The following is a 72089-nucleotide window of genomic DNA, read 5'->3' as shown; positions in this document are numbered from 1 at the left end:
GGGTTGAAATCGTGACCATAAGTGTGGCTGTTTCACAGCATATACAATGAATGCTAAGGTGTCCAGGGCAACGATCTGGACTCTGAACATACTCAAAAATAAATCGAAGACGTCACACTACGATGTAAACGTTCTCTATGCTGTATACACCACTAGTTTCAGATTATTTTGCCGCGTCATGCAGCTGATACAAATTCTTGTTCTGTTATGTGTTTCTATCCGTTTACACCTGCTGTCTAGGAGTAGCGTCTTTCATTACTAATCAAAACTTTCTCGGTCCCGGGTTCGAGACCTGCCACCGCTTAAACTTTGATTCATAATTAGCGTGGGTGGCCAAAGACTTTCGGCATAAGAGGTCACCCTAATTCTGCCAATGGCTTTGTCAAATAGGGCGGAGGAGCTGACAGAGGTTCAGGGCATTCTCTTGCCCTTGGAGTGGGAAACTGCCCCTAAAGGTAGAACAATCAGCAATGATCAACGGCATTAGTATGCAGAAGGCAATGGAAACCACTGCAATAAAGACAGATATCGCGCTCCAGAGAACATGTGGCCTGTAATTGGAAAAGTGTCATGATGCTCTCTCCAATGGCAAAAGATTCCATAATAGTCCTCCATTCGGATCTCCGGCAGAGGAGTGCCAAGGGGGAGGTGACTATGAGAGAAATATTGAATAACCTATGGGAGGACAACGTTCTACGAGCTGGGGTATGGAATGTCAGAAGCTAGGACATAGTAGGGAAGACTCAACCTAGATACATTAGGGGTCAGTGATGTGAAACGGAAATAAGACAAAGATTTCTAGTGAGACGAGTATAGGGTAATATCAACAGCAGCGGAGAATGTACAACGGGAGTATGGTTTGCTATGAGCAGGAAGGTAGGGCAGACAGAGTGTTACTGTGAACAGTTGAGTGATGAGGTTGTTCTTATCAGAATCGACAGCAAACCAACAGCGACAACAATAGTTCAGTTATACATGCCGCCGTCGCAAGCTGAAGATGAAGAGATACAGAAAGTGTATGATGATATTGAGAGGGAAATACAGTAGTTGAAGGAGATGAAAATATAATAGTCACGGGAGAATGGAACGCAATTGTAGGGGAAGGATTAAAAGAAAAGGGTACAGAAGAATATCGAGTTGGGACAAGAAAGGAGAGAGGAGAAAGAGTAATTGAGTTCTGTAATAAATTTCAGCAAGTAGTAGAGAATAGTCTTTCAATCATCACAAGAGGAGGAGGTGTACGTGGAAAATTCCGGGTGATACGGGAAGATTTCAGTTAGATTATATCAGGGTCAGACGGAGATTTTGAAATCAGATACTGGTTTGTAAGATACACCTATGAGCAAGATATAGCCTCAGATCACAATTTAGCAGTTATGAAGAGCATGCTGAAGTTCACGAGATTAGTCAGGAAGTATCAGAATGCAAAGAAGTAGGATTCGGAAGTACTGAGGAATGACAAGAAACGCTTGAAGTTCTCTAAGGCTATAGATACAGCAATAAGGAATAGCTCATTAGGTGGTGTATTTGAAGAGGACTGGACATCTCTAAAAAGGGGAATCGCTGAAGCTGGAAAGAAAAACATAGATACAAAGAAGCTAACTGCAAGGTACCATGGTTAAAAGAAGAAGTACTTCTGTTGATAGATGAAAGGAAGACGTACAAAAATATTCAGGAAATTCTGGGATACAGAAATACAAGTCGCTGAGGAATGAAATAGATAGAAAGTGCAGGGAAGGTAAGACCAAATGACTGCTTGAAGAATGAAGAAATCAAAAAAGAAATGATTGTCGGTAGGACTAGATCAGCATATAGGAAATTCAAAACGACCTTCGGTGAAATTAAAAGCAAACCGGGTAATGTTAAGAGGGCAACGGGAATTCCGCTGTTATGTGCAGAGGAGAGGGCGGATAGGTGGAAACAGTACATTGAATGCCTCTATGAGGGGGAAGGTTTGTCTGATGTGATAAGTAGACCGCGGATTTTAGGTAAAAACCTGTTTTGTTGCTGAGTTTCTATTTGCATAAAAATTTGTGCTTAGGCGTTTCATGACTATTTACACTTAATAGCGTTAATTGTATAGGACCTAAAAAAGCCTATTTCGACGTTAATGCCTATTTTTGCCTATTTCGGCTTTAATGTCCTAAAAAGTGCCTATTTCATCATATAAGACAGTGGCTACAAGTTTTTCCACACTATACGACAGATGGAAAAAAAAAAAAAAAAATTCTGCCCAGCGTGCAGCAAGGTGGCTAGTTGATATGCGCTCGTGCTTCGTATTTGCCCAACACTTCGGTCTTTTTTTATTTTTTTATATCGCTATCCCTGTTAATACCAAATACTCTATATAGGTGTTTTATTATTCATATGTAAAAATAGATCACGAATCTTTAGGTTATAACCTATTTCTTTTCCTAAGCTCCAATTTGCGTATACGTTGGTACTTATGCGTTTCATGACTAACTAAACTGAATACCGCTAGTTCTATAGGACCTAAAATTGCGTATTTTGACGTTGACACCTAATTTTGCTTATTTGGGCATCAAAATCTTAAAAAGTACCTATTTAGTTAATCTGACATAGGGTTCTTGTGTTTTAAAAGATTAGAAAAAGGAAGTAAACTTAGGGTTTTACGTCTCGTCGAAAGCGAAGGTCGTTAGAGACTGTTTCCAATTCCTTTGCTTGCCTTACTACCAACAGCACTCGGCACGGTTAAATGATAATCCATCCAAGTACGCGCCGAGCGCGACAGTGCTTAACTTCTGTGAGCGAATGGGAACCGGTCAAAGATTTGAGTTCCACATTAGAATCGAACGTGGGAGTACTAAATGTTATATTTGAAAATATTTCTTTCGTAGGATTCTGGCCAGCTGTGTATTTTCGCAAAGAAACGGTTTCATAGGCCTTAAGCTGAGCACGGATTAAAAAATCACAATGTTAATCGTAGACGCCCTCTATAGCTAAATTACTGCCCTTCGCGCATTTTCTCGCTGCTGTCTACAGGCAGTCCTATCAAACTACTCTCTTTCGTGAAAGGTATTATACGTGAATTTTCCGGTTCGAAATTAATTTCCCAGTAGTGAGATGTTTTCATCTGAAACACCGGTAGACCCCATTCGCTTGTTCAGAAGGGGCGGCCATTTGTCAGGTGCCATATGTCCAGCAACGAGTACGGTACTTCCCCTACCGCTCCCATGCACCGCAGTAAGAGAGAGAGAGAAAAAAAAGGACAGGTCATCGTTCACTTTTTCACAGCGAAAACAAATCAGTACATTGTGTAGCGACCGACTTGTTAAGTGTTACTGACGTTCTAAGCGCAAAATAAATTCTGGTTTATGTGTGAGAATACTACGCCATGCCCAAAACAGCTAGTTCAAAGTCTACTCATATAAGGCAGTGGCTGCAAGATTTTCCGCATTAAACAACAGATGGGAAAATTATTTTCTGCCAAGCATGCAACAAGGAGGTTAGTTGACGTTTCTCTTAGACTTATTTTTTTCCTCTCACTTAGAATTCTTTTTTATCGCTATCCTTTTGTAATACGAAATACTCTTTATATGCGATTCTAAACTGCATTTCCCTTTTCTCTCGTATTAGGTTTCGAGTGTTAAGAAATCTCACTTAACTCAGCATGCAGATGGAATCGCACATAAAGCTAATGAAAGCTAATGCTGAACGAAAGTCAAAATTGAAGCAAACTCTTTTAACCAATAAATCTGAATCCTCCGAAAAAAAAGTTCTGCAGTGATTTGTGTCATGCACTTGTGGCAGCAAACATCCCCTTTCGGAAACTAGAAAACCCTATTTTCAGAGGTACTGCCATCAGTCTAGTCCTGCTGAGCCAACTTTACGTAAGAATTATGTGGATTCAGCTTACAATGCTGCATTGTATAGAATCCGAGAAGATGTTGGAGAATCTTGTATATGGATTTCTGTGGATGAAACTACTGACAGTTTTGGCCGTTACATTGCAAACCTGATTATTGACAAGCTAGAGCCGGCCGAAGTGGCCGTGCGGTTAAAGGCGCTGCAGTCTGGAACCGCAAGACCGCTACGGTCGCAGGTTCGAATCCTGCCTCGGGCATGGATGTTTGTGATGTCCTTAGGTTAGTTAGGTTTAACTAGTTCTAAGTTCTAGGGGACTAATGACCTCAGCAGTTGAGTCCCATAGTGCTCAGAGCCATTTGAACCATTTTTTGGCAAGCTAGATCCAGATGCTCCATCCAGGGCTTATTTGATTTACTCAAAACAGCAAGCAAAAACTAACCAACAAACAATAGCACAGTATGTGAACAATGGGCTTAAGGTGCTATACCCAAACGGAGAGGATGAGAATATGGTGTTTCTGGCCGTCACTGATGCTGCTGCATATATAATAGCAGCGTTTCAATTATTAAAAGTATTCTACCCATTGATGCTGAACGTGACTTGTGTAGGGCATGGGATCAATCGCATAGCAGAGCAAGTAAGGCTACAATTTCCTAAAGTAAATAAAGTAATATCTATGGTGAAGAAAATTTTTGTTAAGGCACCATTAAGAATACAGGCATTCAAAGAACAGCTTCCAGATGGTCCATTGCCGCCAGAGCCTGTTGTCACCCGCTGGGGCATGTGGCTGATAGCAGCAGAATACTATAGCACGTATCTCTCAGCTGTCGAGAAGGTGGTTGAAAATATACCCGAGGATGCTGCATCCGTAACTGCAGCAATGGAGTTACTGAAAGTTTCTTCTTTAAAACGGGACTTACCTTACATTAGGGCCCACTACACAGTTATGGCAAGAATAATTTCACAATTAGAAGGCTCAGGGAGACTTATTTACGACAATATTTCTTTGCTTGAAGAAGTCAAAATGAAAATTAATGAAGCGCCAGGTAATACTTAGTGGAAAATCCAGCACTCCTGACTGCAGCATTCCTGTCCAACATGTGTCGAAAATGAAGTACGCCCCTGTCACATGTGTTGATGTAGAACGTTCTTTTTCAGTGTATAAATTGATTCTGACTGACAAGCGCCACAGTTTTTCACTAGAAAACCTAGAAAAGATTTTGGTTATTTATTGTGAAGCCAACTATGGTCAGAATATGTGAAACTACGAATGTATTAATTAAACCATTGCCACATCTTTCTTTACGGAGATCTTTATCTTGCAGGAACTCAAAAATATTTGGAGTTATGTTGAACATTAATGTTGTAGATTGCTGTGCTCTGTAACTGTGTAAATATTCATTCTCCTTGTTTTAATGACTCATAAGATGTTCATACTGTCAACACTGCGTTTTTTAATTTACTTTTATTTTCTCTGCATCATTTTTATTAGAGCCTATTTTGGGTTTTATATAGCCTAAATGAACTATTGAAGGAACCTATTTTAGGTGCGTAAAACACACTTTTTTACGACCTAAAAATCCGTGGTCTAGTGATAAGAAAAGAAACTGGAGTCGAATTAGAAGAGATAGGGGATCCGGTATTAGAATCAGAATGTAAGAGAGCCTTGGAGGACTTAAGAACAAATAAGGCAGAAGTGATAGATTACATTCTATCAGAATTTCTAGAGTCATTGTGGGAAATGGTACCATAACGATTCCTCAAATTGGTGTGCAGAATGTATTTACGGAAAAATATCATCCACACAATTCGGAAGACTACTAGAGCTTGCAAGTGCGAGAATTATCGCACAGTCAGCCTAACACCTCATGCATTCAAGTTGGGAACAAGAATAATATACAGGGTGTTACAAAAAGGTACGGCCAAACTTTCAGGAAACATTCCTCACACACAAAGAAAGAAAATATGTTATGTGGACATGCTTCCGGAAACGCTTACTTTCCATGTTAGATCTCATTTTATTACCTCTCTTCAAATCATATTAATCATGGAATGGAAACACACAGCAACAGAACGTTCCAGCGTGACTTCAAACACTTTGTTACAGGAAATGTTCAAAACGTCCTCCGTTAGCGAGGATACATGAATCCACCCTCTGTCGCATGGAATCCCTGATACGCTGATGCAGCCCTGGAGAATGGCGTATTGTATCACAGCCGTCCACAATACGAACACGAAGAGTCTGTACATTTGGTACCGGGGTTGCGTAGACAAGAGCTTTCAAATGCCACCATAAATGAAAGTAAAGAGGGTTGAGGTCAGGAGAGCGTGGAGGCCATGGAATTGGTCCGCCTCTACCAATCCATCGGTCACCGAATCTGTTGTTGACAAGCGTACGAACACTTCGACTGAAATGTGCTGGAGCTCCATCGTGCATGAACCACATGTTGTGTCGTACTTGTAAAGGCACATGTTCTAGCAGCACAGGTGGAGTATCCCGTATGAAATCATGGCGGTGAATCGAGGAAGTACAGTACATACTGACGAAACTAAAATGAGCTCTAACATGGAAATTAAGCGTTTCCGGACACATTTCCACGTAACATTTTTTCTTTATCTGTGTGTGAGGAATGTTTCCTGAAAGTTTGGCCAGACCTTTTTGTAACACCCTGTATAGAAGTATGGAAAAGAAAGTAGAGGATATGTCAGATGACGATCAGTGTGGCTTGAGGAAAGGATGCAATTCTGACATTGCGGTTGATAATGGAAGCAAGACTAAGGAAAAATCAAGACACGTTCATAGTTTTGTCGACCTGAAAAAAAGTGTTCGACAATGTAAAAAGGTGCAAGATGTTCAGGTTTCTGAGAAAAATAGGGGTAAGCTGTAGGGAGAGACAGATAATATACAATATGCACAAGAGCCAAGGGAGGGTAATAAGAGTGGACGGACAAGAACAAAGTGCTCGGATTAAAAAGAGTTTAAGACACGGATGTAGTTTTTCGCCCATACTGTTCAATCAAAATGGGCGTAAGAAAAAGATGTAATCTTTCGCCCCTATTACTCAATCTGTATATCAAAGAAGCAATGATGGAAATAAGAGAATGGTTCATGAGTTGGATTAAAATTCAATGTTAAAGGATATCAGTGATACGACTCGCTGGTGACATAGTTCTCTTGAGTGAACATGAAGAAGAATTACATTATCTGCTGAATGGAATGAACAGTCCAATGGGCACAGAATATGGGCTAAGTGTAAATCGAGAAAAGGATAAAGTAATTAGAAGTAGCAGCAAATGAGAACAGCGAGGAACTTAACATCAAAATTGATGCTCACAAAGCAGATGAAGTTAAGGAATTTTGGTACCTTGGCAGAAAAATAACCAATGAAGGACGGAGCATGGAGGACATCAAAAGCAGACTAGCAATGGCTAAAAGGGCGTACCTGGCCCAGAGAAATCTACTAGTATCAAACATAGACCTTAATTTGAGGAAGAAATTTCTGAGAATGTACGTTTAGAGCACATCATTGTATGGTAGTGAAACATGGACTGGGGGGAAACTGAAACGGAAGAGAATCATAGCATCTGTGATGTGGTGATACAGACGATTGTTGAAGATTAAGTGGCCTGGCAGGGTAAGGAACGAGGAGATTCTTTGCAGAATTGGAGAAAAGGAATATGTGGAATACACTGATAAGGAGAAGGGAAGAGAATGGTAGGACATCTGTTAAGACATCAGGGAATGACTTTCATAGTATTAGAAGAGCTGTAGAGGTCAAAAACTGTAGAGAAAGAAAGAGATTGGAATACGTCCAGCAAACAGTTGACGATGTAGTTTGTAAGAGCTACACTGAGATAAAGAGGTTATCACAGGAGAGGAATTCGTGGCTGGGCACATCAAACCAGTCACACTGACGACTCAAAACAAACAAAAGTCTGTCTGCTGTGACAGAGACCTAAATAAAAATGGCCCCAGTAATGCATTGTGCACTGAATGCGAACCAGTGTCTTTTTGTTGAAGAGATAAAGCACTAGCTTGAACGTGTGGATTCCCAGTATCTCAGTGACGCCAGTTCTGTTTTTTCACGCACGAATGCAGAGGAAAGTACGTCTCATCACGGAACCAGTCTGTTCTGTATCGACAGAGCCATTTTCAGAGGCCTCATTCATCTCGTTTCCAAAATCATGTCGCTGCCCCAGATCCCTGTACTTCGGAGTCAGACACCGTTGAATTTTACGGCGGAGAGGATTAAGTTACTCTTTCATTATCCTCTGAGGGGACCGTCGCATCAACGTGGGCTGCTGTGCTGCACGACTTCCCGAAGTAGTGGGCTACTCACTGAATAATGGTCGCATTTGTTCCACATTCTCCGAGACTACAACTTAAGCTGGTCGTCCTGACAGACGCTCCCTGAACTCATGTAGGGAGCTTTTCTTTTCTAAACATCTAATAGACCTATTAAAAAACAAGAAAAACATTGCACAAAATCTTTGTTTGAGGATTTCGACTTCCGTTATGTACTGTAATCTCGCCGAGAAACGGTTATTCGGATGAAAGTGTTCATGGAGCAAAAGTGCCGTTGAATCGCGTCTCACCATACCGATATGTCTAGAATTTACTTACAATGTCTTTGCCATCAACAAACGCTGTTGCAATGTTAGGACCTCCATTCTGAAACGTGGACTGAGACATCGATGAATGAGCCACAGAACTTTCAAAGCCACAATGCAACAATATCATAAAGAGACTCGTTTACAGCATACAGTTAAACCACAGCAGGCAAATACTTCCTAAAGCTAATTTTGAGCCGTCCTGTACATTCATATCCTAGGGAAACGAGGAGAACACATGACAATGAGCATAGTGTGGGATTCATAGGACCCCAGATTATTATTTATTTATTTAATTTTCACATGATAACAACACTACTCGTATTTACAGCCGCGATGCAAACTTTGCAATTCAGTTAGGAGTATTTTGTATGACCAGCACGCTGTTTCTGGCAAAGAAGCCAAAATTGCGTCCTGTACATTCATATCCTAGGGAAACGAGGAGAACACATGACAATGAGCATAGTGTGGGATTCATAGGACCCCAGATTATTATTTATTTATTTAATTTTCACATGATAACAACACTACTCGTATTTACAGCCGCGATGCAAACTTTGCAATTCAGTTAGGAGTATTTTGTATGACCAGCACGCTGTTTCTGGCAAAGAAGCCAAAATTGCATAGGAATAAAAGAAAGCGTGTGTCAAGATTTACACGTATGTGTGAAGCTTAACAGTGAATTGTAGCTCCAAACCTCCTTTGCATTAATCCAGAACTTCACACATACGTCAGCAGATGCTATTCGCTTACTTGTCATTACAACTGAGGGGGAAATTTAAAAGGAAACCACTAATTAATGACAATCAACGTAGTCTGAAGAAACGCTAGCATTTACAGTCTTATTATTAGCTATTGGAGACATTTGTATGAATAACTGTTTTGCATTTTACTAGCTGCTGTTACCTCCAATAACGCCTCATGTCAGCAGTGACGTATATGAGGCACTTCAAGTACAGCTGTAATATCAATACAGCACGATTACGTGAGATTCTTCATAAAATCTGCTATATTGTTTGTTAGAGGAGAAATAGCGTGATCGCAGAAAAATGTTTATGTATTCGGGTATTACAGTGAAAACTCTAAAATAACAGTGTTCACTGGTCATTATGCCATCATAAGCGTTAGCGACGCTAATTATTCGTTCTCCATATATTTTAAATGTTGATCGGCATAACAGATTCATTTGCGGTTGTTTCATGTCAAGGAAATTTTCAATGCTGTAAATTTTTAAGAAAAAGTTGTGATCATTCACTCACTGATGGAAGCATTTCATGAATTTATCGGGTTTCTCACGTCCTCAGTTGTGTCTTTGATTGGTTCAACAGTTACCACAAATCATATTTTGTTTACTTCCGCTTCTGTGCTGTGGCTCGCCCAAACACCTATAGTACGTTCCAGGGTTAAAGTAAACGGTAGTAAACACCGGCAAACTCTCTGCAATACTTTTTCTCTAGTGTGCGCTTCCATTCGCTTCAACATCTGTGACATCCATCCATTTGATCATGTCTTTGCTTCGTAGCCCAGGTAGATTCGTTACTGGTAGACAAAATGTATGACTATCATATACTTTGTCTACTTGATATTATCTTCAAAGTGCATGTACCCCGCTTCAGCGCATAAGAGATTAATTTACATGTCATCTCAGCATAATCGAAACACGAGGCCTCACTTTTGTAATAACGTAGCTATGGCCATCCATAAAACGAAAGCTTCCGTGTACTCCTTCGGCAGATGCTGCTCTCCGCCTCTGGAACTAGCTACCCTGCACTCTGCGCACAATTCCAAATCTCTTGTTATTAAAAAGAAGCTAAAGCACTTAGCTTTTACACTCTCAGAACATGTCCTTAAGAATTAACGTATGCGATCAGTTTATCCCTCTCTCAAACACTAAAGGTAATGCTCCCATCTTCCGCCAGTTATACTTTATCCTCTTAATATATTTCACTCACCTCACTTACTTTTCCGTTGTCTTGATTATTTGCATTTATCACTTTCGTTTTCTTCCCCGTCTCTAACATTCACTGCTGCTAGCACTCAAAGCTTGAAACTGCTTTCCCGTAATTCATCTTAGCTGCTGTACTTCTACATCTACGTATCTACTCATCGGGACACCGTACAGTGCATAGTGGAGGGTACTGTGTACCACTACTAGTCATTTCCTTTAAGCCTGTGTACGAGACTTACGTTCTATCATCTTACTTTTGTGATATTTCGGCGGATTGTAACTTGGCGGCAGTAAAATCACTCTGCCGTCGGCCTCAAATGCCGATTCTCTAAATTTCCGCAATACTACCTCGCGAAAAGAGCTTCGTCTTCCCTCCAGAAATTCCCATTTAAGTTCACGAAGCATCTCCGTAATACTTGTCTGCTGATCGAACCTACCGTTAAAAAATCTAGTAGTATGCCACTAAATAGGCTCGATGTCTTCCTTTAATCCAGTTTGATGGTGGGGATCCCAAACGCTCGAACACTAATCAAGAACGAGTCGCTGTAGAGTTACGCATTACGTCTACTTCATATATGAGATATACTTTCCCAAAATACTCCTAATGAAAGTCGCCCGCAGGTCTACCAACATGACGTGCTCATTCCATTTCTGTTCATTCCACTTCTCATGAACGAATGTGTACAGTCTTTTCTCTCCGTTACAGTAATTTCTAAAAGTTGTATTCTGTATTAAATATAGCTGATAACGTGCTTCTCTTAATGAATGTCATGTAAAATACTTAATATGCCAGGACAGACGCACAAGAGCGTCTGATGGCACTCATCTTGCCTCGTTAAGCAAACACATAACTAAAAAGATTGTTAAATTCAGCCAGATGCTGATTCCAATGAATCATGAAAGTAGAGCTGACAATTAATCTTCTGTAAATGAGAAACGAAACTTTAGAACATATGTAAACTAAAAGGAGAACGAACTAGGTGTTTCTCCGCCTCGTGATGACTGGGTGTTGTGTGCTGCCCTTAGGTTACTTAGGTTTAAGTAGTTCTAAGTTCTAGGGGACTGATGACCATAGATGTTAAGTCCCATAGTGCTCAGAGCCATTTGAACCATTTCCAACTGGGTGAGAGATGCTGTTCGAACGATACGTACACAATTTACTAAATTTATAAGGATTATCGTTCTTCGCAGCGGCAAAAAACACATGGATAACTCCAGCCTTCGTTTCGGAAACAAATGTCTCCAAGATTATGTTGATGTGCCTGTCTGTAGCTCAGTAATCGGTGTAGCTGACTGTCACGTTGCTGACACGCTTTTGATTCTCGAGATTGTCGGACATTTTTCCTTGGTTAGTGGACTGGAACAGGCTGCACTCAGTCTAGTATTGGTAACTGAGGAGCCACCGTTGTGGAAATGACCTGCTAATGAAATTACTGCAAAAGAACTGACTTCTTCCATAAGAAACGCATTTTGATGATAAATATGAACACAAAACGGTTTCATCATAACATGACCTCACATTATTATACCCGCATGTATAGAGAAACTATAGAGATCTACAAGCACGAAAATAATTTTAATAAAAAAAAAGAAGGATTATAACTAGACATGGCGGTCGACTCTGTATCAACGAAGTGACTATCGATTACCTATAATCGAGGGAGTGGCACTAACCAGAGATAGTTTTAAAGTCGAAAGCACGTGATGAGTGGTGGCGCCATCTAAGCGCTCTATATAAGCGGGACCTCGAGCGCCTAGCAGCCAGTCGCCGACTCACCTCAGAAGATGTTGCCTGCAGTAGGCAACGAAACGTCAGGAAGGAGAAGCAGTTTTATATATGGACCACGGCAATTCAGCCCGGAAGTTTTAATTAATGAAGACGCCGGCCGTGAAAGCTTTCATAACGGTTTGCTTCTATACGGCACTCACCATGGTGCAACTGATCCACTAAAACGTCGGCAAATAATTATTTCCTAAAAAGCAGGTGAATAAACTTTGTGCCATGTATAGGTGATTCTATCAACACATTTATTGAATGAACGTTTTTACATGAACACCGATTTTCTCCTTTTTCTAACATGGCACTGTTACTAATGTACTAATGCCGGTCAGTGACACAGAAATTCAGACGTTCGCCAGTAAACTCTATCACCAAAAAACGAATTAAAGGAGGTTCTAAGGACTTTCGTCTTCAAATCCTAATAGTGAAGCTGAACCTCTGCTGGCGTGATTCACGACGGTTGTCGTGTCACATACACTGAAACAGTAGTGAAAGCTGTCTATAACAACAACTAAGTATCTAGATAGGCAGGGCCACACTCTGAATAATTTAAATCTTAACGAATAGATCTATGTACAGCTAAGCCTATTTGCTCGTCCACTGGTATCACCCCCTTCCCATGCACATAATACTACGGACTGCGCTGCTCTTGGGCACCTCCGTCGTTTCTCTGGATGCCACTAAGTGTGAGGTAATGGTCCACATCTATTCGCAGGTGGCTTTCGTACTGCGTGAAACTGTAAACTTTCCAGCTGAGGCAACAGGTAATCGTCAAATCCTCCACCACAAGCATGGCCTCTTCCCGTGGTCGTAACAGAGTATCAGTTTATTAATTTCACTCCAGATTCACATCTCCCTCCAGTAAATATTTGTGCGGGTCCCTCTTTTCTTTTTTTTCAATAAACTCTTCAGTCCTGAAGATAAACAAAGAATGGAAAAATGTTTCAGTTGCTTTTATTGGTGCATCTTATGTCAAAGAAACACAAAAAAAACTAATTTTGAAATTTTATTTTATATAATGTTTGAGTAATTGAATGTACACATGTGTGTACATTGGGTCTCAACAGAGAAAAAAGATGCCGATCTCATAGTACTTTCATATTTTTATTACCAATGAAAAATGTACACATTACTTCTCATTTTTATGTACACATTACATTTTATGAACACATTAATTCTCATGTTTATAAAATTTAGCAAAACAATTGTTTTTTTAATACGCACAAATAAACTTTGCACTTTTTACATATTATGCGGGATCGTGATTTGCACCCTGGTAACCGAAACCTTGAGGCAAAACTACTCTCAATATATTCAGGAAGGTGGTCAACCCTGTCGCACTTGCTTTCTCTAGTTGGTTTTGGTACAATTCGTCTTCGTTTTGTGGGCTGATGCTGCTAATCTTCATCAGAACTGCTGACTTACTCCTGTGTCACACTCGGAGAAATTTCTTTCGACAGTTCCAGTGAGTCTACAATTTTTGAAGACTTTACCAAGTCGTGGGACAAGTGAATTCTGAAGTTTATGAGAGACATCCACTTTTGTTTTGGTATCCCTTCTTTTTGACAACACCTTTTGTACATAATCCATGAATTAATTATGGCTAAATCAGTGAAGTGGTTGAATACTCTGACAGTCCACTTTTTGTTCTGATGTTTAACCTATAGTATGCCACGTATCTATCACAAAGATCAATGCCACCCATATTGCGATTATAGCTTTTGATGATGGCTGGTTGTTTGACACTAACCTTTGCTTTTTCTGTATTACACCATCGTTTGCAGGTACCCTCTGGTTCGCTCCCTATGCACGAGGATAACAAAGTGACGGATTTATTGTCCTTCCATTTGAGGGCACAAATTTCCTGGTCCTCCCTTACGTACTCATCCCATTGCCCCCGCTGCAGCTCCTGATCTCTCTTGAACTTAGATGCTACTTCTTTTATTCTATTGGCCATCACAGTTCCTGTCTGAAATATATTCCTGTCTAGTAAAAGCTGAACAGATTTTGAACTGGTGGAAAATCTTTCACTGTAAATTACATGATTGTAATCATTGGGTATAGTTCTAGCCAGTAGTTTGAGTATACCCGCTCCCAGGCCATGTTCTTTTTGATCGCTGTCAGGAATTGTTCCTTTGCCAGTGTATATAGCAAAATCAAGGACAAGTCCATCTGATGACGCTAAAGTAAAATTTTTGACGCCAAGTGGATTAGGTTTGGAAGGTACATATGTTCGCATCTTACACCTGCTCGTGAATGGAATCATCTGTTCATACTTGGAAGGAGAGACAGCATTGGTCGTATTTTTTTGTTTTATTAACCGCAAAATCGAAGTGAGGTCTGCTGAACAAGTGCATGTAAACAACGGTCTCAGTTTATGTGATCGCTCTAAGCTTGTTGACACCAGTGCCTACCAGTTTAAATTGTATATTACAGCACTGAAGATGGTCACTACGTGACCGAAAATCGATTTTGCGGTTAATAAAACAAAAAAATACGACCAATGCTGTTTCTCCTTCCAAGTATACCCATTATTTGGTCGTGGTGCACAGGACACTCCATGGAGTCGCCAATCAATAATCATCTGTTCATCCACAGAAAGGTGTTGAGACCTGGGTAAATTAATACATTTATTTCTAAAAGCATCAATTAAAGGTCTAACCTTCCAAAGTTTGTCATTTACGTCATGATCTTCCAAATTATTTACAAAATGCAGATTTTTCGTAATTTGTAGTATCTATCTCTTGTCATGGTTGATGATACAAGTGGAATATCCAGTTGCATATTCCAGTAAAGTCTTGCCTGGGGCAATTTCAATGTACCCATCAATATCTCAATTCCGACAAGGGACAAAATTTCATTAGTATTTGTATTCAGACTTTTTGAGTTCTTTTGGCAATGATATAAATTTGTTTGTCCTGCAACATTTTTCCAGAAATTTTTATCGAAGTACTCGAAGAAAAACTGTGAAGGGTTTCTCAGTTCACCATCAGTCTGTTCTTCAAAGTTGTCGTCAGAAGGCTGTCGATTACACATCCTGCAAACAAATAGTACCACTGAAAAATACTGATCTAAATCGTGTCAGATGACACACAGAACTGCACCAATGTATTGCTTACTTAGATTGCCTCCACCTTAGTGGACGACAGTGAGAAGATGAAGCTGATGGAGGTGCCTCAGGAGTAACATCCACATTGCATCCTTCAACTTCAAGAACACCAATTCGTTCAGGTGGAGTTGGAGGTTCATCAACAGGATCATCTTCGTCTGACAAGGAACTCAAGTCACTCGTCTCGAGCAGTTTTATAATTTCATCGTCCGTTAGAGCTGAGAAGCGAAAATGAAATAAAGTGAAAGTAACTGTTGATGTAATGGAATAAAGAAATGAAACTGAACCTAATCACAAAATTAAAAATCTTCGAGTTTTCACCACGATTAGAACTCAGGACCAAAGCGCTCCGATTCCAACACGCTACCCATTACACCACAACAACCAAAGTAACGTAACTGCTCTCCTAGAGTATTAGTAGCTAAACTTTCGACTTTAATTTAGATTACGTTTTAAATTACGATTTCACAATGAGATCAGTCTTAGCGTTAGTACCTTTACGTTCTGTGAGCTAAGACCTGATGTACACAAATGTGTACTTCAAATTCAACAGTCGATGTTTGTAAAACTACGAAACTATCGTTTTCATTGCATACACATATCACTTTCTTGATGTCTTGTTTGGAGTAAGACACGATAAAAACAGTAATTGAAACTTCCCCTTTGAAAAATTTATACACGACTGTGCTTAAACTGATACACAATATTTTGTTAGCGCAACGCAATCTGACTTTCAAAATTCCCTACAAAAGAATGGCCCTGACTAACATTAAACTATACTTTTCACAAATCACTTACCTCACAAAAATCTTCGCTGCTCAAGCTACTGCAATACAGCGAGCGCCACTACTGCCAGCTAAATAAAAGACTCAAACTACTGAAGGCACTAACTACTGATAGGGATAGTTAGCAAATGAAAGATATTAATAGAGAACAAACAATGTATTTACCTTGATATCATCATATATAAATATAGCAGTTCATGACAAATTTCAAAACTCCGCCATCTCTCTCCCCACATCCACCACTGCTGGCGGCTCACCTCCAACTGCGCAACGCTACGTGCTGTTCACAGCCAGCTGCCTAACACTACAATGGCGAGTATTACAACAATGCAAAGCAGCCACAGACTGCACACAGCACAGCCAGTGATTTTCATATTGAGCGCTACGTAATGTTGCCAATAAGAAAACATAAACAGCCTACTTACATAATACAATTCAAAAAGGATTATTGAAACTGAATTTACCTTTCTCGCGTGTCGCAGATAACGCCATCCTTCAGATCGGAAGTTTCAGGATGCAAGAAAACCCGCCAAAACTGACTTGCACGCGACCTAGCGGCAGAAACAGAAACCGCATGATGTGCACAGTCGTGCACATCAGGTCTCAATTCAGGAAAACGTCATTTGGCAGGATGACACTACAAAGACCTGATGTGCACATATGTGTACGTCGGGACTGAAGAGGATAAATTAGATGGCTCACTGTGGTTACTACTATTATCACGACTTTTTCGTCTTTTTTGGCCCCAAGGTTATGTGTGTCCGTTCGATCACTCTTCTCTCCATGTGTGTCAGGTGTGAAGCGCCGATCGTTTTAGGTAATATTGCCAGCATACTGTCACTTTCCCACCGTCGTGGCGCTACGGCCAGCACCTCAGATAGGCCCCAAGCACCCATACTATCTCGTTACCTGACAAGCTTAACAAATTAAACTGAACGTTTTAAGCCTGTGTGCAAACAGAACGGATATCCTGCAAAACAGCTTCTGGGCAATGACAGATTGAGCCACAGCTGAAGATACGTTAAATTAAATGTTCAGCAATTAAGTTCCTTGCGCGCACTGGCAACTTCTTCACGTGCTGGTGGAACGGGTGGAACTTAAAAATAATTCAAATAACAATACGTTTCGTCGAATAGTTAGCACCTAGATTCTCCGTTGGATCCGTTGTAACGACGTGACTTACAAAACCGTCGTTCGGTTGATTTTTTTAGTATCGTTCGTTGTTGAGGACCCCTTGTTAGATAAGACCGCCAAAATAGACCGAAAATCGTTGAGAGAACAGCATTGCGTTTGGTCATGAATTATGTTTATTAAGCGCAGGAGTTTTCCATAGATGTTGATCCATCACCTAGACAAACACTACGAGAGAGGCGATGTGCGTCAAGAATAGCTTTGCAGTTAAAAATCTAACAGCGAACGTTCAAAGAAGAATGGAGCAATGTATGACTTCTCGCCACAAATATACGGCGAATTATCCTGGATAGTAAAACGAGACAAAATCGAGCTCAGGATAGTCTATTATTCCCATGAACAGTTCTCGTATGAGGGAGGAAATGAGGGGAATGGTGATGATACATGAAATACCCGCCGTCGCTTTCCGTAAGGAGGTTCGCAAACTGCAAGTGTAATTTTAAATTAAACCATAAGAGCGACTCAAATCCGTTACGATTAACAAAACAGCTTCAGCACCTGGCCTCCCGCTTTCAAGATCCCTAACGAAAAAGCTTTGATCATTTTGCGCGAATAGTGAGTGAGATACCTTCTTCTCCCAAAGTCCCCGATCTCATCCCGTCGACACACGGCAGTAAGAGCCAATGTTACTCCGTACAACCGCGGTGCCAGCTCGCCGCTGCCTCTTGAGACAACTGCTGGGTCGGCGCGGCCTGCCAGTCTGCATCCCAGGTGAGTGCTCACGCAGCGCGTCGAGTGCGTGCAGCCCGCGCGCACACGTACAGGCGAACGCACATGCGTGCGCAGAGGTGCGGCAACCCCAGCGGCTCGCCGTTCCCGTGTCCGAGCCTTTAATTACGCGGGCGCGCTCGCTTTGATGTGCCGGGACGCGCCGCGGCTGGCTGACTACACGGCTATGTGTGTGTGTGTGTGTGTGTGTGTGTGTGTGTGTGTGTGTGAGTGAGTGCGAGTGTGCGTGGGTGGGTGTGTGTTGCCGCGCGAGCCCGCAGTCTGTTTGCCTGTGCTCCGCAGAAATGAACAGCGCGTCCTCTGGGCGTAATCCTGCGATATGCTCCTCCGCGGTGGACCCTGCTTAAGGATGCGTGGGCAGCACTTCTTTTTACGTTTTCCAAAAGAGAATACAAGATACCTCCACTGCCAGCCTAAACGCGGTGCGTAGTCTAGAAATTAGCTTTCCGCGTCAGTGTTAGAGCTTCCAACCATTTTACGCTGCACTACGTCACATTAGTCTCTACATCAACACATGAAACCTCTTTCACACCAAAACTTCACGGACAAAATTTCTTGAAAGAATCCATAACCAGATGTAAATCATCTGGCAAAGCTTTCATTCTCTTTCGTGATCATTTTCAAATTAATTTTAGCTACAGTGATCAGATTTTGCTACTAGTAAATTTCCAGCATGGTTCAAATGCTAATCATTTCTGCATAGCATACTAGTGTACATGTCCTGTGAATATGAACGTCCAATCTCTAATCGTTCAAGGAGTTCTGTTTTTTTTCTGAAAGCAAGTGCATTTATGTTTCGAAAAATTATTTTCTACTCTTTACGTAGATCAAGGTGCCACAGACTTGAAGTTGTCTGCAAGATTTGGATGATGTGCTGCAATGAGGTGGGTTTACAAACGATGCTAGAAATGTTTCTGTTCGTGGTTGGATACAAACAGTTTTGTACTGAGAAGGGAAATTTTAGTTATTTATTTAATGTGACGAGATTAGGAGCTTCCGGCCCTGTAATATGGAACCAATGATTAAACCATACAGTAATTTTTACGTCATTGTTAAGAGCGATAGTAATTTTAATATGATAAATTCATTGCCTGACAAAATAATAAAGCATCCAGAAGACACGGTCGGATATCAATGTAACTTTGTATGCCTACACACTAACAGCGGGTATACAAATGATTAGTGTTACAGTACTCTGTGGCAGGTAGGTAAGGTATATAAGGCTGGTAAGATATATAATGGGCTTGAACAGCATCACATTAGTCAGTTACATAATTCATACATTCCTTCAACACTTGTTTTATCTGAATTTTGTGGAAAGACTGTATTAATGAACATGGTCTTGGGAACATTATCAAAAATTGCGTATTCATATCTTTTCTGCGGCAGCGACAGCTTTCATGACGGATAGTAAATGCCTTTCTTCCTTTAATGTTATGGATATGATCATCCCTGTTCTTCTTAAATTCTGATGAGTTTAATGTGTATAGACTGAAGCAGCGATTGAAAATTTGAACCAAGACTGGGAATTGAACCTGCTTACTAGGCAGGCGCATTAGCCGCTAAGCGACCCTGGCACAGCAGTTCGCACAAGTGCATGGATTACCTCGGCACACCACACTCCTCGATCCAAATTCTCTTGTGTAAGGGAGAATTTAAAATGCCTAAGTACCTGAAGATGTTCCTACATGACGAACTGTACTGAACTGCTCGCTTTTGTGGAATCAGTGCTTTCTTTCTAACTCATTCGTTATTCCAGAAAATTATTCCATAAGACATTATTGAGTGTAAATGTACTAAATATGCGACGAGGTTGATTTCTTTCTTTCCAAGGCTAACAACTGTATGAAGAGTAAAGGTAGCTGAACTTAATCATTTGAGGAACTCAGTAAAAGTTCTTTCCGGTTCATCTTACCATCAATATACATCCCAAACTCTTAGAGCATTCTATACTGGCTACTGACTCCTGTTCGTGTGATATGTCAGTAGTTGGTACGTCTCTATTAGTATTACAGAACCGAATAAGGTGCGTTATCTAAAAACCAAGCGAGAGTCCATTCTCACAAAACACTTAATAATTCTTCGAAAAATGTAATTAAGAATCTCTTCTGTTCATTTTTCTCTAATTGGATTTATTAAAACAGTAGTATCGCCTCCAGAAGTACAAATTCTGTCTGGGGAATCTTATTTGGAAGGTCATCCTCATAAATAAGGGAAATTGAACCTTGATTAACTCTATTGCGATTTCTCCCCACTCACTAAACTTAAATATCATTGTAATGTTTTGCGTAAAACCATCAGTTCCCTAAAACGTAAGTTTTTCTGAGATAGTAACATGATCTAAACAATCACAAGCTTTGTAAAGATGGCAAGAAACTCCAATTAGCGATGATCTATTGTTTGACGCTTCGATGAGTCTCAGCAACCTTTCTGGAAGTCAAGCTATGATAATTCTAAGTAAGTTGTTTCTACTTTAATGTGAGACTACTGTTGAGTACATTACTTTTTCAGATATTTTGAAAACAGATGGCAGTAAGCAAATTATTTACCTATTCATTGTCACATTTCTTATAAAGGTTTTTAAATTTGAATATTATAGTCAGTTTGAAAAAATTCGCTGTGCTAGTGATCCATTACGTATATTACTAAGGATGCTTCTAGAATAACTTCCCCAGTTCTTTTTGAAATTCCACCAACCCCATATGACCGTCTGCTTTTTTAACTTTTTACAATAACATTTATTTCAGCGAAGGATGCTGGTGCTACTCCTAGTTACTTACAGTTTTATGGTATGACTTTTTTAATATATCCTCTGGATTCTGCAATTGAGCAGTTAATTTTATTTTTACTGCTAAGTTTGTAAAGCAATTGTTATAAATACTTGCAGCTTGTGAATTATCAGCCACAGCATTGTCATTTAGTTTAACTGTTGTGGTGACTTGTACACTAACTGGTTGTAGAGTCTCTCATATTATCCAATTTAGTTTTAATGTTATTGTTATATTATTAGTTTCTGTAAGGATATGAATTTTTAGGCACACTGTAATGACTTCCTTAAAATATTATGTACTTTTTGCAGAATGCAGGCACTATTCTATCTTGACGTATTCTGGCCTCTATATAAATTTCCGTTTTCGTCTGAAGAGATGTTAATTTCCTAAGTTATCCATGGCTTACTTGATTTCTTAATCGGCTTTCTGAGTAACCTTTTAAGAAACCTGATTTAAAATACTGACTTACATTTATTGTGGAATATATTGATTTTTACGTTAGTATCTTTTTCTATGTATACCTCATCCCACAGTCCGCATCTCGTGGTCTCGCGGTAGCGTTCTCGCTTTCGGAGCAAGGGGTCCCGGGTTCGATTCCCGGCGGGGTCAGGGATTTTCACCTGCCTCGAGATGACTGAGTGTTGATGTGTCGTCTTCAACATCATTACGGTCGGAGAAAGGCACCGGAAAACCACATCCACTACGACCTTGCCTAGTACGGAGGTGCGGGTCTCCCGCATCGTTCCTCAACGCTCTGACAAGGAGTATGGGACTTCATCATCATCATCATCATCATCATCCCATAACACCACTTCTAACTTATTCTTAATACATTGTACCTTGCTCTCATTCATAAATCTCACTGCCTTCTATGAGCACACCACAGAACTATAAGGCGCTGCAATGTTTATTTCCGGTAATTGTGAATCATGATCAGAGACACTTATAATTGATTACACATTAGTTGTGTCAACCTGAGTATTATCTATAAAGATGCTGTAAAGGAGGGTCCTGTCAAGCTGCTAAACGTGAATTGACAAATTTAGACGACATAAAACGAATGGAAAGTAAAATAGCACGATATTTTTAGCAACAATATAAAGCTGACACTATAAGAAAACAATAGGTAAATTATAATTTACGCAAAGCAACATGTAGCACTCTGCACTAAGGTGTTGATGTCACAGCGATTAGAGCTTGGAAACAGCCGCCGCGACTGCCGACGAAACGGATGTTGGATGATCAATATGAATAAAATGAATGTGCCACCTTGTCGTGCGAGACAGCGTTTAACGGCAACTGACAGTGTTTGAAAAGAGCCTCATGGGGAGTCTTTGCCGGCCGGAGTGGCCGAGCGGTTCTAGGCACTACAGTCTTGAACCGCGCGACCGCTACAGTCGCAGGTTCGAATCCTGCCTCGGGCATGGTTGTGTGTGATGTCCTTAGTTCTAAGTTCTAGGGGACTGATGACCTCAGCATTTAAGTCCCATAGTGCTCAGAGCCATTTGAACCATTTCTTTTGTGAGTCTTTGTTCTGCCGGCAGGTCGTGTCCTTCAGTATCCAAATTTGTGGGTAATTAGGTTATGACAATGAGGCGATACTGAACTGGATGGGTACATGCGCCCATCAGCCAGGACATTATGACCACAGACCTAGTGTCGATGTAAACCCGTCCAGGCAATAGCAACGTCACCTCACGAGGAATGACCGACAGACACGAGCACGGTGCATGTAGTATTAGCGAGCGTTCTATCCGTGCTTGGAATGGGGAAGGCGCGCAATCTATCTTATCCTGACCTCAGACAGATTTTGATGGCCCGGAGGCTTGGAGGCGAAACCAAGGTGAAAGCACGTCCGTAGTCGGAGAGGGGGGGGGGGGAGGGGGGGGAGTCCGCAGCTCGTAGTCGTGCGGTAGAATAGATGTTAAGTCCCATAGTGCTCAGAGCCATTTGAACCATTTGGGGGGGGGGGGGGGGGGGGAACGGTTTTATGACCACCTCTCGTTACAAATAGCCAAAAGGACAGGCAGCGAAATCCGGCGTAATTAACATCAGACATTATTGCTGGGCAGAGTACAAGCGTGTCTGTAGACACAGTGCGCCAAAGACTCCTAACGATGGGCCTCCACAACCGACGACCCACGCCTGCGCCAATGTTAACACCACGATATCGGCAAATACGATTGGAATTGACACTTTACCATCAGCACTGGACGTTGCCGCACAGATAGAGCGTTGCATGGTCTCATGAATCCCGATACCTTCTTCATCACGCGAATCCTTCGTCTTCCAGGAGAACGGTTTGTAACCTCCCCCTTCCTAATCGGCCTACTGGATTTCGATAAAAATGACCATGATCGCTCATGCCTAAAGACATTTTACAGCGAGGAAGGCTGTCGTTACCGAAGAAAAATAATGCGAGTTAGTAGGAGGAAAGTGCACAGCAGACAAAAGAATCTAGTCTAACTACTGTTAATAACTTTGAAATGGTGGAATATAGTGTGATCACTCACGAACCACAAGGGGGGGGGGGGGGGGGGGGGGGAACGGTACCACGTAATAATTAATACAAAAAACACTGAAATTGGGGTTTTTTGTTTTTTAAAGTTGGTTACTGATTTTGCTGTTACGTGCATACACAGAGTCTGAGTATGGGATATAGGTTGTACCAAGCCAACTGTTGTTGGTAGTTGTCGGACACAGCCTGGAGCGGAGAGAAGCCGCACATCACGGCGAGATGTCGCAGTTCGCTCTGACCATGCTAGTAGCGCCCGACGAGATTTTGGTATTATTTTAGGACTTTTGGCGATTTGCCTTTTTTCCGCACGTAGTTGTTGCTTGCTTGCGCACTGGAGAGATTTTGTCAGATTTGTGTATGCATACATTGAGAGTAATATTCGTATCTTTGTTATGACCAGATACGTGATTATTGATTACAACATTGTGGAAAAATTAAAATTATCAAAACGTTCAGTGGAAAGAAAGGTCTGAATAAAGTTTGTCATTGTATGAATCTTCCTTTTCAGCATATAGTAAATTAAAAAATTTTAATGGTTCCTTTCATTTTCTACATCGCTTAAGCTTATTGGCTAGAACCCTCCTGATCATTCAATTTCTATATAAAAAAATAATAGCAATAGTTTCAACAATAGTTGTAACCATGCCCTACACTCTGCATGGATCGCAGTATTTCTTCTGAATTATTTTACCATGTTGCTGGTCATGCTATTGCAGCGGAAAGACTAGGTAAGTTGTCTGTTGTGTAAAGGAACATTGCGATATATTTGTTAGGAGACGTTAGAGAATATGTTAAAATTCGCGGTCACATACTAGAGTTTAGATTTTTCCTGATTTGTAGGAAGAATAATTAATTTCGGTGTTTGTCCTCTGTCAGAATACTGACTTATCCGATAGCAAGTGGTTCCAAGAAATGTTTGAAAACTGACATGTCGTTATACGGGTTTTCATGATACAAGTTGTACGCTCACATATCAGATTTTATGATAACTATATTAAATTTTAATTTGATTGCATTGAAATTATTAGAGAAAAGAGTAGATAAAGATAGCATTGTCTGAGATGGAGCTTTACACGTTTCCGTGCGTCTTTCATCAGGCCAGTAATAATTAATAATTGGTTTCGCTGGATGATTTCACAGTGAAACATGCTTCGTGATGCTACTGCATTTGCAAAATTTTATGCAATATTAGTTGGTGAGTAGTTGCTGTATACCATTTTTCCTGCTACCACATTATTTCGGTGTGATTTAAAATTTTTTATAGCAGCAATTTCTTGGCTCAGAATTTGCTGATTTATTTTGTAACAGTGAGGCTAACAATTTTATGTTAAGATATTTGTTTTGCATTTTGTGTCATTTTCTTTATTGGTACAACGACAATAGAACCTAGAACAAGGGCAGGAATGGACAAGACTGTAGAAGTAGCTGCAAACAAAGTTTCGGAAAATTTGAGACATGGTGTAGAAAATTCTTTTCAGGATGATGAAGTCAGGGATCTTTCGAACAACATAGTGAATAATGAGAGTGTAGGCTATTATTTGCCAGTCATGTGATGTGAACTGCAGGGAACTACACACATTTTAGAAGGGCAAAATACCGTGATACAAACCAATTTCGTTATGAGAGATTCAAGTATTGGTTCTTTTTCTATAGATCAAAGTAATTTTGTCTTCTCCTTTTTCACTAATAATGTTACACAGATAATAACAGCTCAACTTTGTAACATTAAAACATTCGATGACGATCTTCGTAGAGAGATCAAAGAAACCAGGAATGAGGTTAATGGCAGTTTAAATTGTAAATTTGAGAAAATGTCAGTGTGGTTGAAAACTCAGGAACCCGGGGAACTCAAGTCTGTTATTAACAATCTTCAATCCAGACTTGACTGTGTACAGTCTGTTGGCATTGTTGAGTTGAGGCAACAGACGTCACAACAAGAATTGCAAATAGAGGAATTAGTACAAAAGGTCGAGTCATTACAGTTACAGACAAACACTGAAGTTTCAAAGACGCAAAAGCAATTGATGACTGTTGCAGAACGAGGTGAAGAAAGAGCGACGTAAAGAAACAATGATTCAGACGATACTCGGCCGTTTGTATTCACTGCTCTCGAAGAATTTCAGTCTCTGCAACGTTTTAAAGAAAGGCAGACAACGATTAATCAGCAAAATAAACGTGACATTTGAAAGACACAGGAAAAGCTTGCCAATATAGAAGCAATGATCAGTCGCGTCAACGATACCACTAAGTTCAATAATTATCACGATGGAAATCACAATGAAAGCACCAATTTTAGAAATGCTGATTACTTCTCTTGCGAACGTGATATGTTTGCGAGACAGAAACTCGTCCGTTCATAAAAAAATGATGGTTTTTATTATAAACATTTTCTCAATACCAGCAATGCCATTCACCCAAGGGAGTGGATGAAACTATCTGAATATTTTTTGCTACCTACATGGGCAGTTGGCCACAATTTTAAGTTCATTTGCAGCTATCTCGAAGAAGAACCTGCGACAAGAATGCTATCGATAGCACGTGAATGTCACACGTTTTTATCATACATTCTTGTCCGCTTACTGGTCTGAAACAGCTCAAGATACGAACTGTGAAGAATAGAATTTCTTAATTCCTGTGCAGTATTTTGAAAACATGATGCGCATGGAACAGTCCATCGGAATTTATCCGCATACGTTTGACTAAATTACCAATCAGATTACGTAACATAGTTTTGGCAGGACTTTGTAAGGATGACTTGGAAGGTTTTGAAGCTCTTTTGTAAGAACTTGAATGCAGCAATAATGATCACGCACACAGAAACAATAATAATCAGGATTAGGAAATCGCGGATCGCGCGAACATAGACGTTATGGCAATGAAGACACTTTTAGACGCAATAGTAACGACAGAGTAAATAGAAATTGGCGTGACCGCACAAATTCTCATAGCGAACGTGGTGTTCACTTTGCAGAAATCAGAGCATCGAGCCTAATAACAGTTATGTAAGGCGAAATAATTATCATGAATGATCATATCAAAATTGGCGTGATCGCAGAAATTCAAATTCTGAGCGTGGTGCAACTGTAGAAATCAGACCGCCCATCCCAGGCAACAACTCCAGGCAAAATGAAACGACACAATAATGGCTAGCAATCACGCCTGTAGACGAACAGTTTGCAGTTGCCGACAGTCTACATACGAACCATATTAACTTTATAGGTTTTGACGACATTAGAGACACATTGTTACAAGAAAATGACGACTGTGGAAATACACTTGTACATCCAATCGTCAAAATTTCCATAAGAAACGTTTCACTTTTCTTTGTTTTTGATTCTGGTTGTCTGGTTAATGTGATTAGTGAGACACTGTTCGGTAAGTATGCTCAGTTATCTATTTGTGCAACATTGCCACTATACAGAACTAAATTGAAAGGGGTGATTCAAGGAAAGAGTGTAGATGTATGTAATCAGTCATTGACCCAAGTTTTGTGTGAATTTTCTGATAGTTCCTCTTTTGTCAACAGAAGCAATTTTGTGTGTAGAGTTTCTACGTGGATATAAAGCTATCTTGAATTTTTGCTACACTGAAATAATGTTACAAGCTAAATCATGTACCAGTAACTCTTGAATTTCAAGGACGGTTGACAAACGAAGATGAAGATGCGAACTGTTGTGTTTTCTCTTTCTGCTCGAGGCGCAACACTTTCTGAATTTGTCTGACGGTAGCATGAACAATCTATTAGCACAGAATAGTTAATTAAAAATAAATTACACAGAGATGAAGCAGATTCTGATCTAGAAACACATGAATTGTTCGAAATTTTAAAGTCACGTTCTAAATTTTTCTTCTCACAAGACAGAAACTATTCAATTTTTTTATGAGTTCGGAATTAAGGAATATAGTCGTAATAAATGTTTCTTTAATCACCTTACGTTACTCTCTTGGCGTATATAGAAAATATTAAACAGGAGATACAACCGATGCTAGACCAGGGAATAATCGAGCGTGCTGTGACTTCATACAACAGCCCCTTACACACTGTTACAAAGAAAGATGATTCTATTTTACTTGCTCTCGATTATAGACAGATCAACACTATAATACAACCAGAAGCAGATCGACCGCAAACACTAGACCAATTATCACAGAAATGTCATGGTTTAAAGATAGTGTCTTCTCTAGATTTACGTCCTCGCCTTTGACAAAAGGAATTACACCCTGAATGTGGGAAATATACAGCCTTTCTCTGTTTTGGAACCTGCTACCAAATACGAAATTACTATTCGGTCTCAACGTTTCATTTGCTGAATTTCTACGAGAACTGAATGCTATGTTTCCAAAGCATCTGAAAGGCAGAATCACCACCCATTCTGATGACATTTTGATCTCTGAAAATTCTTGGACAGAACACAACTAAGAACTGAGCGAACTATTACAGAGATTTCTAAGCACGGAATTACAGTCAATTTAGAAAAATCAGAATTTGGTGAAATGCAAATTAAATTTCTTGGCCACTTTATCTCTACGAAATGTATCTATCACAATGTAAAAAAACTGAAAGCAATTGAAGAAATTCCTGTACCAGTAAGCAAACGACAACTTAGAAGAATCTTGGCCTTCTGAATTTTCATCGACGTTTCATCAGCCTACAAATTTGTCTACACCTACACTATGTCAACTCACAGGTAAGAATACTGTTTAGGACTGGGATGATGTCGCCTAGACCGAATATGATGATCTGAGAACTGCAACGTTTAATGCACGCATATTATCACATCCTTATTTAGCTCTTGATTCGTATCTTTCGACGGATATCTCAAAATCTGGTCTTGATGTACGCTTGTTTCAAGGAATTGTAGAAAATGGAAAGTGTAACTTTTGCCTGCAGAGTCTTAACCAAAGCAATTTTGTTTTGGTACATGCTAAAAAAACTTTGAGACGTAACAAAATTAAACAAATATTTATATCACATTTTATACCATCTTGTAACCCTTCAGAACGCATTATGAAGGGATTAGGTAAACTTAACAGATTGTATTGCTAACGTTAACACAGAAACTAGAATTTACGCTTGTCTGATTTTCAGAATATCATTAACGAGCTGCCAAATGATTCTACAACTTTGCCTCCACTCCTTGTATTAAAGAATAAATCACCACCACCACCAGGATGTACAAAACAGTTTAAGAGCCTTCCCTACACAACGACGTTTAAGATACCGTGAGGAAATCAATTTATCTTTGGAAAACCCAGAACCCAGAACCCAGGAGTGAACATAAAGAGCTTACAGGTAGGTTCAAAAGGGCTCTGAGCACTATGCGACTTAACTTCTAGGTCATCAGTCGCCTAGAACTTAGAACTAATCAAACCTAACTAACCTAAGGACATCACACACATCCACGCCCGAGGCAGGATTCGAACCTGCGACCGTAGCTGTCGCTCGGTTCCAGACTGTAGCGCCTAGAACCGCACGGCCACTCTGGCCGGCTTTACAGGTAGGTAAGAAGGTGTTACTTATATCGCACCGTTTTTGTCATAGAGGAAATTCTTTCAGTAACAAGATTTTTTTTGTATGAATGTCTTTTTCGCATACGTCAAATCTCAAACGCTAATACTGTGAGACTTGAAAGCATAGGCACACATAAGTCACGAAGTCTTCATCATATATCAAACGTCAATGTATGCAAGGAATAATACTCCAGTGAGTTTACTGTTTTTTGGTAAACATACGCGGTGGCGCCCATAGGTGCCCCAGCTGTTGCAGTGAATTTTCTTACTTTATCTTTCAGCACTGTTTCATACTCTTCAACTAACTTGTAGGCTTGTTAATGCATCTTTTACTGTCAATCAACTTAATAGGGAATTTTAGTGAATACTGACTTTGTAGTGTCTGAAAAATAAGTACTTCAAATTTGCTAAGCTTAGTCTGACAAGGTGGAAGTAGACAATTTTCTTTTTTTTTTCATCTATATTTGCACTAAGAGAAAATAGAATGTTAAAGCCTTCTGTGAACAATTTCTATTCAGCTACTATTATTCTGAGTCTACTGGTGAAGTAACTGATTGAAATGTAATACTGTTATTTTATTTCGCGAATATAGAACTTTTCTTTTGTGATCTTCTTGTAGCAGAGTAGACTTGGTGTTGAGGTTCTAAGAGAGTGTTTCTTTTCTTCAGGAAGTTAGATTGCATATATAACGAAGTACCTGTGATATGTATTTTGCTTATCTTTGCCAAACACGATGCTATGCTGCTTTTTGAGGAAAAGTGCTTGAGGTGATATTTTCTGTACTCACACATTTTGTTAAGTAGGTTATGAATTTTTGAGGTTTGTGTAACTGATGACTTTATTTGGGATAAGAGATTGTGCATGAGTGCTTCTGAAGTGAGAAAGGTATTTCTGATGGGCAGTATTTTAATTAGGAAGTTTTCTAACTGATGCTTGTTCTGCTATTTAGGAAATAGCTTAAAGAGTAATGTTTTCAGAGTTGTATGCATACAAATGAGGAATATAAGGAATACTGTGCGATATAGATACGGAATATGATGAGGACCTTTTGGGTTGACATGGAGTCTTATGAAGGTATTGTGGTTTATTATGGAGCAACTATAGTGTATTATGTTGCAGTTATAGTATATTATATATAGTGGATTATGAATCATAGGACATTATGCTGAAGCTTAATGAAATATGAGTAGTTGTTCTGAAGAAGACACGTGAGGCATTATATATGCTTTAGTGAGGAAACATTTTTTACAGCTATTTGTGGAACAAGTCAATGTAAGGACTGTACACTCTTTAAAGCAACTCACAGCTTCACTAGATACTTGGAGGATCAGTTTGTGCACATTTTCTTCGAAGGTAGACTCAAAAGTTATATTTTCAAGATATACTTATTTTGTCATGAAAGGTTTGCTTAGAGGACAATATTATTAAAGTTTTGTTACTACTGATGTAATGTATTATGACATGTAAGTCATCGATTATGAGATTATGTAAAGAAGAGGATGATATACCGAACATACCTGCTATGTACATTGCAAACTCCGGAAAACACGTATCTTTTACCGGTATGAATCACCAACTCTTGCTTTTATTTTCATCAATTCTGCGATGAGCATGGATATGTATCTGTATCTGTTGATTAATGAGCATGAATGGCTTCACAAAGATTTTTTTCTACTGCTGAATTAAGTGATGTATGTGTCAGATGAATTTCCTAGCTTTGCATTGTTGTGGAATGAAACTGTCCTGAAAAGCATGTTGTTTCTCTATATATTACTGTTTACACTTACTGTGCTTTACTTTTTTGTGGTGTGACATGATCATAACTGAATTTTTCTCCATTACAGAAGTGTTAAAAAGTAACACAAAACTGTATGCATTTGTTTGAACTAAACAATAGTTTCTGATTGGGATTTAACATACTTAGCTAACGAGCTACATTCTAACAATACGAACGTTGCAGTGGTCTGTTCCGGAGAATTAGACATTCCAGAATTACCCGGTCGTGTCAAAAACACTGAAGATGGCTTGTACATATATATGTAATACATTTTTAAAACATTTTTCTTTTGAATTAATAGTACTTCTACACCCTGATGCAAGTTGATCTGCTACATTTTATGCATATTGTAAATTATTGTGTATAATAAGTAACTTCAATACTTAAGTGCTTTTTCCGCGCGGGATTAGCCGAGCAGTCGAGGGCACTGCAGTCATGGACTGTGCAGCTGGTCCCAGCGGAGGTTCGAGTCCTCCCTAGGCCATGGGTGTGTGTGTTTGTCCTTAGCATGATTTAGGTTAAGTAGTGTGTAAGCTTAGGGACTGATGACCTTAGCAGTTAAGTCCAATAAGATTTCACACACATTTCAACTTTTTTTTTGGTGTTTCATGTTTAAACAACTTTATTTCAGAATGCACGAATATGTAGGTTCCGCCACAATAAGGGTGCAGTGTCGAGTGTAGCACGTTCAGTTAAGGTGATTGTAAAATGATGATTCTCTTTCTCTTGTGATTAAGCAACACTGAATCTCAAAAAGAGTTATTTGCTTCATTTTCGGTTAATAAATTATTTATTTCAGCTATTACTGAACGCTTCGAGAATAAATCTTTTTTGTTTGCATCTTAGAGTAAGTTACGTCATTATTAGTTGTATTATAAGATATGTCTTTCAAATGATGTATTTATTTTGCTGTTGTGGTTAACTATGTATGGCCATATAATTGTGAGTCCTCACACAGACAAGTTGACATTTGCTATCTGACGATATTGACCTTTTGATACTACTTGTTATTTTCTATTTGATGATCATCATGTAAATAATAATAATACAAAGGAGGTACTTGTGATAATCACTGACCCAACGCTCAATGTCTGAATGTGTAGTAAGTTACGAAAAGAACTTACTATGCAGTGATAAGAAATGCCTTGCAGTGATAAGAAATGACTTTCTTTACTAACTCCAGCTTATGTTAACTGGATTTCAAATTCCTTCTAATGTATATAAAGGGATACATAATTCAGCTGAGTATCTAACAAGAGGAACTGGATTACACGAATTTTTACTTTGTTTGTTGATATGCTGTTCTGACCGTGATAATATCGATCACATGTGATTACTTTTTATACAAAAACACTGGGATCTATTATTAATTTTATTATTTCTTAAAAATATGTCACCATTAATAATTTTGGAAAAATCTATCCGTCTGGATAAAAACATGTACTTCATGTGACACTGTATGCAGCACCATAAAAAAATTAATTTGTATAGAAGAGGTTTGCCACTTTGTGGGTGGCCTGGACTTGATTCTTACAACTGTACTTCAAGGAAGTTGCCACACTTCTGTAATTATCCGTGGCCATTTTGAGTCTTTTACTGAGCACTAGGCGTATGTGCCCAGTCACATGATGTACATTTTATATTCCTTTGTGTATAACTTGTCATTATTCATTCATTCACAATAATTTGTTTCTGTTATTGTGTCACAGTTGAGACTTTTGAGCTTCTGTGTCAATTATGAGAACCTATTTTCTCAATAAGATACAGATTCAATGCTTTTATGATATTATCACGAATTTTGTGGAATTCAACAAAATATACTTGTGCCTCATACTATCAGTACTGATTCTGTACAGTATCTGTATCCGAATATGAAAATGAGTGATGCACAACATTTTAGTTTGGCTGTCAGTGGACATAATACTCGTAGCTAGTCACGGAGACTGCTGACACCTCAAACTTGTGTGTCCTCAGATGGATCCATTAACCTTTTTTTGTGTGGTTGTCAGTGGACATAATGGAAGTAGCTAGCTCCTGAGTCTGCTTACTACTCGAACTTATGTGTCCGCACATAAATATATTAACTTTCCATTGTGAATGTCACTGGACATAGTGTGAGATGTCCCTGAGTGTTCTGCACCTGAAACGGGTTTATTTACATGCTTATCTATTGACAGGTTATATTTACAGTTCTTCAAATGAACTACCGCCATTGTCATGCAGATATGAGTGCTTATCTGCACAGTGATATTTATACATTTCTTTTCTTTCTCTTTGGACTATTTCAGATCCATGTAATATTTGTATATATGCAACTCAAAGACATTTTTACACTATTGGAGGACTATAAATAACATTTTATTATCATATCAAACGAAGATCTATCTGTGTGGTTATGAGCGTTTACATGCACAAGATGATGCTTGTATATTATTTTCTCTGGTTTACATTGTGCTACTTATCAATTTCTTGTAATGTACATAACTTACTTAACTTTATGCTTGTGTTTATGCTTTCGTAAGACATCATATGCTGTTTTCCTCAGTATTGCTATGTAAGAATTTTGCATTTACTCTTTGCAAGCATGTTAGGCAAGAATTATACCAAAAAATTAAAAGTGAGGATGGAGATAATGAAAGCTGGAATTCCTTTCTTTTTTTTTCTTTTGGAGATTTGGCCACTGATTCTGCTGTTGAATGCAGATATAAACTCTGAGTCTGAGATATTATTATTGCTATTATTACGAGTGTTAGCCAGTGAACAGTTGTAAGTAATAGTTGGACGCAGACTGACGTGGAGAGAAGTTGCATGTGAGGATAGCTCGCAGCCTGCTCTGACCATGCTAGTGGCATCAGATGAGATTTTGATATTAACAGAGGATTTTCGGCAACTTCCGTTTTTGCTGTCTGTAGCTGTCGCTCAGTCGCACACAGGAGGGAGTTTGTCAGGTTTGTGTATGCGCACATTGAGAGTAATATTCTAATCTTTGTTGTGATGAGCTATGTCGTCATTGCCTATAGCATTGTGGAAAAGTTAAAGTTTTGAAACTGTTCAAGGAGAAGGAAAGACTGAGTAAAGCATGCCAATGTATGATTCTCCATTTTCAGAACACTGTAAATTAAAAAATTTTATTGTTTCCTTTTATTTTTACGCTTCTTAAGGCTTGCTGATCAAATCTCTCTTGATCATTTAATTTCCGCACATAAAAAGCGTAGGTGTAGTTACATCAGTAGATGTAACCATGCACTGTACTCTGCATAGATCGTAGTATTTCTTTTGAATTATTGTAGTGTGTTGCGGACCACAGAGCTGCAACAGCAAGGCGAGGTAAGTTGTGTGTTGCATGCAGGAGCACTGTAATATAATTGTTAGGAGAGGTTAGAGAATATTTTAAAATTCGTAGTCAGATACTAGAGAATTGATTTTTCAGTATTTGTGGGAAGAGAAATCACTTACAGTTTTTGTTCTCTATCAGAACACTGACATGTCCAAGAGTAGGATGTTCCAGAAAATATTTTGATCCTGACATGTTAGAATAAGGGTTTCCATGATACAAGTTGTACGGTTTCATATCACATTTTATGGTAACAATATTACAGTTTCACTATATTGCCATGTAAATTTTAGAGAAAAGTTTAACGATATAATTCTCTGAAATGGAGCTTTACAAATTTCCGTACGTATTTCACAAGGTTAATAATAATTCTTACTATAACTGTTATCAAAACAAACAACTTTCAATATTGTTCCGCAAAAAATTGATAATTAAACGGTCGCCAGATCACTAGGGCAATGAATATCCAAAATCCTAAGAAAGTAATTGCAAAGAAAAATAAAGCGAATAATCATTGGTATGGCAACAGAAGATCATCATGATTTTCCACAACAAAACAGTTCAGGAGCAAACAAATAAATCAGAAAGCACTGAGTTTATACTTACTTAGTCTGAAAAAAACTAAATTTTGAAGGTGAAGTTAAACGAAGTGGCTGGTTAAATAAATGACTGGCTGTAACTGATACTCTGTTATTTAAAAAAAATACTTCTAGTAACCTCAGCGTAACGTAATTCAAACTTTGGAAAGAGGCAGGCAATTTATATTGAATTATTGAAAGATTGAACTGAATTTACTTTAAGCAAATGACCAACTGATTTACTTTTAACATAAGAACAATAATGTATATACCAAATCAACAGAAGTCGCTCGCTAACCTAAATACAGAATAAATGAAGTGGTGCACTCTTAATTTGTGCTGTATCTTTAGTTATTAGTTTTGCCATCGAAATTTTATGTAACTTTAAGTGAGTGGGGTTAATACTCAAAACTGCAAATTAATTAAGCCTATTTTATGGAATACAAGAATGACCATTTACTGAGGCAGCAAAATTTAGACTGAAACTGGTCATTAGCAAACAAACAAAACTGGCGGTAAATAGTTAATCAATTTTCATATATTTACGACACTAGGCGATTGCAAGAAAAGAGGAAGGATCCTGTTTGGTGATAATGTCTGAAGACAATGACAACACAGGTACCCCACCAATTCCAACTATTGCTGGTTATTATTTAAGAAAGTTATTTATTAAAGTTTGTGGATAATGCCTGTGAGATATTAGTCATAATTTGTCAATAAACGATCTTACGTTGTTGTTGAGACGGAAAATGTAGAGGATGACAATGTTGATCTGCTGCTGCTTGCGAACCACGAATCGTTCCCAGAGTCACAGATAATTATGAGACAGTTAATAGTCAGAAATGCAGCGTCCTGCGTCTGTCCACTCCGACTGTGCTCTCAATATTCGCAGTCTAACAAAGTAGGTGTGCCTACACTGCCGTAGCGTAGCTGCACAATGCGTCTACGGGACCGCCAACAAACATTTCAGCACTCTTTCACGACTCAAGTTGTTCTACCCGCACTCTGCTCGCAATGCGGTGGAGACTCTCCATAAGCAAAGACAAACAACGGCACAGCTACTGCCATTTCGTCGTTTCTATCGATACATTTAAATTAAGTTCCATTACTTATTATCCAGAAATTTGCAATATTTACATTATAATTGCGATGAATTACACTCATTCACGAATGCTATTACATTCATTAAATATAGTTTCTGCAATATAGCTTACAGATTCAGAACTAGTAGTGTATTACAATTTGTCGTCAGAATGCAAACAAGGAGAAATTCTGAATGACGTAGAAGTTATTCTATCTGCTCTTTTGCTGTTACAGGTCCCACGTACTGGGAGATAGATACAAGCTGACGGCGGCTCCTTTATGCTCTGGGAAATGTTCAAGTGGGCATCCATGGCTCCAGTGTAGGTCGTGCAAGGCATCATGACGTTAGGGTCGTATACTGGTTGCAGACCATGTACACCACCTCATGAAGCTCATGTTTCCCGACAGCAGCGGCATTTTTCAACAAGACAATGCGCCGATTAACAACGCCAGAAGTGTGATGGAGTGGTTCAAGGAACACAGTGGGGAGTTGTAATTGATGTGCTAACCTCCCAACCAACCAGGTCTGAACCCGACCAAACACATCTGGGATGTGATTGAACGGGGCATCACAGCGCTCCGCCTCGTTCCAGTAATTTATAGGTATTGCATCCACGCCATGATGCGTCGTAGCCGTTATCCGTGCCAAGGTGGACATACCAGCTATTAATTCCTGGTTGGTCAATATGAGGGCAGCTCTAATCATTGTCAAAGTCCTGGTCGGCAAAGTCCGACCATCTCAAAGGAGGATTGGTATACTGTGTACCAAGTATATCGTAAACCCTTCATATCCGTGCGTGCCATCTGAAAGCAAATAATGGACTCATTGCAACTTTATGTGTCAACTTGCACTGTTGATACGTTACTAGCACCTGTCGGACAAGAGAATTACCGTCCCAAGCAGAGTCTGCAGTTAAGTCCACAACACAAACGTCTGCATATGAATTGGTGCATTGATCGGGAATCATGGACTGCTGATAAACGACATCGTATTGTGTTCAGTGATGGCTCATCGTCCCGTGGTACACTAGCTGAGCATTGTCGGCGAGTATGGCGACAACATGGGAAAGAGGTCTCATTGTACCGACGTTTAGGAGAGGCACAACAGTGTTAATCTTGGCGTCAAGGTGCTGGTAGCCATAGGGTTTGACTTCAAGTCATGGCCGTTACTGGTTGAGGAAATTCAGATGGCACAACGTTATACGTACCTCCTTAACAGGACATTTTTTAATAGGATGCTGAAGTACTCGTGTCGCCATAAAGATCCATATAACTGTGACAATAGAACAACAGATGTCAACTGCATCCTAGTGGCAGTATCCAGGACATAAAGGCTCAGTTACAACAGTTCAGCAGCAGGTTGTCTCAGGAGAGGATACAACAACCCTTTACAATCGGATCAGTGCATACCACCAGGATGGATCGAGAGCATCATACGGTTAAGTGGGATGCTATTAGCAAATTCTTTGTACATTTGACTCGTTTTTGCGTGGAACCGGGCCAGAAGGGGTGCAATGTCATACAGATAAGGTGGCAGTTCCTTTGAAAATCTGACACGCTTACATAAAATCACGTACCATGTCAAACTGTGAAGTTTATTTCATTTCTTCTCCGCTTTCTGCGTTTTTCGCTTTTTTGTCAGGCAGCGTAGCAATAAAATCATAGCAGTATGACTGAAAATGGTTTGAAACAAGATCTGAATGTACCTAATGAAAATGTGAATAACAGTATTAGAGACCGTAGGGGATATTAAATGTATTGAGTATCATGGGCGTACAAAAGCAAATGCTCTCAATTCTGAGAGAGAGAAAGTAGAAGGCTGCACGAGCTAGGGAGTCTGAGAAACGATGAAGTTCTGGCAGGAAAGGAGGGTAATTTTTTGGAAAGAGTAATCTCACCTTGCTCGAAGTAAAGTCTGACGTTGTTCCTAGCTAGGTACATGTGGCAAAGGCTGGAGCGTTTTATGTCACTTTTGACTTGAGCATAACTGCTCTATATTCTGACAAGGGCTCTTTACCAATGTATTTATTTATTTAGCGTATGGCATTACGTATGAGAAACGAATAGCAATTGTGGATTACATTGTTTTACAAAATTTTACAAAAAGATATTAATTTTATAATTTATACTTAAAAAATAAGTATATAAATTAATATCTAATTTGTCGATCCATTCAAGGGCTGCCTCTGTCACTTGAAAGAAATCTTCCAAGTTCCCATGGTGGGCTCTTGTGCTACAACTTGTTACAATGAGATGGATCGTCTGTTGTTCATTTCCACAGTCACACTGAGAAGATGAAGCCTTTCCCCATCGGTAGACGTTTTCAGCAGAGATGCCGTGGCTTGTGCGGATCCAATTAATTGTTTTCCAGGCACGTCGCGTTAGTTCCATACCGGCTGGTCTTGTGTCTGGAGGAACGTCAGAATGCATTGGAAGCTCGGGGATTTTAAATAATTTTTGGTATTCCTTGAGGAGGGCGTTCTGTCTTCGGAGGTCTGGTGACGCAATGTTGCTTAGAGATGATAACTAGTGTAGAGGAGTAGATTGTATGCAGCCTGTTATTGTCCTCACTACTGCATTTAGTTCCACATCAATTTTTCTCACTTATGTGCTACTGAGCCACACTGGGGCACAGTATTCGGCAACTCAATAGATCAGCGCTGAGGCAGCTCATCGCAGTGTCCTAGATCTTGCGCCCCGTGAGGTACCACTCAGCTTGTGTATAATGTTATTGCGTGATCTCAGCTTTGCTGCGGTGTTTTCTATGTGCTTCCTGTAAGAGAGGGTTCTATCAAGAGTCACTCCTAGATATTTTGGAGAGTCTTGGTGCTGAAGGACCTGACCATTAAAGGTGACATTCAACTTCGCATTGGCCATTCTGTTGTTAAGGTGAAAGCAGCTGACTTCAGTTTTCGTTGGATTTGGTATCAGTCCCCACTTTTTGAATTTTTCATCTATTGTGCTTAGGTCTGCGAATAGGGTCTCCTCACCAGCTTCAAGAGTTCTCTGGTGGATAGCTAACGCCAGATCGTCTGCATAGATGAACTTCCTTGACTCTGTTTCAGGGAGGTGAGATGTACACACGTTGAACAGGATAGGCACCAAAACTGAACCTTGAGGAAGACCATTATCAAGTTCCTTCTGTGTGCTTAGTCGGTTGCCAAGGACTACTTGATAGTATCTCTCAGATAGCATCTTGTTTAGGAGCCTGATTCTGGTTTGGCAGTGTATGACACTGGCGAGATTGTACAAGAGCCCTTGTCTCCATATTGCATCATAGGCAGCTGTAAGATCAATAAAAGCTGCACGTATCCCCTGGATGGTGCTAAACCAGTATCAGAGCTGGCAGCCAGACTTATCTATTACAGATCTCCAAGATCAAATATGAACGCGAAATTGCTTCACAACGGTTCTTCTCAGAACCAACCAAGCAGACACCTAAGCCATAACATTTGGACTTTAGCAATATAATTTTACGATTTATCAAAGTTTCTTAGTAGGTTTCGAAATCAAGGTCATTGTCCCTAACAGTTATTTGTAACCAGTTGGCTATATAATCCTATGTTGAAACTAGTATACGGTTGCTGAGTAACAGTCAAGTTTTGAACTGTATTGGAGAGAAAGTTTTTAAAGCCGATACCAGTTGTAATACTATGAAGAGGTGGTAATAAATTGAACAGATTAAGTGAAAAAATGTCGTCTTCGTTCAAGATATCTACGTCTGCATGCCCAGTATGAAGATATTGATCCTAAGAGTTTGGGATATCCTGTATACTGAACAGTTTATCACATCATCGGTAATTCCCGCAACGATGACATTAAAGTCTTTTCTATATTCGATTAATGCTAGGACTGTCGCTTACATTACAAAAGCAACCAGAGGTGCCACTGATCGTCTTTGGCTGTTTGTGAGAGTGCGTGTGCCTGTGTGTGTGTGTGTGTGTGTGTGTGTGTGTGTAGAGGGAGACAGAGACAGGCAGACAGAATGTTTGTTTCTGTGGTTTCCGAAGGGAGAGGAACGAGTGCGACAGAGACGCGTGCCTGGATCGGGCCGGCCGGGGGCATTACAGTGGGCGGCGGTGGGCGTGCACGCTCCGTCCAGTGGGCCCTAATGGACGCCGGGAATCTAATTTGTAGCCGGCTTTCTGGCTGCCGACAGGGCGCGCTGTCCTGCAGAACGTGGTTAGCTCTCTGGACACTTAAATCAGGGCAGAGCGGCAAGTGCTGCCTGCGATCGCCCGCTGTCTCCACCTGCTGGCGCCGCCCCTCCTGCTGCGGGACAAGGGCCGGCTTGAGTCTCTGCGGCTCTCCTTCTTCTATATCACGTACAATGCTAGCGAGATTGTGGGTCGTCAAACTGCAGGTTGTGCAGCCAGCTTCTGCAGTGTGAAATGCTGAGATTAGCTGACGCCAGTGGTTTATTTAGGAGCTACCGACCCTAGGGTGAATCTGTGATGCAGGCCCGGCGAACAGTTAAAAATAAGTATAAAGCAAAGAATGTGTCATAAGTAATACTAAATTGATAGTAAAATGTAGAGTGTATGGTAGAAACCCGTGACTGTATACAGCCATTATTTGCTGTGGCACTATGTGGGGTAGTGTGGCGAGATCGTCTCTCGAGCCGCTTTTTCGTCATTGCGAAGATCCCCAGTACTCATCTGATAACAGACGTGGACCTGGGGCCATCCTGGTTCGACTGGAACGAGGAAATCTCCCTATTCTGCAATGAACCCAGAACCTCGAGGGCCAGAGGCTAGTGTTCTCTCATAGACGACCACGGCCAAATTTTATGACAGCTAACGCAAGAAACAGCTTTAACAACATTTTTCTTAAAATTAAATGCAAATATATGACATTAAAGGTTTATTGTTTAAGAGTAGACATTTTTATACGATTTATGATTTTATGAACTGGCGATATTAAAAAAAATTGAGTACTACAATTACTACAGTGTTCAAAAGGATGTATTGACATCGCGATGAACATATCATTGACGGTAGTATAATTGTTATGATACAGAAATATTTTTATAAAAATACGATCTGACTTAAAGAACCCACATTTCATTATGTGACTTTAAAATTGCCCGCTAAATTGCTCATTGTGGTCACAGGATCCTGTTACGACGCCACGAATCCGTAAGCTACCTGTCAGACGCTATGAATCTCAACATATGTTACCAGTAATACGCTGTCAACGAATCAAGTTATCAGGAAACTGTGATTCTAGCGTCAGGATCTCGAGAACCCAATAGTGGCGACATGAAATTAAAAAAATCATACATCCTGATTTGTATAAAATGAGATGTGAAATGAAAAGCCTTTGCATGAAAGTGGCTCACTGTAAACTGCCAGAATTCCATTAACTGTCCTTTTTCCAAAGTCTTAACCGATCGGCCCCCTGATCGAACGTCGCTGTTAATTTGACGCAAGGAAGAGCGTGGTTGAAGAGGTGGATGATTTTTCCGTCTACATCTACGTCTACATCTACGCTCCGCAAGACGCCTTGCAGGGGGTACCTTGTGTTCCACTGTCACGTCCCCTCTTTCCTGTTCCAGTCGCGAATGATTCTCTGGAAGAAGATTGCCGGTAAGGGTCCATGTGGGCTCGAATTTCCTTAATTTTATCTTCACGGTTCTTTCACGAGAGATAGGCAGAACGAAGCAATACATTTTTTGACTGCTCTTGGAACTTCAACAGCAAACCACACCATGATGCAGGAAACTCTTGCATTGTCTGCCACTGGTGTTTATTGAACATGTCATGCTTTCGTGCATACTAAATGAACATGTAACGAAACGTGCTGCTCTTATTTGGGTCTTCTTCATTTACTCTATCCATTCTATCACCTATGAATCCCATACTGACGAACTGAAAAGTATACTCGAATGAAGTCATACAATGCGATTATGTACGTCTTCCACAATTTTAAGGCGCCTCACATCACAGTATTGAAACAATGTTTTAATTTTAATTTTTGGTGGTACTGGTCTCTAGGCCGCAAGGATGGTTGGCACCTACTTTAGTACACCGACTGATGTATCGCTAGTTCTTTATCGGAACTTAAAAATTCAATTATTACCGCCTCGAGCTGCTAATAAAGTCTTTTATTTAACAAACAATTGCAACAGACATACGATCATCAGTTTCTTAAAACCATCTACAGCACCATATCAAGTGAATATATTGATGTACGATAATCAGCGAAAATGTGGACAATTTCGCCCGAAGAACGACAATTCTCCATATGTCCTTAGGGTACATAAATGTACGCCAAAATGATACACTATGTGACCAAAAGTATCCGGACACCTTGCTGAAAATTACTTAGAAGTTCGTGGCGCCATTCATCAGTAATGCTGGAATTCAGTATAGTGTTGGCCCGCACTTAGCCTCGATGCCACCAAAAATGTTCAAATGTGTGCGAAATCTTATGAGACTCAACTGCTAAGGTCATCAGTCCCTAAGCTTGCACACTACTGAACCTAAATTATCCTGAGAACAAACACACACACCCATGCCCGAGGGAGGACTCGAACTTCCACCGGGACCAACCGCACAGTCCATGACTGCAGCGCCTGAGACCGCTCGGCTAATCCTGTGCGGCTCGATGACACCTTCCACTCTCGCAGGCATACGTTCAGTCAGATGTTAGAAGGTTTCTTGGGGAATGGCAGACCATTTTTCACGGTGATATATTGATGTCGGTCGGTGAGGCCTGGCACGAAGTCGGCGTTCCGAAATATCCCAAAGGTGTTCTATAGGATCCACGTCGGGACTCTGTGCAGGCCAGTCAATTACAGAGATGTTATTGTCGTATAACCACCCCACCACAGGCCGTGAATTATGAACAGGTGCTCGATCGTGTTGAAAGATGCAATCGCCATCCCCGAATTGCTCTTCAACAGCGGGAAGCAAGAAGGTGCTTAAAACATCAATGTGGGCCTGTGCTGTGATAGTGCCACGCAAAACAACATGGGGTGCAAGACCTCTCCGTGAAAAACACGACCACACCGTAACATCACCGCCTCCGAATTTTACTGGTGGCACTACACGCGCTGGCAGATGACGTTCACTGGGCATTAGCCATACCCACACCCTCCCATCGGATTGCCACATTCTGTACCGTGATTCGTCACTCCACACAAGCCGGCCGGTGTGGCCGAGCGGTTCTAGGCGCTTCAGTCTGGAACCGCGCGACCGCTACGATCGCGGGTTCGAATCCTGCCTCGGGCATGGATGTGTGTGATGTCCTTAGCTTAGTTAGGTTTAAGTCGTTCTAAGTTCTAGGGGACTGATGACCTCAGATGTTAAGTCCCATAGTGCTCAGAGCCATTTGAACCATTTTATAAACTCCACACAAAGTTTTCCCACTAGTCAATCGTCCGATGTTTACGCTCCTTACACCCAGGGAGGCGTGGCATTTACCGGAATGATGTGTGGCTTGTGAGCAGCCGATCGACCTTGATATCAAAGTTTTCTTGCCTCCCGCCTAACTGTTATAGTCCTTGCAGTGGTTCCTGATGCAGTTTGGAATTTCTGCGTGATGATGTGGTTAGATGTCTGCCTATTACACGTTACGACGCTCCTCAACTGTCTTCGGTCTCTGTCAGTCATCAGACGAGGTCACCCTTTACGCTTTCTTGCTGTACGTGTCTCTTCACGTTTCGACTTCATTGTCACATCTGAAAGAGTGGACCTAGGGATGTTTAGGAGTGTGGAAATCTCTCGTACAGACGTATGACACAAGTGACACCCAGTCACCTGACCACGTTCGGAGTCCGTGAGTTCCGCGGAGCGCCCCATTCTGGTATCTCACGATGTCTAATGACTACTGAGGTTGCTGATATGGAGTACTTCGCAATAAGTGGCAGCATAATGCATCTTATATCGAAAACGTATGTTTTTTGGGGTTGTCCGGATACTTTTGATCACATAGTGTATGTCAGTTGACGGCAATAAACGTGAAGTGCTTCACAAGCAGGCGAATAGTTTTACTTACCACATTTATACCTTCTTCAAACAGATATCTGAGAGCGGGACTTCTATTTTTGACATTTCGCAATAACAAACTGTAGAAGCATGTGTCGGCAAGAGAACTGCACAGGGTAAACGTAAGTGTCAGAGCTGTAGAAATCTCAGAAAAACCTGGTTTCGTGCCGCCTTGAAAGCATCGAAATCGCAAGAAACCTGTACGCAAAGGGATGGTTTTGTCATCGATATTTTAAAGCTCTCCGATTTTGGAAATGTATAGAAGTAGAGAAACCCGACATCACAATAACTTGTTACGATTATGCATGAGAAAATTGGCTTCAAAGGTAACGCTTCATCAAAGCAAAAAATTTTGAAAGAAACTGATTTCAAATATGTTAAGAAGACAGTATGATTGAAAGAAGTGTCATAGGTGCAGCACGAACCATATGTCTTATAAAGATACACGACACAAGAGAAGGAAGTAGTTCAAAAGTATATTATCTTGATCAAACATTGGTGAATCAGAATTATCCATAAATACCTGCTGGAAAATGAGTGATGTTATTGGCTGTTTTAAAGTTCCCGTAGGAGACGATTCCCAGATAATTATTCTCTTCTTTTGGTTTTGTTGTGAGAGTAAATTTCTAACTGAGTGTACGAACAGCAGTGACTACCATTCGGAAATGAACGCCGTCAGTTTAAAGAAATGTTTCACTGAAGAATTCTTGTTATACATTGCCTCGAAGTCGGTCATTGTAATTATCATGCCTGTTATTCAGCTGTTACAGAGAAACCATGAAGTACAAACATCACGAAAGCGGATATTGTGCTCTGGCTTAAAAATAAAATATTTTTCGCAGTATCAGCCAGACTCTTCCCGGACTTCGACAGCTCGTTAATATATACAAGTCACGTGACAGAACTTATAAAAATGGTTCAAATGGCTCTGAGCATTATGGGACTTAACTTCTGAGGTCCCTAGAACTTAGAACTACTTAAACCCAACTAACTAAGGACATCACACACATCCATGCCCGAGGCAGGATTGGAGCCTGCGACCGTAGCAGCAGCGCGGTTCCAGACTGTAGCGCCTAGAACCGCTCGGCCACCCCGGCCGGTGACAGAACATACAAGTTGCACGTGAATGTAGTCACACAGTTTTACGTTTACCCACATCTGACTGTCAGTTTAATCCGATAGCACTAACTCGCGCACAGGTTAAAAGACATGTGGGAGAAAAGAAACAACACATTCAAGATAACAGACGATTGTGATTCAAGCAATAGACAATATCCCTCCTTGTGCGTTGGCACACTGTGTGCGGCACACCGAAAAGCTTCAGAAAGAAGGAGGTGAAGATGAGTATATGCCGTGAACCTATCATCCTAAATTTGAAATCAGGTGGTTAGGACATGGACTCAGATAGCAGTAACGATGGTATTGTGAAGTAGACTTTGGAATAAAGTAGAGCAATACCTCTCGCTTTAAAAGACTCATGATTTAAAAAATGTATTTGTCTACATATCAATTACGTATGTAGTACATGAGAACATTCAAGCCTTTGCTGATTGGGTATTTGTATCCTATGAAGTATGTAGACTATAATTTTCAACGTATTGCCCAAAGATAAGTTAAGTTTTTCCCAGCGTGATGTGCGCTAAAATTACTCGTGAGAACGCGGCCAGATAAGTAAATCAAGAGCTTCTATATTGCGACCAGTAAACCATTATAATGTTCAAGGCACGAATGTCTTAAAATGAAAGGGAGGGTTACCTGTTGAGTTGTCGGAGGTTCTCGGCGTTATCGGTCAGAATTCCCTCGAGTTATTCACAAAAGATGATTAGTTGTTTGCTTGTTCAATGGATCATAAATGCGGTCGCTCACTGTAATATCGGGCGGGTCAGTTTAAACTACTGTCTGTTGACAGCGAAAATTATGATAACACACTAACAGTTTTTACGATGTTGTTTTGCACTAGTCTTTGCTACAAGTAATTCTTTTTTATGCACAATCATTTACATTTAACTACAGTCAGACAGACACACAACTCGATTTATACACATTTTTAAAAAAATTGCGGAGTGGAAACAAATGTCAAACACATATAATGATTTCGATTTGAGTTTGAAGTTAGTTTTCTTGTGTATTACACTTTCACATACAGTCCAAATCGCAATAAATGACAATTATCGCAACCAGTCTCGATTTTCTTGTCTCCAGTCAACCGTCATTTTGTGAAAAATTGCACTTTGTCTTCTCAAAGCTGCATCAGCTGTTCTTTCTTTCCGACCTCGCGCAGACTAACGCTGTGGAGTAGTGGACGCAACGTCAAGACATGAAGTAAGGTTTCTTTCATGTAGATGATTGATCAAATGGTTCAAATGGCTCTGAGCACTATGGGACTGAATATCTGTGCTCATCAGTCCTCTAGAACTTAGAACTACTTAAACCTAACATCACACACATCCATGCCCGAGGCAGGATTCGGACCTGCGACCGTAGCGGTCACGCGGTTCCAGACTGAAGCGCCTAGAACCGCACGGCCACACCAGCCGGCAGACGACTGATCGAAATCGCTTCATAAATTTGAATTTATAATACAACTTACAATAGGCAAATGAACCTGACTGTTGATCGCAGCAACGCAGTTGGGCAAGGTGGACTTGGTTGCCTGCTCTCTGCAGACCTCATCCCCCCCACCTTGTCTATTATTACCCAACCTTTATGCGTGGAAGCGTCATCCTACGTGACGCGCGCTGTAGTCTAGTCGTGCTTTCCTTCTTGCCATATTTAAGAATCACTGTATTACATGTTGGAAAGGAACCTAGTCGTCAAATTAGAGAATGCGCACAAATCACGACCAGATATGGTTGTCACTGATAGCATGTAAAATACAAGGTATTTACGGTGGTCCACCGCGGGCTGTAATTATCTTAGGGCAGTAAAACTTGGTAGAAGTGCTAATATGTTAATGTGGACTCTATTTACTTTTGAAAAACATTAGTTTCTATTATGGTCATCATGTGCATATCTGGTGCTGTGCACTGTTTGTACGTCGGTACGACATTCACCCTGTCATCTGACAAGCCTTATGGTGACTGAACAGCATGCCTATCGAGAAGAACGACCGTGCGCTGTTAGTGAAACCGTTTTATGTGTACCGCAGCAACTGCAGTGCTGCATTGAGGGAGTAGCGCCCATTGAAATGTCTGGGTTACGCCCAATCTCATTAAACGTTTTAAAGAAGATGATATTGAGATTTGGAAACTCGTCTGAGCTAGGTCTGGCATCTGGAAGACGAAAGCCTCCTATCCCTGGAGGAATTTAGTGACGAGGTTGCTGTTACTGTAACTGACCACGCAGCATGTGCCCCAGGTACTTCTCGTGTTCGTGCAGTGTCACGAGAATTTTCCTTTCTGTATTCAGCACAATGGGAAGATTTTCGGTCTGTTTTATGTAGGTACGTGTGCAAGATCCAGAAGATATAGAACTGAAACCTCATGATCACAGCAGAAGCGAATTTCATCACAAGTGGCCGGGCAATGTTCTTTGTAGTGATGAGGCATATTTTACACCAAAGGGTGGAGTGAATACACAGAACTGCTGAATTTGCGGCACTGTTAAACCGCGTGTTGTGCGCGAAGATCCATTACACTCTCCATATGTGACTATGTTATGTTTTTGTTTGAAGAGAAGGGCCTGTCCGGTGTACAGTGAGGTCTGCGCGTTATCGACATCTCCTTGTATAGGACGTAATTCCGGCTTTGCAAGAGCGCAACTATGAGGAAGCCGCTGCTTTCATCCGTTTTGGGGCAGCACCTCATATCTGCTTAAAGCAGCCAGCCACGAAAGTGTTATCTCCAGAGGTTTTCCATATGCATGGCCTGTAAGATCACTTTATCTAAATCTATGATGCTTTTGGCTCTGGGGATATCTAAGAGAACGCGTTTAGCAGGGATTTGTTCGGTCACTACCTGACCTAAAGGCCAGTATACAGGGAAACGTTGCTCAGATTTCACCGGAACTGCTGCGAGCAAATGTTGATTACGTCGTTTTACGGATGCAGCGTCTCGTCAATGTCTCTGGTGCTCGTATTGAACAACGTGTGTGAGCTACAGTTAATAAGAAAATCAACATTATGCCTTTCTTACTTGTTTGGTCGTTTCTGCCTACGTTCCGTTTTTAATCCATTACATACGGAAAAATTTCCATTGCATTCTCAGCGCCAGATTTGCACCTAAATTGGAGCTATTTTTTGCGGCGTAAATCGGTTCCGCGTTAATGCATTAGCGTGTCAGCGAAGTTTCACTGTCATAGGATGATTACAGGCCACAGTGGACCTTCATGAGTGGCTGCACTTTGATTACAACTAACTGGTACTAAGTTATTAATTTTTATCTGTCACCAGAAACTTTTACATTTATGCTCTTGATGCATGTTGGAGCACTGATCGTACAGTAAGAGCATCTCGAGAAATCTTGGGTCAAATCTTTATTAGTACTCTTGTAATTGGTTTATCCATTATCAACAAATCGCCTATGTAGATGCTGCACAAGCAATAACTGTAAATAAATAACAAACTTTGTCTACAATTACGTACACAGTGGTTATACTTCTTTTAACTCCTCCAAAGAGCAACAAGCGACTGATGACGTATCTCTTGTCTAGACGACACAGGTTTTCGTAAGTGTAATGCAAACATGACGTACCTTCTGCTTCAGCGGCGTAGTTTGCTTTGACGCAGGGTTAAGCATTGGGCATACCATTCAACGGCCTCAACAACAGCACAAAAACTTCTGTATTAAATGTATTTTTATTCCGTGGTTTCTCGTTGGATTTACAAAAGGTATGCCACATTACATCAATGAATGTGAACTTTTATTCTGGTGACAAAAATTTAGCATAGTTCTATTCAAATAACAAAGTTGATGCCTGTAATTATTAATTAAATTGTGATAGCGCACTACTGTTTGTTTCATGAACCCTGCTTACTGCCTGTCGCGGAGAAAACATGTTACTACAGTCTTTTACGGCTCAAAAGTATTACTAACTAAGAAAAAGTTAAGTGCCCTAAAGTGATTTATTTCTTAGCTGTGTTCAGTGAAAATACACACACGTTCAAGATACGTCTATATAAAAGAAGAAATTGTGAAGCAGTATGTGTCTGAGATTAGCTTCAATACCTTAAAGGGTCCCGACATCCCTGAGATTTCGGGCAGAGAATTTTCTTATTGAATACCTCATTCCTTCTGTGTCACACTAAGGCTGAATGATATAGTGTCATTTTACCATCTGGTACTATATTTATGAATGCTACTGTTTAACCGCTGTTGTTTTTTGGCAATAAAATTATTAACTGAATATAGGTTCCGTGACGATTTTGTCAGTATGCTCAATTGTTTACGCAGATCTCGACAAGAGTCTCGGAGACGGACACCACATATTATCTTGGTGGCACACTTCTGCAACAAACACTTTTAGCGATGCCATATCCAAAATATGATGCCATGGCACAATACTGGATGGAAATAAGAAAAGTATATCCACATTTTGAAATTTCGAACTCTAAAACCAGCAAGTTATCGGTAATGGAGAAGTTGAGGAACTTCGGTGTTTATGATGGCTTGCCATTAATATTTGGCCAATAATTTAGAATATTCTGTTTCCCTTGGTGATTTTTTCATCCGGAGGCCGCAGCAGAACTTTTACACCATTTATAAGGTTTCAAGTTTTTATCTGACGAAAAAGAAAATCACTTCTTAACGTTCAACTGATGCCCATGGTGTCCTACAGACACGGTAGCTGTTTGCCACGGTAGTTTAAGGATGGTTTCAGTGGCGGAAAACAACTCAAAATAATTAAAATACACTCCTGCAAATGGAAAAAAGAACACATTGACACCGGTGTGTCAGACCCACCATACTTGCTCCGGACACTGCGAGAGGGCTGTACAAGCAATGATCACACGCACGGCACAGCGGACACACCAGGAACCGCGGTGTTGGCCGTCGAATGGCGCTAGCTGCGCAGCATTTGTGCACCGCCGCTGTCAGTGTCAGCCAGTTTGCCGTGGCATACGGAGCTCCATCGCAGTCTTTAACACTGGTAGCATGCCGCGACAGCGTGGACGTGAACCGTATGTGCAGTTGACGGACTTTGAGCGAGGACGTATAGTGGGCATGCGGGAGGCCGGGTGGACGTACCGCCGAATTGCTCAACACGTGGGGCGTGAGGTCTCCACAGTACATAGATGTTGTCGCCAGTGGTCAGCGGAAAGTGCACGTGCCCGTCGACCTGGGACCGGACCGCAGCGACGCACGGATGCACGCCAAGACCGTAGGATCCTACGCAGTGCCGTAGGGGACCGCACCGCCACTTCCCAGCAAATTAGGGACACTGTTGCTCCTGGGGTATCGGCGAGGACCATTCGCAACCGTCTCCATGAAGCTGGGCTACGGTCCCGCACACCGTTAGGCCGTCTTCCGCTCACGCCCCAACATCGTGCAGCCCGCCTCCAGTGGTGTCGCGACAGGCGTGAATGGAGGGACGAATGGAGACGTGTCGTCTTCAGCGATGAGAGTCGCTTCTGCCTTGGTGCCAATGATGGTCGTATGCGTGTTTGGCGCCGTGCAGGTGAGCGCCACAATCAGGACTGCATACGACCGAGGCACACAGGGCCATCATGGTGTGGGAAGCGATCTCCTACACTGGCCGTACACCACTGGTGATCGTCGAGGGGACACTGAATAGCGCACGGTACATCCAAACCGTCATCGAACCCATCGTTCTACCATTCCTAGACCGGCAAGGGAACTTGCTGTTCCAACAGGACAATGCACGTCCGCATGTATCCCGTGCCACCCAACGTGCTCTAGAAGGTGTAAGTCAACTACCCTGGCCAGCAAGATCTCCGGATCTGTCCCCCATTGAGCATGTTTGGGACTGGATGAAGGGTCGTCTCACGCGGTCTGCACGTCCAGCACGAACGCTGGTCCAACTGAGGCGCCAGGTGGAAATGGCATGGCAAGCCGTTCCACAGGACTACATCCAGCATCTCTACAATCTTCTCCATGGGAGAATAGCAGCCTGCATTGCTGCGAAAGGTGGATATACACTGCACTAGTGCCGACATTGTGCATGCTGTGTTGCCTGTGTCTACGTGCCTGTGGTTCTGTCAGTGTGATCATGTGATGTATCTGACCCCAGGAATGTGTCAATAAAGTTTCCCCTTCCTGGGACAATGAATTCACGGTGTTCTTATTTCAATTTCCAGGAGTGTATAATAACCCTGCAAATGTCAGTACATGTAAAGAGTGAACTAAGGAGAGAAATTCTATTATGATACAAGGAAACAGACTGGGTACTACATGTAACTCAAGAAAGTGGTAGACAAGAAATGAGTAGTCAAGTTCTAAGCTGTGTTTGTCAGTGTAAATCACTGATGTAAAATTTGGAAAATAAAAATCAAATGTTATATATTATATATCTTACCTCGTTGATGGAAGGAAGCTCTAGCGTTGCGAATCAATGAAAAGTAGAGGGCACTCAAACGAAAAACAGACAGTTGGGACACAAGTAAGTAAACTGTTTATTATTTCCAAAGTAATCGTCATAAATGTTAATTCATTTATTCCTCAGTGAAAACAGACTGTTATGCCTGCATGGAAAAATGTTTGCAATTGCCTACGGAATTGTGATTGTACCCAGGCGTACATCTCTTCAGCGGAAGCAAATCGACGACTGCGGATGGTTTTCTTCAGGGCTCCAAAAACATGGATATCACATGGGGAGAGAAGGAGACTATATTGAGCTTGTGTTTCAGGGCTTCCGAGCGGAACTACTGCAGCTTAGTCGGCCTCCCACTTTTTTCCAAGGCTGTTTCGATTACTTTAACAAGTTACGCTGGAAAGCCCCTACACATTCTCCATACAACCCCGATCTCTCTCCCATGCTGTTTCCGTGTTTTTAACGGATTTCTTGGGATGAAGAGATGCACGTCTGGGTACAGTCGTGGTTCCGTAGACAACCGCACCAATTTTTGCGTGACGGCACTGACTGCCTTGTTTCACTGTGAGTTAAACATATTAACAATTACGGTGATTACTTTTGGAATAATAAACAGTTTACGTACTTTTATCCATCTGTCTCGTTTTCATTTGACTACCCCTTCTATTTTTGTTGTAACTGAATCGGTTATTTGTAAACTGGAATAAATCACGATTGTTAAATTATTTAGGAGAAAGAAAAAACATTCCACAACTTTAACAATTTAATGGGGAATTTCTTTCTGCTCTATGAAACAGTTCATTTACTGAAATTTGTAAGGGTAATATTACCCAGTTTTAAAAATGGTTTTAGCTGATGTGGTGATTTTTGTCACATGGTATTTTCACCCTATAACAATAAATGAGGAATCAAATATATTTTAAGGCACTTATTTAGAGTATACGAAATTAAAAACTTATATTTAATTAGTAACACTATATCGAGTGCATTAAATGTAAAGTCAAGTATATATGTCTGTCTGGAACATACTATTACACAGAAAAATTACCGTGCATAATCATGATAAGATGTACATTTGTATCATAAACGCATAATTATTCATTACGTGAAGCACAATCAAAGAATTTAAAATCAGAGATGGTAAAATAGTCTATATGAAATTGAGTGAATGTTCAAATCCTCAACAGCTGTTTACTGTGTTTTTCCCTGAATGACAACCGGTTTCCAAATGCTTTCGAATCCAAGCGAAACACTTCATTCCGCGTAAAGCGCACTTGAAGAAAAATGATACCTCTGTTAGCCTCTGGCTTTGAATACGTATTACCCCCACGAGGCACACAAGGAGAACAGTATTCCGGAAGGGAAAATTTTATCTCCGAGTAACACCAATCTTTTCGGTTGTCACGCAGGGAAGAAACACTTATGACAGACACAACTCGCGTCCTACGTTACGTCGCTGCTGCCACGTTAGCTCTGTGACGTATTATTCGCATCTTTTATACATTCTGTCTTCTGGAAAAGCATCCGAGCGAACTGAGAAGGACTGAGAAGAGGGAAGGGTTAGGCGTAGGGCGCAAGAACTCTGCAGATTTGTCACCGCATAAAGATTTAGGGGGAAGAAATGATAAGAGATCCTGGCGACTGCAAGAAAAACGGTCTAAGTTGGTAAACAGCAATGTGTCTCGGGCCTGGTTTGTCACAGCCAGCTGGCGGCCAGCAACTTCTGCAAACGGCGCGTGTTCTCTCCATTGTGCTCGTAATGGAAAGATTTCTCTCCGTCTCCGACAGATGTCGGAATTTCGCTCGCTTTTCTCAGCCGAACATTTGTGTGTGGAAAATCTTCTTCAGAAATTAAAATTTCTATATAGTAAGCCATATTACGCAAAATATTTAAAAGTCAGTTAAATCGATAATTTACACACTATCAAGCAACTCTTTCTCTTTTTGCTATCAAATCATCCGAGTATTTCTGGTATTGGCATTTTTCTCTCTTCTCTCTCCAATTTGCACGAAATAGTTGTAAATGTTGCATAACGAGCGAACTGTTGACATTTTATGACATTACTGAGGATATACAGCCTATTATTTTATGCTGAACGCAATAATCTACAAATTCCGTTTACAGGTGCAGGTAACTTCCGAATGTGGATATTAATTTATTCGGAAATATGTTACAGAAATATCCCTTGTGATAAACATGACCTATGGAGACGATATTTTCAGAATACAGACGCAGACAATAAGAATTTTAATTGACATTAGAGCAAGAATGTCCTGAACAGAACTTTCTATAAAGCTTATTACTGACAACTGGTACAGGACACATATACTGATAAATGTCTTTTGTCCGTAGCAACGTATATCATTCTACAGAAACATAGTAAATGCTTGATTATGAGTGTAGAATTTCACGTAATCTGAAATGAATTAAAGGCACTGAAATAAAGCTCCATGTGCCATAAATTTTCAATTGATGGTACACATTCATCAACATTTCTTTAGAGTTTAACAGTAATACAAAAAATGAGTCAAATACATGACTCAAGACATACTGAATGTCTTGTCGATGATATAACTGGACTTCAGTAGTAATTAGAGAAATTCGCTTTTGGTTAGCTCTTGCTACTCGCTTGAAAATTCTCAATATGGAGACTTAAAAGTTTTGTTTTGTAATCACTATCACAATTAAAACATTAGAAAGTAAAGTACAGTGTGTGACGTAAGCTGTGACCAGGCTATGGGCCTCACTGCAAACAGAGGCCGACCATTCTTCGCCGCAGCACTTCTTGGATGGTGTGGGTGGCGGGTGGCAGGCCCAACACATCGGCCGTCCTAAAACTCCCCGAGTAAAAACTCCGGTATTCTCTTGGTAGCAGGCTGAGCGGACCTAGGCAATCCTGCAGGGTTTAGAAACAGGAGAATTTCCCACTCTTATCCAGAATTAAACCAGTATGCCATAGCAAGAGCCTAGTGCTCTACCCGATAGACAGTCAAGACCACTATTAAAACATAAAACGCTTTATGGCCTGTAATTGAAAAAGTGTCTTGATGATCTCTCCAGTGGCAAAAGATTCCGGAATAGTCCCCCAGTTCGGATCTCTGGGAGCGGACTGCCAAGGCGGAGGTGACCATGAGAGAAATATTGAATAATCAGCGAAAGGATAACGTTCTACGAGTCGGGGCGTGGAATGTAACAAGCTTGAACGTGGTAGGGAACCTAGAAAATCTGAAAATGGAAATTCAGAGACTCTGTCTAGATGTAGTAGATGTAGTAGGGGCCAGTGAAGTGAAATGGAAAGAAGACAAAGCTTTCTGGTCGGATGAGTGTAGGGTAATATTAACAGCAGCAGAAAATTGTATAATGGCAGTAGGATTCGTTAGGAATAGGAAGGTAGGGCAGATATGGTGTTGCTGTGAACAGTTCAGTGATATGGCTGTTCTTATCAGAATCGACAGCACACCAACATCGATTGACACAGTTCAGGTATACATGCCGACGTCACAAGCTGCAGATGAAGAGATAGAGAAAGAATACGACGATATTGAAAGGTTGATACAGTAATTAAAGAGAGATGAATATCTAATAGTCATTGGGGACTGGAATGCAGCTGTAAGAGAAGGAGTAGAAGAAACGGTAACAGGAGAATGTGGGCTTGGGAAATGTAATGAAAGAGAAGGAAGACTAATTAAGTTCTGTAAAAAATTTCAGCTAATAACAGCGAATACTGTGTGCAACAATCACAAGAGAAGGAAGTGTACTTGGAAAAGGTCGGGTGATACTGGAAGATTTCGGTTAAATTACATCAGAGATTCCGAAATCAGATACTGAATTGCAAGTCGTGCCCAGGAGCACATACAGATTCAAATCACAATTTAGCAGTGATGAAGACTAGGCTGAAGTTCACAAGATTAGTCAGGAAGAATCACTATGCAAAGAAATCGGATACGGAAGTACTCAGGAATGACAAGATACGTTTCAAGTTCTCTAACACTATAGACACAGCAATAAGGAATAACTTACTAGTTATTACAGTTGAAAAAGAATAGACATCGCTAAAAAGGGCAATAACAGAATTTGCGCAAAGGTGCAAAGAAGGTAACAGCGAAGAAACTATGGGCAACAGAAGATATACTTCAGTTGATCGATGAAAGAAGGATGTACAAAAATGTTCAGGAAATTCAGGAATGCAGAAATACAGGCCACTGAGGAATGAAAAAAAAAATAGGAAGCGCAGGGAAGATAAGATGATAAGGCTGCATGAAAAATGCGAACAAATAGAAAAAGAAATGATTGTCGGAAGGACGGTCTCAGCATACAGGAAAGGCAAAACAGCCTTCAGTGAAATTAAAAACAAGCGTGGTGACATTAACAGTACAACGGGAACTCCACTGTTAAGTGCGTAGGAAAGAGAGGATTGGTTGAAAGAGTACATGAAGGCCTCTATGTGGGGCAGTATTTGTCTGATGTGATAAGAGAAAAAAGTGGAGTCGAATTAGAGGAGACAGTGGATCCAGTATAGGATCAGTATTTAAGAGAGCCTTGGAGGACTTAAGAACGAATACGATAGAAGGGATAGATAACAGTCTATCAGAGTTTCTAAAGACATTGCCGGAAATGGCAGCAAAACGACTACTGACGTTGGTGTGTGTAAGTTCGGAGTCTGGCGACATACCATCTGACTTCCCGAGAAATATGATCCACACAATTCCGAAGACCGCAAGGGCAGACAAGTGAAAGAATTATCGTACAATCATCTCAATATCTCGTGCATCCAAGTTGCTGACAAAAATAATACACGGAAGAATGGAAAGGAAAATTGAGGATGTGTTAGATGACGAATGGTTTGGCTTTAGGAAAGATAAAGGCACCAGTGAGGCAATTCTGACATTGCGATTGATAATGGAAGCAAGACTAAGGAAAAATCAAGATACGTTCATGAGATTTGTTGACGTGGAAAAAGCGTTGGACAATGTAAAATGGTGCAAAACGTTCGAAATTCTGAGAAAAACAATGGTAAGCTCTAGTAAGAGACGGGTAATATACAATATGTACAAGAGCCAAGAGAATATTAAGAGTGGACTACCAAGATCGAAGCGCTCGGATTAATAATGGTGTAAGACAAGGATGTAGTCTTTCGCCCCTGCAGTTCAGTCTGTACATCGAAGAAGCAATGTTGAAAATAAAAGAAAGGTTCAGGAATGGAATTAAAATTCAATGTGAAAGGATATCAATGATACGATTCCCTGATGACATAGCTATCCAGAGTGAAAGTAAGAAGAATTACATGAACTGCTGAATGAAATCAACAGTCTAATGAGTACAGAACATGGAATGAGAGTAAATCGAAGAAAGACGGAAGTAATGAGAAATAGCAGAAACGAGAACAGCGAGAAAATTAACATCAGGTTTGATGGTCACGAAGTAGATGATGTTAAGGAATACTACCACCTGGGCAGCAAATCAACCAATGGCGGACGAAGCAAGGAGGATATCAAAAGCAGACTAGCACTGGCAAAAAGGGCATTAATGTCTAAGAGATGGTTACTAGTATCCAACAGAGGCGTTTACTTGAGGAAGAAATTTCTGAGAATGTACGTTTGGAGCACAGTCTTGTCTGATAATGAAATGCGGTCTGTGGGGAAATCGGAACACAAGAGAATCGAAGAATTTGCGATCTGGTGCTATAGAAGAATGTTGAAAATTTGGTGGACTGATAAGGTGAGGGCGTTCTGCACAGAATCGGCGAGGAAAAGAATATGTGGAAAACACTGACAAGGAGAAGGCACATGATGATAATACATCTGTTAGGACATGACATCCATGCTGCGAAAGGAAGCTGTAGGGAGCAAAAACTATAGAGGAAGACAGAGATTAGAATACAACCAGTAAATAATTGAGGACATAGCTTGCAACTGCTACTCTGAGATGGAGTGGTTGGCACAGGAGAAGAATTCTTGGCGGACTGCATCAAAGCGATCAGAAGACTGAAAAAACTGAATCCTGAATAAAAACAGTCTGTTTTCAATAAATACATTGAACTATTTTTTTAAAGACCCCGTTTTACCAAGGATTTTACATTTCCTTTATGTTGTTGTTTCACAAAAATTAAATGAACATACTTGATTTCCATTTAGACCCCAGAGAATATTCTGGTGCAATCTACTGAATACGACTGCTAAAGTATACAGCAAAACGAATACAAATATTGAGTTAAAAAGTTAAATATTCCAAATGTTGCAGTGAATCACTCTGCATGAGACTCTCACACACAAAAGGAACTAGTAGAGCTGACGATCAAATAGAAGGGATGTGGGGAAAAGTTGCTTATTCGGTCCCCATGTATAGTTTGGTCTATTTGCTGCTTCGTTCGCTCATGGGGTGCTGCTAATCTCTTCTACGGGAGAAATATCAGTCTGGATACAGAACAATCTGCTTCTTGGGTTAATGCGTTCTAGATGATTAATCTTGGGTTGTCTGAACGAGTTTCCACATCGAAACTGAATCCTCTACATGGAAGGCTAGAGTGGTTGTCACCGGTTTCCAGTGCTGTCAAAATGTTTTCTCGTACTGTAATTACCGCTCTGTAACACATTGTTAATTGATCCAGAAATACGCATTTGCTCTTCGAGAAATCTGACAAGGAAACCTTATTGTCCGACGGGAAGAGTCTGCAAATAAGAAAAGATTCAGACTACCAAGTATTAAATGACACAATATTTGTTACTAATACATCCGAAGTTTCGTATGATAAATTATTGACATTAATTTAGTTTCAGTATTTTGTGGTGTGTTAGCTCGTGAAGCCACCCGAGTGTAGGCCTACCTTAGGGTGACACGATCACTGCGTATGGAACGTTTTTCTAAAAGTAAATCTTTTCTATCTGTGTCTTACGAAATCGTCAAGAGAGACCATAATTGTCTCCGAAAAGCATAAATTACATCTGCTTAATAGCTTATTTGTACGCCCTTGGAACAAAACGTCACTGATTCTGCGTATTATGGATATGACAGCTTGTTACTAGGTTTGTGGAAGTAAACTGTGTGATCAAAACTATCCGGCCACATGGCCTGAAAACTACTTACACTTTCGTGGCGCCCTCCATCGATTATCCTGGAATTCAGAATGATGTTGGCCCACGCTTAGTCTTGATGACAGCTTACACTCGCAGGAATGCGTTCAATCAGGTGCTGGAAGGTTTCATGGGTAATGGGAGCCCATTCTTCACGGAGTGCTGCACTGAGGAGAGGTATCGATGTCGGTCGGTGAGGCCTGGCACGAAGCCGGCGTTCCAAATCATCGCAAAGCTGTTCTATAGGATTCCAGTCAGGACTCTACGGGGGCCAGTCCATTGCAGGGATGTTATTGTCGTGTAACCATTCCGCCACAGGCCATGCATTATGAACACGTATTCGATCGTGTTGAAAGATGCAATCGCCATACGCAAATTGCTCTTTAGCAGTGGGAAGCAAGAAGGTGCTTAAAACATCAATGGAGGCCTGTGCTGTGATAGCGGAATGCAGAACAATAAGGGGTGCAAGACCCCTCCATGAAAAACGCGACCGCACCGTAACACCAACGCCTCCGAATTTTACTGTTGGCACTACACACGCTGGCAGATGACGTTCACCGGACATTCGCCATAACCACACCCCGCCACCGGATCGCCACATCGTGTACCATGATTCGTCACTCCACACAACGTTCTTCCACTGTTCAATCGTCCAATGTTTGCGCTCCTTACAGCATGCGAGGCGTCGTTTGGCATTTCCCGGCGTGATGTGTGGCTTATGAGCAGCCGCTCGACCATGAAATCCAAGTTTTAACATCCCCCGCCTAACTGTCATAATACTTGCAGTGGATCTTGACGCATTTGGAATTCCTCTTCAACTGTTGACGGTTTTTGTCAGTTAACAGACGAGGTCAAATGGTTCAAATGGCTCTGAGACGTATGACACAAGTTACATCCAATCACCTGACCACGTTCAAAGTGCGTGAGTCCATAGAGCGAAACATTCTGTTCTCTCACGTTATATAATGACTACTGAGGTCGCTGATACGGAGTACCTGGTAATAGGTGGCAGCAAAATGCACCTAATATGAAAAACGTATGTTTTTGGGGGGGGGGGGGGGTCCGGATTCTTTTAAACACATCGTGTATGTGGCATTGGAAGTCTATGCACAGGTCATTTAATTTGCTTAAACAACGGGCTGATTTGTGTACGCGGTGACTGCGTCTGGTAGCGACCCAGATGGATTCCGTAAGGATTTATACAAGGCGAATCTCGTCTCCGAGATATCAACGAGAGTTCACTACGATGTTCCTCAAACCACTGTAGCACGGTTCTGGCTCCAAGACATGGATAATTATACTGCCGAAAGATGACATCGTCGTCAGGGAAGAGATCGGGCATGAAGGGATTGATGGTGGTTCGCAGCTGTCAGCGTATCTCCGATTACTACCGCAGGTTCCGTGCAACCGTAGAAGAACGTCTCCCATAGCACAATACTTTTCCCTCCAGACTAAGTTCGTGGAGGGCTGCACGTATCGAGCCGCCGCTCATCTTGATGACGGCGTTTGTGGAGACGACCTTCTAACTACTGTAGGAAAATGATTCATCCCAAAAGCCGACCCTTTTCCCTTAATTGACGGTCGAATCCTGATGGCCCCGTGCCCACTGGAGCCGTAATTGTCGATGTCGTTGGGTCAATACGTAGTAAACACGTAGGGGTGGTCTGTTCTGAAACTCCATGTCCCACAACGTACGACGAACGGTGCGTTCTGAAACACCCGTGCGTGCACTAGCGCTGTGCTCTTTCGGCAGACATGCCTCAGATCACCATCTATCTTATTTCACAGAGCAGACAAGCCTCAGAAGACCACGTTCTGTGAAGAGTCGTGGACGTCCAACCATTTAGCGCCTAGTGGTAGTTCGACTGTCCTTCTACAGCTTTCGTTAGATACTCACGACAGTAGCACGTGATCATTCGATCAGCTTCTCCGTTTTCGAAATACTCGTGCACAGGCTCTGCGTAATAATAATTTTCATTTTTCAAAGTCGTTTATCTCAACGGATTTCCCCATTTGCAACCCATTTCTTCGACAGCGTGATCAACCTCTATGGGTGCTCCGCTAACAAAATTTTGTTACCGTGTCACGTGTCCACAATGCCATAGGGCGGCGTCCAACATGGCGGTGGACAGTGGTTATTATGTTTTGGTTCTTGAGTGTATGTTAATTCACAACTTTTAATAAAAGGTACAATTTCATGTAAGTGCCATCAACGTTATGAATTAAAATCAGTGATATTTCAACGTTACACTTCGTGACGCTAGGAGTCATACCTGCGTACATACAACCTATAATGCTCCCTCGTGACCACTAACAATATTAAAAAAAGAGATGGATGTCTGGTAAAACAATACTGCGACTGTGAGTCCCTTAGATACCATGCTAACACTGATGCGTTTCTGTGGAACGCTCATTAGCAACGAGGGTACCCTACGTGCTTTCGACTATAGTACGAAAAACCCTACGACTTTGCAGCATTGCTCGCAGTGTCTCAAGAAACGGAGTAATGTGACACGAAAAGTTTCATTCTTCTTCTCATATAAACCAGATACGACCATTGGTACTTCTACTGTCCTGTCCCTACCATCTGGCTTTTAACTTTGGTCTCGGATTCTCGCGTTGTTGCCAATGCTCTCCCTACCTCACTTCAGTCTACGTTTTGCCAGTTTTTAGTTGCTGTTGGAGTTGATTGTTGAGCGTATTGCGCTTCTGGATACCTTCCTGTTATCTACAACTATTATGGGTCTATGTGTTCTGTATGTGAACAGAATTCATGGTTGCGTCGTCTTCCGAATTCACCAGATTCTTTTATTGGATGTATCTAGGCGCGCAGTCCGGAACCGCGCGACTGCTACGGTCGCAGGTTCGAATCCTGCCTCGGGCATGGATGTGTGTGATGTCCTTAGGTTAGTTAGGTTTAAGTAGTTCTAAGTTCTAGGGGACTGATGACCACAGCTGTTAAGTCCCATAGTGCTCAGAGCCATTTGAACCATTTTTTTTATTGGATGTAACACTGAAAGGGCAGGATATGATTCCCGGGAATCTTCCAAATAACATCTAGCATGATCTCCCAGGATCCATCTGTTCCGTCTGCGTCTGTCTTGTTTTCCTGGTTGACATGATCATGCACAATTACGATGGTGCACATACTGTTCATATTTTGAAAGGTGAGGCTAGAGACTCGTCAGCTAGGAGAGCAGTAATTTGTGACGTATTATAAGAACATTTGGTCGACCATAAACACTACGCCAAGATGTATGGTTGTCACTATAAGCTAGCAGTCTTACCTCTGAGGTTCCTGTAAACTAAAGCCGGAACGCATGGTTCATCAGTGGATCTTGTTTCTTGTGTTGCTGCTTTTAGGATTTGAGCAGGAATTCAAATTGATGGTTGCAAATAAGTAGCGCTGTATGTGTCTGATTTTTCATCTAAGTTTCTCCAACATGTTGCTGGAGGCATACCAAAATCGAAAAGCCTCTACACGTCACCTGTGATAGTTGCATTTGCTGAATTTTCATCCACGCTTTTGACAGTTAAAGGCTGTTGACTAGGATCAGTAATGTTTCACACTGATGAAGGTACTGTCAAATCTATGAGCCATGGACCTTCCAACACTGACTAGCTCGTCGACCCAGCGTACCGCTGTGATTGTGTGCGTAGCCCACTGCTGGGTGGCCCAGCTTAACATGGGTACCTCTTGTATGATACGCGGTGGCACTGATGTGAAAAAGGCTAGCTGAATTCCCTTGCCGAATCCAGATGTCTGACAATGATGCATTACTACAGAGCCATAAGGTCGTCTTCCATGTAGATTACTGCTATTAGTAACAATCATCACCATTACTAGCAGCAGCAGCATCTTTAATATGCTGAGAAATAGCTGGAAACTGATTATTTTCCGTTGTTAGCTTTGATCAATGATGGATTTTACATTATTGTTGCCACTCTTAATTCTAACATCAAGCCGTCATTCATGATTTTCCTCGGTGTGGAAAAATCCCCTATTTATTTCGAAGGAATTTACAATAGATAGTTACTTTTGTTTGCACCCCCCCCCCCGCCCCCCCTCCCAATGAAACATGGATCATACCGTTGGTAGGGAGGCTTGCGTGCCTCAGCGATACAGATAGCCGTACCGTAGGTGCAACCACAGCGGAGGGGTATCTGTAGAGAGGCCAGACAAACGTGTGGTTCCTGAAGAGGGGAAGCAGCCTTTTCAGTAGTTGCAGGGCAACAGTCTGGATGACTGACTGATCTGGCCTTGTAACACTGACCAAAACGGCCTTGCTGTGCTGGTACTGGGAACAGCAGAAATCAAGAGGAAACTACAGCCGTAATTTTTCCCGAGGGCATGCAGCTATACTGTATAGTTAAATGATCATGGCGTCCTCTTGGGTAAATTATTCCGGAGGTAAAATAGTCCCCCATTCGGATTTCCTGGCTGGGACTACTCAGGAGAAAGAAAACTGGCATTCTATGGGTCGGAGCGTGTAATGTCAGATCCCTTAATCGAGCAGGTTGGTTAGAAAATTTAAAAAGGAAGTAGATGGGTTAAAGTTAGATATAGTGGGAATTAGTGAAGTTCGGTGGCAGAAAGAACAAGACTTCTGGTCAGGTGAATAAAGGCTTATAAATAAAAAATAAAATAGGGGTAATGAATTTAAAAAAATGCGGGTCAGCTACTACAAACAGCATAGTGAACGATTTATTGTGGCCAAGATAGATACGAAGCCCACGCCTACCACAGTAGTAAAAGTTTATATGCCAACTAGCTCAGCAGATGACGAAGAGATTGATGGGATAAAAGAAGTTATTCAGATAGTGAAGGGAGACGAAAATTTAATAGTCATGGGTGACTGGAATTCGGTAGTGGGAAAAGGAACAGAAGGAAACGTAGTAGGTGAATATGGAATGGGGGTAAGGAATGAAAGAGGAAGCCGCCTGGTAGAATTTTGCACAGACCGTATCTTAATCATAGCTAACACTTGGTTCAAGAATCATAAAAAAAGGTTGTATACATGGAAGAAGCCTGGAGATAGTGGAAGGTTTCAGATAGATTATATAATGGTAAAACAGAGATTTGGAAACCAGGTTTTAAATTGTAAGGCATTTCCAGGGCCGGATGTGACCTCTGACCATGAACTATAGATTAAAACTGAAGAAACTGAAAAAAGGTGGGAATTTAAGAAGATGGGACCTGGATAAACAGACAGAACCAGAGGTTGTAGAGGCTAGAGCATCAGAGAACGATTGTAAAGAATGGAGGAAAGAAGTACTGTAGAAGAAGAATGGGTAGCTTTGAGAGATGAAATAGTGAAGGCAGCAGAGGACCAAGTAGGTAAAAATACGAGGACTAATAGAAATCCTCGGGTAACAGAAGAGATATTTAATTTAATTGATGAAAGGAGAAAATGCAAAAATGCAGTAAATGAAGCAGGCGAAAAAGAATACAAACGTCTCAAAAATCGACAGGAAGTGGAAAATGGCTAAGCAGGGATGGCTAGAGGACAAATGTAAGGATGTAGAGGCGTGTATCACCAGGGGTAAGATAGATATTGCCTACAGGAAAATTAAAGAGACCTTTGGAGAAAAGAGAACCACTTGCATGAATATCAAGAGCTCAGATGGAAACCCAGTTCTAAGCAAAGAAGGGAAGCAGAAAGGTGGAAGGGGTATATAGAGGGTCTATACAAGGGTGATGTGCTTGAAGAAATGGAAGAGGATGTAGATGAATATGGAATGGGAGATATGATACTGCGTGAAGATTTTGACAGAGCACTGAAAGACCGAAGTCGAAACAAGGCCCCGGGAGTAGACAACATTCCTTTAGAACTACTGATAGCTTTGGGAGAGCCAGCCCTGACAAAACTGACCATCTGGACGAGATGTATGAGACAGGCAAAATACCCTCAAACTTCAAGAAGAATATAGTAATTCCAATTCCAAAGAAAGAAGGTGCTGACAGATGTGAAAATTACCGAACTATCAGTTTAATAAGCCACGGCTCCAAAACACTAACACGAATTCTTTACAGACGAATGGAAAAACTGGTCGAAGCCGACCTCGGGGAAGATCAGTTGGGATTCCGTAGAAATGTTGGAACACGTGAGGCAATACTGACCCTACGACTCATCTTAGAAAATAGATTAAGAAAAGGCAAACCTACGTTTCTAGCATTTGTAGACTTAGAGAAAGCTTTTGACACTGTTGTCTGGAGTACTCTGTTTCAAATTCTGAAGGTGACAGGGGTAAAATACAGGGAGCGACAGGCCATTTACAATTTGTACAGAAACCAGATGCCAGTATTAAGAGTCGAGGGGCATGAAAGGGAAGCAATGGTTGGGAAGTGATTGAGACAGGTTTGTAGCTTATCTCCGATGTTATTGAATCTGTATAATGAGCAAGCAATAAAGGAAACAAAAGAAAAATTCGGAGTAGGAATAGAAATCCATGGAGAAGTAATAAAAACTTCGAGGTTCGCCGATGACGTTGTAATTCTGTCAGAGACAGCACAGAATCTGGAAGATCAGCTGAACGTAATGGACAGTGTCTTCAAAGGAGGATATAAGATGAACATCAACAAAAGCAAAACGAGGGTAATGGATTGTAGTTGAATTAAATCGGGTGATGCTGAGGGACTTATATTAGAAAATGAGAAGTTTAAAGTAGTAAATGTGTTTTGCTATTTGGGGAGCAAAATAACTGATGATGTTCGAAGTAGAGAGGATATAAAATATAAAATGTAAACTTACAATGGCAAGGAAAGCGTTTCTGAAGAAGAGAAATTTGTTAACATCGAGTATAGATTTAAGTGTCAGGAAATCGTTTCTGAAAGTATTTGTATGGAGTGTAGCCATGTATGGAAGTGAAACATGGACGATAACTAGTTTGGACAAGAAGCGAATAGAAGCTTTTGAAATGTGATGCTACAGAAGAATGCTGGAGATTAGATGGGTAGATCACATAGCTAATGAGTAGGTATTGAATACAATTGGGGAGATGTGAAATTTGTGGCACAGGTTGACTAGAAGAAGGGATCGGTTGGTAGAACATATTCTGAGGCATCAAGGGATCACCAGTTTAGTATTGCACGGCAGAGTGGAGGGTAAAAATCGTAGAGGGAGATCAAGAGATGAATACACTAAACAGATTCAGAACGATGTAGATTGCAGTAGGTACTGGGAGAAGCTTGCACGGGATAGAGTAGAATGGAGAGCTGCATCAGACAATGTCAGGACTGAAGACCACAACAACAACTTTTGTTTGATATTTTTCTTGCTTTGGCTACTCTGAACCCAATAATAAAAAAGAATCGGCATGTAACTTGCAGTATTTTGGTATTTGGGAATTAAATTGGAAATTAGAGAAAAATGCAGCCCTTCAGCATAAATGAGGCAGCAGAAACTCTCGCAGATGAGAGATGCGTATTAGTATTACTGGAGGTTTAATGAGGAATGGCGCTCTTATTAAAGATGGATTAATACAGAACATAATTCTGTGTGGTCATTATTAAACGGAAATAAGTTAACGTATTTGTTGCTATCGAAATTACAATGACACAAAAAGTAGAAGTGACTATATTGATTGCCTTCAATATGAAAACTATTCGATATGTGCGTCAAAAAAAATTTGATGACTGTTCCTTAACTATTAACTCTTACTAACTTACCACATTTAGCAATGCTACTGCACCATTTGATGGGACAGAAATAGGTATACTGGCTTTTATTTGTTTGTATTAGACTTCCTAATGTTATTACTATTGACTGCACAATAACTAATAACTATTTCAGTAGCTTTATTTATTATTATTCCGTTCCATGTTCACTGAAACATTCACATGATGCGCATTAGAACACATTTTGTGTATTCTATATCAAAGAAGAAAAAAAAAAAAACAAGAAATAATTTTGAAGCACAGAATGATCCTTATATTATTGAACTTTCGATTACAGCCCAGTCAAAAGAAAGCTGCGTCATCTAAATTGTCCAATTATGTAACACCGGAAGCTATATTTTCATTAAATAATGAGTTGTTTGTGGCTACAGTTTCTAATTCCATAGAAATTTAGATTTGGTCACAAAATGTCGTGCTTAACAGAGTCGGATTCCTAGAATGTATCGCAGAAAATACCGACTGTGGCTCTCTGTTATTAAATACAGAAAAGTGGGAAGATAACAGCAGATACTTGCCAGCAGCTTTACAGCAGGCTGGGCGGCAGCGGCGTTTGGGCGTCGTGAGCGTGTGAAGGCAGGAGAAGAGAGCGCGTGAGACGTGGTGTGGGCCAGTCTGCGGCCGGTGGGATCCAATATCTGCCGGCGCCGCCTGCCTGGCCGGCTGGAGCAGGGCGCAGCCACGCCCCCCCCCCCCCCCCCCCACCTCCAGCCTTCCTCTGTGGACACAATTTCCTGCCGCGGGACTTGTCGCCTTCGGCCTCCCGACCTCCTTAATTGGAAAATACCTGCCGGCTGTGTCCGCTGCCAGCCCTGGCTGGCGTCGCCACTCGCACACACGCTCTCTCTCTCTCTCTCTCTCTCTCACACACACACAAACACACACACACGCACACACACACACACACACACACCCGTGCCGCCCTCCAATCTGTAGGAATTAGCCCAACGAACGCGAATACCGAGAGTACGCAGCGCCTGACATTGCTTTGTGGATGCGAGAACGACAGGTACCAACTGAGTGGAAGCCCTCAACATATTCGGATGGATTCAGAAGCCGCTCATTAAGCTGTTTACAACGTGAGAATTGGAACTATATAACTATACGTGTCCTACTTGTAACCCATATACCGTAATTTGTTACCATCGCAAACAAATGAAAATCAACACCAAGCACTTTTGTTTACCAGTCTGCAAAGCTACAACGCAATAATATCACATACATTTACTGAACTATCGATGTGTTTTACACTCGTTTCTGTTTGAGTTTTATACGGGTTAATTTTTTGCACCGTGAACAAACTCCTAGGGATTGACCTCTGAGAGGATAAGGAACAAAAACGGTCTAATGAACTTATGTCTGGAAATGCATGGTTCCCATGCTAGAGAACTTGATTTCAATCATACTTTGTTACAGAGACTGCGGTCCAATACGCGCTGCACAATGCGACCACAGTTTCAGTGTGGATGGTTTCCTCCTAGAGGGTGGTACCGTTCCTCATGCATCATGCCACAGCACCCTCCACAGCCACAGTACTCGTAATTGGTAATTTTTGTCCGATTCACTTCCCTTCCTGACTCAATATGTGATAGATGTGGTACAGAGTTGTACACAATGATCCTGTATTCCAATTGAGAGCTTGCCGACATGGTGTTACGGATAGGCAAATGGCCACGGGCGGCGGGCAGGACTTTATAACAGGAGCCCTACACTACTGGCCATTAAAATTGCTACACCACGAAGATGACGTGCTACAGACGCCTAATTTAACCGACAGGAAGAAGATTCTGTGATATGCAAATGATTAGCTTTTCAGAGCATTCACACAAGGTTACCGCCGGTCGCGACACCTACAACGTGTGGACATGAGGAAAGTTTCCAAACGATTTCTCATACATAAACAGCAGTTGACCGGCGTTGCCTGGTGAAACGTTGTTGTAAAGCCTCGTGTAAGGAGGAGAATTGCGTACCATCACGTTTCCGACTTTGATAAAGGTCGGATTGTAGCCTATCGCGATTGCGGTTTATCGTATCGCGACATTGCTGCTCGCGTTGGTCGAGATCCAATGACTGTTAGCAGAATATGGAATCGGTGGGTTCAGGAGGGTAATACGGAACGCCGTCCTGGATCCCAACGGCCTCGTATCACCAGCAGTCGAGATGACAGGCATCTTATCCGCATGGCTGTAACGAGTCGTGCAGCCACGTCTCGATCCCTGATTCAACAGATGGGGACATTTGCAAGACAACAACCATCTGCACAAACACTTCGACGACCTTTGCAGCTGCATAGACTATCATCTCGGAGACCATAGCTGCGGTTACCCTTGACGCTGTATCACAGACAGGAGCCCCTGCAATGGTGTACTCAACGACGAACCTGGGTGCACGAATGGCAAAACGCCATTTTGTCGGATGAATCCAGGTTCCGTTTACAGCATCATGATGGTCGTATCCGTGTTTGGCGACTTCGCAGTGAACGCACATTGGAAACGTGTATTCGTCATCGCCATACTTGCGTATCACCCGGCGTGATGGTATGGGGTGCCATTGGATACACGTCTCGGTCACCTCTTGTTCACATTGACGGAAATGTGAACAGTGAACGTTACATTTCAGATGTGTTACGACCCGTGAAGGGTAGCCTTCAATCGATCCCTGCGAAACCCTACATTTCAGCATGATAATGCATGTTGCAAGTCCTGTACGGGCCCTTCTGGATACAGAAAACGTTCGACTGCTGCCCTGGCCAGCACATTCTTCAGATCTCTCACCAATTGAAAACGTCTGGTCAATGGTGGCCTAGCATCTGGCTCGTCACAATACGCCAGTCACTACTCTTGATGAACTGTGGTATCGTGTTGAAGCTGCATGGACAGCTGTACCTGTACACACCATCCAAGCTCTGTTTGACTCAATGCCCTGGCGTATCAAGGCCGTTATTACGGCCAGAGGTGGTCGTTCTGGGTACTGATTTCTCAGGATCTATGCACCCAAATTGCGTGCAGATGTAATGTCAGTTCTAGTAGAATATATTTGTCCAATGAATACCCATTTATCATCTGCATTTTTTCTTGGTGTAGCGATTTTAATGGCCAGTAGTGTATATACACCGGCAACAACCACAGCATTCAATGTTTGCAGCAGTGTTTCACCGTTTGTCTGTGTGAATCATGAACGACGTACCGAGAATGTTCGGACACCAGACTTGGAGGAAAATGTTTAGCACTGTGGAAGGCGACCGCCAGTACGACTGCGTGGAACATTCTCCATGGCTATTGTTACTACCATTATCACTAACAGCGTGTGCAGGGCGTACTAACGACGGACTTTCCACATCGGGAGAAGTTTTGTCACTGGTTTCTTAACCAAACAACTATGATTCCGGGATTTGTGTCATCTATCTTATTCACAGATGAGGCCACCTTAATTCGGAGTGGTATCTTCAACTTTCATAACAGTCGTCTGCGGGATAGAATGCAGAACTCCCAATGTATGGTTACAGAAAATCATCAGTATCGGTGCACCCGGAATGTGTGAGCAGGGCCGGCAGGTGCGGCCGAGCGGTTCTAGGCGCTGCAGTCTGGAATCGCGCGTCCGCTACGGTCGCAGGTTCGAATCCTGCCTCGGGCATGGATGTGTGTGTTGTCCTTAGGTTAGTTAGGTTTAACTAGTTATAAGTTCTATGGGACTGATGACCTCAGATGTTAAGTCCCATAGTGCTCAAGGCCATTTGAACAATTTGTGTGAGCAGGGTTACTTGGCGATAGTGTTTTGGGACCAGCCTTCCTTCCACGTCACCTAACAGGCAGAAATTATCGGCTTTTCCTGCGGGTGACTGTGCCTCCGCAGCTGGAAGAAGTGCCATTGATGTTTCGAAGGCTTCTGTGGTTGCTAGATGATGGTGCTCCAGCCCCCTTCGCCGTTAAAGTCCAGACGCATCTCATCGTGTCTTTCCTGGTCGATGGATCGGACGAAGGAGTCCAGTTGCATGGCCTGCTCCTTCACCCGATCTCAACACGTGCGATTTCTGGTTATGGGGGCATCTCAAAAGTATCATTCCAGATGTGGAGACACTGGAGCAGCGTAATCATGCTATCTTTGACATTATTGGAATGCAGCCTGGTCGATGTGAACGTCTGAGACAGTACTTGTTACAGCGCGCACACACATGCATCGAGGCACATGGTACAGCGTGTATTAGACCGCAGTCTCTGTAACAATGTATGACTGAATAAATGGTCTGTAGCATGGAAACGATATATTTCCAAACCATGCATTTCCTCTCATCGATGAAACCCCTAGAGTTTGTACACGGTGGAAAAATCACCCTGTACACTGTTGTCAATTACAATTGCAAAACCAGAAAGAACATCAAATAACGATATACTACAGTATAGCAAGAACTTGTTTAAGGTCCAAGCGATACCAGTCGCCGCTTGGGCTGAGATGTGCACCCTGAAGCAAGTATTGTATACCGAGCGCATCACAATTAGTAGCATAATGTAACGTAGGTGAAACGGGAGAGGGAGGGTGGGAGGCACCAAATGATAAGTCGCTTCCATGGATAAATGATACGTTTTGTCCAACTGACCCTGAGTATTGTAGCAGAAATACCAGGTGGTTATAATTAAAAGGCAGCTGCTCCCAGAGGTAAAGTAAGGGCTGTAATTATGCTCTGGTAGTGAAACGTGGTACATATTCTAATGAATTAATGCGTAACCGATTTACTCTGGAAAAAAGTTTGTTTCAGTTTTGGCTAGCAGATGCAAATGTGGCGCTGTGAATGCAAGAAGCACGTATAGAAATGATTCCATATGTAACGGGTTTAGAACGTGACGTGGGCAGAAAAAGTCAAACAAGTGAGGAAAGCATAATGTTGTAATTATTATTAGCCATCGATTGCACAGTTTGTGTAATATGAGCACCAGAGACGTCGACGAAATGCTGTACAGCACCAGATCTGCACTGGTGGCTAAAATTGGAACTATTTTCCTTTTCTAAAATATATCGGTTCCGCATTAACCCATTATAATATGCACCAAGTTATGGTGCCATACAATAATTATAGCCACCTGATACATAATTAATATAGGAGGTGATTTTGGGGGATACATAATGAGGGATATAGTACACAAGGGTGCCACTGCTGGCAGCAAAAATGACACTAGCTCCCCTGGGAATCGAAACGAAATGACCTTGGATGACAGATCCGGGAAAGTCATTTCATGCTGCTCTTACTCTACGCCATAGTTCATCAGTCGTCGTGGCTATCCGAGTGGTGACACGCCAGTCTCTCAGCAGCCCATGGTCAGATGTTTTCAGTGGGTGAGGGAACTAGACAATCTGCTCAAAGGTAGGATACAGCCACTGCCCTTCATACATTAGGAATGTACAAGGGTACCCCTTGTTACCACCCTAGATCCTACACCTGTGTGATGATGACGAGTACAAACTGGCAACGTTCTTTCTCCCTGATGTCTCCACATGTAGATACGTACATTGTGATGCTGTACACCACGAAACCGGAACTCATCTGTCACTCTTCCGGCCCCACTCCCCTGTGCCACTCCCCTGCCGAGTCTTGGTAATGAGTGCACCACTGTCAGCGAGTCTGTCTCAGTTGAGTATAAACCTCAAAAATATAAATGATCACCGTGCTAACAGAGCTGATTCTCTTGATGTCACCACGATGTCCAAGAAAAAAAAGCTCATTTCCTAACACATGATTTAGCACCATACACCTCTCCGGCTGATGGAACTATGAGGGCTATTTTTTTGTTTGTTTTTGTTTTTTGATGTCTGGTCGGTCCCGAAATTAAAACCCTTGTGGTAATCCAGTGAAGCGTTGCACAGAAACTCTGAATACTAAGGAGTCTCATGGATATGATGGAGTGTCTAGCAGAATATTCAAGTACTGTGCTATAGATGTTAGCTCTGTACTTAGACATATGTGTAATTTTTCCTTTAGGAATGTTCAGCTTCCTGAATGATTGAAGTTCTCATTAGTAAAGCCGCTTTATAAAAAGGGAAAAAGAAGTGATGTAGACTATTTTAGACCTATTTCTATGCCATCAGTGTTTGCTAAAGTTAATCAAAAGGATGTATATGTAAGGATAATCTATCAAATGTACAGTTCGGCTTTAGAAGTCGTTTAACAACCGAGAATGCTATGTTCTTTTTTCTGTATGAAGTACCATATGAGTGAAACAAAAGGTTTCGAGTGCTGGGCATATTTTTTGATTTATCTAAAGCTTTTGATTGTGTTGATTACAAAATATTTGCTCCAGAAGTTGGACCATTATGGAATA

The sequence above is a fragment of the Schistocerca serialis genome, chromosome 1 (genome assembly GCF_023864345.2).
Source record: "Schistocerca serialis cubense isolate TAMUIC-IGC-003099 chromosome 1, iqSchSeri2.2, whole genome shotgun sequence".
Lineage (NCBI taxonomy): Eukaryota > Metazoa > Arthropoda > Insecta > Orthoptera > Acrididae > Schistocerca > Schistocerca serialis.
The sequence above is the reverse complement of the archived record's forward strand: the minus strand, read 5'-3'. Positions refer to the sequence as shown.